Genomic DNA, 72089 nt, shown 5'->3' with positions numbered 1-72089 from the left:
GAACGGGTCCGTTCTCCCTGCGGCACGGACTACACTGCCCATGATTCTACATTCTTTAGGGCTATGCTTGTAGCATTCTGCCTATTAGCTTAGCACAACAACAAGATCAAAAAGGCGCTCTCTCACCGAGGAAACACACAGTCGCAGAGAGAACGCACATCACCCTGTAACCATGGCTACCGTAACGCTGTCGCCTGGAACAACAGAACATAGCTGTCAAACAAAACCCAAACAGTCCTGACCCGTGACAATATGAAACAGGAAAATACCGCCGTGTAATCCCTTTATTTCAACAAAGTAACTGTATTCTAAATACCACTTTTTTAAATGGAATACAGTTACTCATATTTTGTATTTTAAATACGTAACGGCGGTACATGTATTCCGTTACTCCCCAACACTGTGTGTGTGTATATATATATCAGGCCGACCCTCCTGGGTGATAAGTTAGCAGCGATGCAGGTGGATGCTTCTCTGGTGTCCTGGATTGTTGATTACGTGACAGGAAGACCACAATATGTACGTCTCCCACAGTGTGTGTCTGACAAGGTGATCAGCAACACAGGGGCACCACAGGGGACTGTCCTCTCCCCCTTCCTCTTCACCCTCTACACCACAGACTTCAGCCACTGCACAGAGACCTGCCATCTTCAGAAGTTTTCTGATGACTCTGCGGTGGTTGGATGCATCAGCAGGGATGATGAGACAGAGTACCGGGCTGTGGTCGACTCCTTTGTCACGTGGTGTGAGCAGAATCATCTGCAGCTCAACGTGGCAAAGACCAAGGAACTGATCGTGGACTTCAGGAAGACCAGGAAACACTTGACCCCTGTTTCAATTCAGGGGGTCAGTGTTGACATTGTGGAGGACTATAAATACCTTGGAGTACACATTGACAATAAACTGGACTGGGCTAAAAACACCACAGCACTTTACAGGAAGGGCCAGAGTCGTCTCTATTTTTTGAGGCGACTGAGGTCCTTCAACATCTGCCAGAAAATGCTGAGGATTTTCTATGAGTCTGTTGTGGCCAGTGTGATCCTCTATGCTGTTGCATGCTGGGGGAGCAGGCTGAGGGTCGCAGATGCCAACAGACTTAATAAACTAATCCGTAAGGCCAGCAATGTTGTGGGGATGGAGCTGGACTCCCTCAAGGTGGTGTCGGAGAGGCGGATGCTGTCCAAGATAAAGACAATGTTGGATAACACCTCCCACCCACTCCATGACATGCTGGTCAGTCACAGGAGCACGTTCAGTGAGAGACTGAGATTACCGAAAAGCACCACTGAACGACACAGGAAATCATTCCTGCCTGTGGCCATCTCCCTGTACAACGCATCCACTTAACACACTGTTTGCTGCTACAACTACACATGTTTCTTTTCCAACTATTTATTTATGAGTGACTTATGTATGTATGTATGTATATATATGTATATATTGTACTATTCTTAGTTAGTGTATTGTCTGTCTTGTCTTAATGTTGGTTTAAAATGGAGCACTGTAACAAAAAATAATTTCCCCCAGGGATCAATAAAGTATTCTGATTCTGATTCTGATTCTGATATATATATGTTGTGTCCCAAAACGTTGGCTGCATCCTTCGGAGGCCACATTTGAAGGCCGATTACGTCACAGCCAGGTGACGAAGGCTGTCCCAATTCGTCGACTCCTTCAAACGCGGCCGACAAATGCGTCCTTCATTTCCCCAAATTTGAAGGATGGGTCGGGTGTGTCCTTTGTGGACCACCATATCCCAGAATTCATAGCGCGGCCCAGTCAATTTCAGTTTCCAACAATGCTACTAAGTTTTAAAATTACTCTTATTAATCTTTCTGGGTCACAAAATAAACTTTTAACATATTTTCAGGCGAGAAAGTAGCTGTGGAAACTTCAAACATCTGCTTTGTTTATCAAGACATCGCATATTTGCAAAAGTGCTTCTTTTACCCACCCACTTGATAGCTAGCCGGAGGGTTCAGTAGTCACACGAGCCGGCGAGAGCAGCGGACTCCCGGCTTCATCGGATAACTTAAAAATTTGATTGTTTAGCTTTTTTCTGTGTTTTATTTGTTCCGGAGTAAATCGGTTTGGCTGAGATCAAAGTTATTAGATTATTAGATTAAATAAAACTTTATTAATCCATCGGGTGGGTTCCTCTGGGATTTTTACACAGCTGAATAAAAGTCAAACAGAAAACTGATTAAACAGAAGCGTGAGACGGTCGAGAACTAACGCCAGTGTCCTGGCTCCACCGACACAGCGGTGACGCAAATCTGAAGGCTAGACCGTCCCATTTCACAGCCTCGCACTTCCAGCCTTCTCGGTCTTAGAAGGACTCGGCCCACGTAGACCACGAAGGCCGGGTACTCCAAAGGATGCAGCCTACGTTTTGGGACACAGCTATATAGCAGGTGTCGGTCTGTGCTCTGTGTCGGCTCGTCTGCATTCCATGGTGTTTTGTTCTTTGGTCTGCGTCTCTTTAGTTTTCCCAGTTTAATGGTAAATGGCCCGCATTTGTATAGCGCTTTTCTAGTCCATAGGACCCCAAAGCACTTTACACTACATTCAGTCATTCACCCATTCACACACACATTCACACACTGGCGATGGCAAGCTACATTGTAGCCACAGCTGCCCTGGGGCGCACTGACAGAGGCGAGGCTGCCGGACACAGGCGCCACCGGGCCCTCTGACCACCACCAGTAGGCAAACATGGGGTTAGTATCTTGCCCAAGGATATTTGGCATGCAGCCAGGATGCAGCCTGGGATCGAACCACCGACCTTCTGATTAGTGGCTGACCTGCTCTGCCACCTGAGCTACAGCCACCCCATTTAGGTTTCTTCAGTAGCTTCTCGTGCCTCATTACCCATTTTTTGTCACTCTGGCACTTGTAAATAAACTCTCATTCATATCATCAGTCGTTGCCTGCATTTTGGGTCCTTTTCCTCCAACACCACACGGCTCGCCCCGGCAGCCGTGACAGTAGCACACACTTACTATAAAGAAAAATGTATAGTGGTACTTTTGCTCGGCTGCAGTCTTCTTTGTGATTTTCAACTTTTATAAATTAATTTTAATGAGTTAAGTCAAGAAAGTGAGAGAGAACCAGATCCTAAATTCTACATTTCTACTTCTAGGCAAGCAGGGTCTTTCATTGTTTTACTGTCCAAATTCTAAAGTACAAGGTAGAAATGAGAATGACAAACAATCCATACTTATGGCTATATTCATGGAAATATATATATATATATATATATATAACTTTAAAAACATTTTTTTAGTAGGACCAAGAGGTCTGGACTTCTGATAGAGCTCCAGATGAAAGTCGAGGAATTTATGTGACAAGCACCAAGCTCAATGACTTCACAAAAGACAAAAGAAAAAAAGAAAGAAGTAAAAAACAGGTACTTTTGCAGTTTGCTGTCCTAAAAAGGATTGACACAGACCAAGAAAGCAAATTCAGCTTAAGTATTTATTTACGTGTTAGTGAATAAGCAGATCTAACGCAGTGAAATCTGTGTTGTTCAGACTCAGACATGGAAACTCTGTGGACTAAACACGATCACAGACTTTAGAGGGAAAACCAGCACACCGCAGACCACGGCCTCTCTGTGTGAGGATCTAAACGTATTCTACGCTAAAATGGTAAATGGTAAATGGCCTGTATTTATATAGCGCTTTTCTAGTCCCTAAGGACCCCAAAGCGCTTTACATATCCAGTCATCCACCCATTCACGCACCCATTCACACACTGGTGATGGCAGCTACATTGTAGCCACAGCCACCCTGGGGCGCACTGACAGAGGCGAGGCTGCCGGACACTGGCGCCACCGGGCCCTCTGACCACCACCAGTAGGCAACGGGTGAAGTGTCTTGCCCAAGGACACAACGACCGAGACTGTCCAAGCTGGGGCTCGAACCGGCAACCTTCCGATTACAAGGCGAACTCCCAACTCTTGAGCCACGATCGTGTGAGGATCTAAACGTATTCTACGCTAGATTCGACACAGCGAACACCATGAGACCGGACAGTGTGCGCACCGCGGATGACGTCAGTGCGCACACTGTGTCTGAGGAGGATGTGCGGAAGTGCTTCAGGAAGGTGAACGCACGCAAAGCTACTGGTCCGGACGGGATTCCCGGCCGCGTCCTCAAGTCATGCGCGGCTCAGCTGGCTGGAGTGTTCACACACATCTTCAACCTTTCCCTCTCTCTGTCTGTAGTCCCAGCCTGCTTCAAAATGGCCACCATCGTCCCTGTACCCAAATCCTCCACCATCTCCTCATTGAACGACTGGCGACCTGTAGCCCTGACCCCCATCGTAAGCAAATGCTTCGAGAAGCTGGTCAGGGACTTCATCTGCTCTACACTACCCGACTCACTGGACCCTCTACAGTTCGCATACCGCCACAACAGGTCCACTGATGATGCCATAGCCCTGACACTACATACTGCCCTGTCACACCTGGAGAAGAGAGACACGTATGTGAGAATGCTGTTTGTAGATTACAGCTCAGCATTCAATACCATCGTTCCCTCGCAGCTGGACAGGAAACTGCAGGATCTAGGACTGAGCAGCTCCCTCTGCAGCTGGATCCTTAGCTTCCTGTCTGACAGACGCCAAGTGGTCAGACTGGGCAGCATCACCTCATCCCCCATCACACTGAACACTGGTGCTCCACAGGGGTGTGTACTGAGCCCTCTCCTGTACTCAACTCTACACCTACGACTGCACAGCCACTAACAACTCCAACATCATTGTGAAGTTTGCGGACGACACTACAGTGGTGGGTCTTATCACCAATGGTGATGAGACGGCTTACAGGGAGGAGGTCAGCGCCCTGACCCACTGGTGTCAAGTCAACCATCTCACCCTCAACGTCGCAAAGACAAAGGAGTTGATAGTGGACTTCCGGAGGTGCAGAGAAGTACACACCCCCATCACCATCAACGGCGCTGCTGTGGAGAGAGTGAGCAGCTTCCGGTTCCTTGGTGTACATCTGGCTGAGGATCTTACGTGGTCAGTACACACAAACAAAACAGTGAAGAAGGCGCAGCAGCGCCTCTTCTTTCTCAGAAGACTGAAAAGATTCGGCATGAGCCCCCGCATCCTCAGGACCTTCTATCACTGTGCCATTGTGAGCATCCTCACTGGATGCATCACCACCTGGTATGGCAACAGCACCGCCTACAACCGCAAAGCTCTCCAGCGAGTAGTGCGGTGCTCTGAACGGATAATTGGAGGTGAGCTTCCCTCCCTCCAAGACATCTATAGGAAGCGGTGCCTGAGGAAAGCGGGGAGGATCATCAAGGACTCCAGTCACCCCAGCCATAAACTGTTCAGACTACTTCCATCAGGAAGGAGGTTCTGCGTGTTGGTGGTTCTTTGTGTCTGGGGGTGGGCGTCCGGGTACACACCGGCTCACTCCTTGGCGGCCGCTTGTTGGGGCCTGGGGCCTGGGGCTCGCTCGGGCCCCTTTGGAGGTGGGGTGCCCCCGGCCTCTCGGCCTGGGGCTCGGTCACTCAGGCACAGCTGGGGGCCGGCGGAGCTCACGGGCGCGTCACTGCAACTCCCCCTGACTTCTGCTCCGCGGCTGCTGGGCGAGCCCTCATCTGGGACTTTCCTCAGCTCTTACTGGAACAGTGGCGCGGCTGCCCCTCTGTTGGTCTTCCATGGTCTCTTGTGTTCTGGGGGCCTCTGGATGTCTGGAGTTTTGATCTCCTCCATACCCGCTTCACACCCTGGAGGACGGGGCTGTGGCCCCCCCACACTCCCTAGCAGATCATTACATGGAGAAACCTTTGGAATGCAAGCATGCTGATCCACACAGGTATGCACACATGGGTATTCACAGACGCAGACTAAAGCTTTCTTGGCTGCTACCTCAAAGCACACTGTGCGCTGTCTATCTTGCGTGCTGCACAATATCGTTTATTATTTAGTAAATATTGATATCTATGACTAGCTAGTTTATTGTGATGGTGCTTTGTTTTCTCTATGTTGCTCTTTGTTGTTTGCTGTCTCCTCTGTTTGTTTTTTTTGTTTGTTTTTTTTTTTCTCCATACAGGTGACCCAGGAGTTCTTTTTTTTCTCTCTCTCTTCCCCCCCCTTCTCACCGTCTCTTCTCCCCTTTGGTTTTCTTTCTTTCTCTCCCCCTCTTTCTCTCATTCATTCCCCCTGTCCTATTTATTAAAAAAAAAAAAAAAAAAAATGACAAAGGATGAACTGAAGCTCTGCCATCACGTAATGTTGCATACTGCTGTTTCTGATGTCATTTAAAAAAAAAAAAAAAAAAAGGAAGGAGGTTCTGCAGCATCCGGTCCCGTACCAGCAGACTGAGAGACAGCTTCTTCCACCAGGCCATCAGACTGCTGAACATGTCATAGACACCTCACCTTCACTACTGGAACTTCAACATTATGCACTCCATACTGTACAGTAACGCCACTGTTTTGCACGTCTCACTCTGTATATTTTATTTATATATTTTATTTATTGTTTACTCTATTTAATTTGTAAAATATGTGTACACACACACACACACACACGTAGAAAATATTTAGTATACACATGCAGAAATGCATATACTATTACATACTGCACATATATTTATTAGTTTCAGATGTAGCCATTCTTGTATTTTGCTTGTTTTCATTATTGTATTTTGCACAACTCTGTTGCTTGTGAAGCTCGCACACAAGAATTTCACTCACATGTGCTGTACCAATGTACCTGCACATGTGATGTGACAATAAAAGTGACAATAAAAGTGATTTGATTTGATTTGATTTGGAGGAGGAAAAACAGTGTTAATGATGCCTCAAAAGAGGTTGTGGATTGTAGAAACTGGAAATTGGTCTTACTTGACTGGAAGATGAGTTCAGTCCCAGGAGGTCCACTTGGGTGACAGGTGGGTTTCCAGAGGTGTGTGAGCAGAACTGGAGGAGAGTGGGCAAGCAGGAGAGTCCTTTTCTTTTGAAGCTGATTCACAAGTGGATGTGATATTAACAATGCAACAAGGACAACCTGTCATTAAATACCCATCACACGATGACATGATCCGGTACAGGCGTATTAAGGATGAAGCAGACGGACAGATCAAACACCCAATGCACACCTCACTTCTCCACCAGACTAAGTAACCAAGACTTTAAATAAAAGCACAAACCCTCAACCTGATGCACTACAACATTTCTAAGTACAGGCTTGACAATGAGGATGTGCTACTTCTGAAAGAGATAATGCAACACTGGAAGTCTCACAGGCAAAGCCACTGTGGAGGAAGGTAAGAACATAAGATGGTCCAGTCCTAATTGCATAATTCCTTAAGCATCTAGTTCCTGTCCTTAAAGCTTTTTAAACAAGCCAAACTATTCTTGTAGCTCACTCAAGTTTGAAAAGTTCTAGCCATTTTATTGTCTTTTGTGATTGCCTGTTAGAAGGCCAGCATGGTGTACTCAGGCCTGCTGAAAATATTTCTGGCATGCAAAACCTCCAGTTTAAACTGTTCTCCAGGTGCTAAAAAGCTGTCTTTCTAGCTGCTTTCATCTGGCAGTTATGTCATGTAAAAACGAATTAAAGATTCCTGACTGACCTGCTGTGCTATGTGTAACCGAAAGGCCCTGATGCACGTCTGCAGTGCATATTGAGTTGGAAACTGCAGATACAGCTGAATACCTCAGGATCTTTCAGACTCCCAAGACTCATGCTGAACCACTGACTTGATGATTGGGGGTGTACAGTATGACATCACTTCAGAAAGCAGTTCCAATGATGAGGATGTGTAAGTGCATGACATGAGAAGAGGTGTACATCTTCTCTGAACTTTTCTAAACACACATTTAATGTCATTATAACTTTCATCTGCAATTTCTGTTGTGGGCCTCTGGGATGATGCCCATCAGCATGACAGTTCTCTTCTGTAAAGACTTCTTCTGTTACTCCATCTGCTATCTTCACAGCAAATCACAGCAACAGTCGCCTCTAGGTGTTTTATATCGTAAGGTAGACCCAACAATGATACATGCAGAGAAAAACCCAACAATCAAATGGAAGAGAGGGACTAGCCAGAGCCAGGGAATAGAATGCATGTATGGACAAGAAAACAGTGGTGATTTTCTTAATTACATCTGATAAATTATCCCTGGGAGAGAGACAGGATAAATCAGGAGCTAACAGCAAATGGCAGTGACAGCTAACGCCAGACAGGTGATCTGTCATTTATAAGTTTAAAAAATTGTTTGATCCCTTTGCTGTATCAAAGCTGGGTTTTTATATAACACTACTGACTAATCTATAAAAATGTCTAATGTTGTGGCTCATTTCGTCAATGTAAACAAAATGTCTGAATGAATGTGCAAGGAACGTTAAAAATGTAAAAGCGATCTGCTTGTGATGCGAGAAAGACATCACAAGTTATCAATTTTACACTAAGTTAGATTGAAGAGGGCTCAGGAAAGCTCATTCACAAACCATCATGTCACAGTGATGAGTCTTACCACTAACGCTGCAGCCTCCTCCCTATAAACCTGCAGCCTCCTCCCTTCTCACTGACCAATCTTGTCATGTTGATATGAAAAGGAAAAAATATACATGAAGAGATGGCATGCAGGCAAATATGGATAATAGTAATAATAATAATAATAATAATAATAATAATAATAATAATAATAAATGAAATAATAATAATAATAATGATTATGATGAAAAAAAGCAATTTTCTCAATTAGTGCCTTGTCCTGGTCAGGAGATGGTGGGGACAGAGACATTATATTTTTTCACATGTCCTAAGCAGAATAACAGGTCACAGATGCAGCAGCTTTTTCCAGTGAAAGAATTGAAGGTGTCCCATTTAGTTATTTCATAGAACAAACAGGCATATTTTGAAGGGATTTGAACAAACATACTTGTTAGGGAAAATATTCTAAAACACTTCTTCAGTAAAGACTCAGAGAAGAGAAACACACAGAGTTCTTGCTAGCAAGGGCAGCTCCCTACTGAGAGACTCGCACTAAGAAACTGCCCCGGTCTTTATTTATACTTCAGTGTGTGTGTGTGTGTGTGTGTGTGTGTGTGTGTGTGTGTGTGTGTGTGTGTCCTGCTGATCAAAGGGTCATGAAAGCACAAAAGGTACATCCTTGGTCAGGAAAGGGTAGTCTCCCCCTCACCCTAAATAACATGGTGAGGAAGTCCAGCAGTTCATCTATATGTAAAGAAGCACTTAAACTAAAACAGACATAGCTACGTTAATCCTACCGTAAAACAATAAAACAAGGTACGAAGTCTCATGCTCCCAGGACGTGGGGGTGCATTCCTGGAGTGCACACCAAGCCTGCAGCCTGTTAGAGATCACACACAATTGATTATATGCCTCTAAGTATACATGGTTGAATATTTCCTAATACAAATAACTACATGCAGTATTCTACCATATGCAAACTTATATCACTAAAAGATTATACTGACTACTAAATACAATTTTCCATTAATATTCCCTCCTGTTGTCAGTAAAACTTAAAGTGAGATACCAGTTTGTAACATCTTGTTGTACATTTTCAGTCACATCGTCATCAATCACACAAAGTCTTCATGTTCCAACAGGTCGGGGTCATTATCATCATCATCACTTGTCATGGCTATTTATGCAGCAACAGTAGAAAATATTACTCGGTTAATCATAAGTTTTAGGCATGGCAATATACATGTTACAAAGACACAAAATAAAAGTAAAAATATCCCAACTCCGATGAGTAGTCTTTTTAGCACCTGTAACCAGGAGCTAGTGTAGCCAAGAAAACCAGTCACTTGTATCACTTACATAGTCCTGATTTTGGGCCTGCTGGATCTGTCTCCAAACATTCAGGGCATCAGTCATGTTTGATGAATGTGCGTCTTCTTTATGTAAATGCAGCATGTGTTGTTGAAGAGGACACAAAGTCCCCTTTTTCTGCTAGTATCATAGAGTAGTTCTTCCCTGGGAGTTGGTCCAGGAACACATATAGTGTGGGGTATGTTGCCGTGCTGGGTAGATGGGACCACTGGGACCTCGACCTCTTTGCAGTGGCTCTGATAAATCCAGGAGGGTCTCTCCGCTATTTTGCAGGCAGTTGAAATGGTCAGAAGCACTTGAATTGGCCTCTATCAACCCCCATCACCTCACTTCAGGCCTTCATCCTGCGGTAGGAATACTTATGACTCTTCTACTGTCCATCCTCTGCAGAAAAACACCTCTGTGGAAAGGGTGCTGGGTTCAGTTATCTTACTGCTGTTGTGATCCCAGCAGTCTTCAGAGTGTCATCGTATGCACAGTATAGTGGCACAGCATTAGGTGATGTTCATAGGAAACTGCTGTCATCACCACCATAGCTTCCGGTTCCTGTGCTTTCACAGAATCATGATGTCATCCTTAGACTCCCTCTGCGCTGTCGATGGAGCTTGGCACGCTCCCCTCATCCTTCAGGTGCCCATCTGCTGTCCACAATCTCCTCTGTTGGCCTCTGGAAAGCCCCCTTGGCACAGCTCTCATTCCAACGCAGTTTCATGGTCCGTGCTGTGGCTCCAAAGTCTGATCTCATGATGGGCCCCAACCAGCTCGACCTTTGACCTCAACCACTGCCTGGGCTGTCAGTCATGCCTGGAATGGTTCTCGCTGCTCACTGGGCCTCTGAAGATTTCTCAGGAGATTACTGCTGCACCTGTATTTCCTTGCTAGGAGGAAAATCTTCTATTTGGAGAGCATGTCAACAATCATCAAACCACATTCTTTAGTTCAGTGAACTTCACTTATAGGCCATCAAAGCCTCATCTGAACATGGATGCACCACTTGCATAGGTTTAATACCTGTAAATAAACAGTTAATCACACAAATCGCTGCAAAAATTATATAAAACAAAATTTAATGTTAATTCCAAAATTTAATGTTAATTAATTGTTTCATATTAATCCTGGATCCCTCATCTTGACACATGGACACTCCCATGAGTCAACTCATCAAAATCAGATTCCTGTCTTAAAGAAAAAGGTTAGCTAGATCATATCCCAGGCAACATCAGGGCATCTCCTCCCCTGGAGCAGCACCACCCTGGACCTATAATCCTGCAATAAAAATGTTAGTGTGTTTTGCATACTAAATTTGCTTAACACCTGGCTCTGCCAGGAGCCTGCATACACACCATCATGGCCTGGAAAGCAAAATCTGGAAGTGAAATCAAACTTCACACCTATAAACAATTATATCATAAAAGTAATAAAGCATTCAGCACTAGCAGGACAAGTGTCATGTGCAGGTTTTCTCAAATCAGTAAACTACAATTATTACCATAATTTGCCTCAGACATGGATCATCCCATGTACTCAGTCAACAGTAATGTAATCAGTGACTTCTCTTAAGCAAAGTCACTCCACTCATATATTATTTATGGGCTCAAGAGTGGCCAGCAAAGGAGCCCATATTAACTATTCCATAACACCGCATCTCTTATTTGTTTGTCTCATGTCACTTGTCCGCTTCTGCTGAATCTTGTACATGCAGTCTCAAAAAACAAACATTAGCAACACACATTGATTATCCTGGTGGGCAGGCGTCGGCCATCCACATTCCAGAGGTGCCATAAAAACACCATAAAGTTAGCCAACCCTAGCTGTAGAAAGAATGTCATTCACATATAAACCCAGAAATCCTTTAGTAAAAAAACATTAACTAATCCTCTTATAAATCACATGATCAAACACATGAAAAACTGCAATGCTGTAGAAGAGAAAATGCAAATGTTAGCGCTTGCGCAGGCGTATTGCATACTTTGTCACCGTTACCTCTGTAAGCAACACAAGGTAGTGAATAACACCCCTGGTAGATGCACAGACACAGAAAATGGCATTTCAAAGGTTAAACCATCATGCAACCTCGAATGTTGCTATCATCTTTCTGCTCCTGTAACAGAAGACATAAATTCATCCACCCTTTGTCCTGTCTAGGTGGAGGTTAACCTTGAGTCGTGGTCAAGTCTTGTCAGCTTTTACCAGTCAGTCAGTTTGTTTTTATTTCCATTCATTCATTCATTCTTTCTTTGCTGATAGTGGAAACCATCGTCGCATTTAGTTTCCATTTTCAGCAAAATGACGTCATTTCAAAAAGAAAAAGAAGAACTTTAGATCGGATTACATTGCTGAATCCTTTTTGGACAGGAACTTGTCCCAATAAGTGGCTTTCTCCAGAGCCCATTTTAATTTTGGAGAAGCTCACTTGTAACGGCTTTCTCGACAGGTCGTATAGCACTTTTAATTCCTGACGTGCAGATCTGCTTAAAGAAAAGAAATAGACAAACAAAATCAGTGCCTGTTCAAAAATGAAAAATAACAGAGATTATCAAACCAAACTTTCAGTGCACTGTGAAAGTATCAAAATAAAAAGGCCTTGTTAAGTCATGACACAAACTCCTCATCTCAGGAGGGTAAATCACCATTAGCATGGTTCATCATACCATCATACTAATTGGCAGGCTCAACTTCACAACAAAAGAAAAATCATCAGTTAGATTCACTCCAAACCAACCATCAGCTGCAAAACACACAACATAACCCTAATGTCTTATTAGCTATGAGTTTAATCACCAGTTCTGCGCTCTTCACTCATTTAGGTCACAGATCTATTTTATTCAATTTTTCCTTTTTCCCTTCATCATAAAACATGTGACATGCTGTCATGCACTTCACAAAAGAAGTTTGTTCTGACGTATTCAGAGTTGTGTATCTAAATACAGGATTCACTCGCACATCAAAACAGGAAACTCAGTGTTTTAGAGTCTCCACTCAACACACAACAAACATCCCATTCACTCGTGCTAGAATTCAGTCACCTTTCATTAATCTAAAACCGATCAAATAATTTGCATATCAGCTATTAACCCACTAAGTTGACAGGACAACAGAAAAGCATGTTCAAAATAGTATCACAAAAGACAATTTCCCTCATACAGTAAATTACTTTGCTGCATCAATCAAGCAGGAAGCTTCTCCCACTTTACTATATTAACAACTAAATTTATTGTCTGATCACTGGTTGGTCAAACCAGGATCCTTTTTTTTCACAAAAGTTAAACTGTTGTCCTGCAACCCAGAGAGTCAAATTTTTTGCATTGGATAAATTCAGTATTTGATAACAAGTGTCTGCTAAATTGACACTATTTTAACACTGATGAAAGATAACAAGCTAATTTTCATTGCATGGGTGTTTGTGTTATTAGGCAGGTCTAATACATGTCTGTGGAGCTGCATATCCAGCAGAGCATGTAATGTGCCATGAGTTCCACTGGTCTTTGCATCACACGAGGTGACTTGGACAAGATGATAAACAGACTCACGCTTAAGATGTCTAATCTTCATGAGTTATTTTATGTTTGTATTAGTAGGGTTAATGCATGTTCTGTGTGATTTTGTATATGTTTGTATTTTTGCAGTGTTTCAGACTCCTTCTCAATTTTCCAACTTAAGCAGTCAGTTTTGTTTTTCCCAGGTTTGCTAACCCAAATTTTGATTTCCCACATTAAATAACAAAATTTGTGTTCTCACCACTCTCACTGAGGCGACTTCTTAGCAGCTGCTGCCGGTTTCTTGGCTTTGGCCGCGGCGGGCGTCTTGGCTTTGGTCTCACTAGCCTTGTTCATCTTGAAGGATCCGGAGGCCCCGGTGCCCTTGGTCTGCACCAGAATGCCCTTCGCCACCAGGCTCTTGATGGCGGTCTTGACACGGGCCTTGTTCTTGTCCACATCGTAGCCTCTGGCAGCCAGAGCCTGCTTGAGAGCGGCCGCGGACACGCCGTTGCGCTCCTTGGAAGCGGCCACGGCTTTCACAATCAGCTCGCCCACGCTGGGGCCGACCTTCTTGGGCTTGGAAGTCGTCGTCTTCTTCTTCTTGGCCTGAACCTCTGCACAGGGCGCAGGGCGTGTTTATGATGGAGCCTTTCCCACCACAGCGCCGTGTTGGGTGAGGGATTATTATGTTCTTCCTAGTCTGAACTGCTCTCTTCAGCTGAGCTGCTATCCTATTCTGAGTTACTGTCTTCTTTGTTTCTTACAGTCACGTACAAAATGTCCCTCTTTTCCACACCTCCATCATGTAGTGTTAAAGTCACTGTTTGGTGTGTGTGTGTGTAGCCTCTACCTCTTGCTCTTCCACTATGCATTCCTCTCTCTTTCTTTTGGATTAGTCCTGCTCCGGCTTGCTGTTTTTCTAGACATTTCTCATCAGGTGTTAATTTTACTTGTTTATCACCCATTTTCAAAGATTTTGCTGGGCCGTCACTGGCACGCTTGACTTCAGAGTGGTTTACTGATACGGCCTTCGACTTCACCCTAACGGTGAAGCGGTATCAGTTTTATGAGATGAAACTCAACCGTTCTCCTTTGTCACCAGCACGTGAGCCTCAGCAAAGAAAACAAAAATGGAAGTAGTTCAGCAGCGTATTGTGCTGTAAAATCAACTTACTTCCAGACACATACACACACATAGACATTTGCGAACTAATTTGTCACGAGATAATTTCGGCTACCTCTAAAACTGGTCAAAACACGGTTCCTTTTGGCGAACTTAAACCTATTTTTTTTATTTTTTTTATTTTTTATCACATTTCTTTAAACTTTTGCGGCCGTCTTTATATACCAAATAGTGTTTCTCACTCTCCGATGTCTCACTGGTGATTCAGATCATCGGACTGAATCCCACCGCCGTGGACAAGATTAAAAACACCGGCCCAGACCCGAATTTAACGTCCTGGGGCTCTCTCCTCGTCCAAGAGGGCTGTGCACAGGCTTCGGTGCTGGCTCCCCACGGCGTCAGGAATCAGTGCTGGATCAGAGTTCTTGCTAGCAAGGGCAGCTCCCTACTGAGAGACTCGCACTAAGAAACTGCCCCGGTCTTTATTTATACTTCAGTGTGTGTGTGTGTGTGTGTGTGTCTGTGTGTGTCCTGCTGATCAAAGGGTCATGAAAGCACAAAAGGTACATCCTTGGTCAGGAAAGGGTAGTCTCCCCCTCACCCTAAATAACATGGTGAGGAAGTCCAGCAGTTCATCTATATGTAAAGAAGCACTTAAACTAAAACAGACATAGCTACGTTAATCCTACCGTAAAACAATAAAACAAGGTACGAAGTCTCATGCTCCCAGGACGTGGGGGTGCATTCCTGGAGTGCACACCAAGCCTGCAGCCTGTTAGAGATCACACACAATTGATTATATGCCTCTAAGTATACATGGTTGAATATTTCCTAATACAAATAACTACATGCAGTATTCTACCATATGCAAACTTATATCACTAAAAGATTATACTGACTACTAAATACAATTTTCCATTAACAATACTGTATACAAACATACAAACAAAAATACACACTTTAAATATCACATGGTTTGAATTTATGGTTTAATCTAAGTCTGGTGGTGTGTAGTGACTTTAACAGAAAGATAAGCAGAGACCCCGATTCACTTTGGCATATTTTAATTGATGTCTAAATTTAGATTTGACTGGATGAGCACTGCCGGTCAAGTGGACTGCTTATCCTGACAGAGGACCACTGTGTAAGTCACAGCTTCCCTAAGGATATCATGCAATGGTTCCCATAATGATGACAAGGGGGACTGCAGGCCTAGGGTTCACGTGTCTGGCTCAGCCTTCCTCTGCTCCCCTTTGTTCTGTGTTTGTTGCTGTTATATCACTTTGCTTCAAGTCTGATTTCAGTTTTTTTGTTTGTTTTTTTAATTTGTTTCACGTGCTTTAGCTTTTTTCAGTTCTGCTTTCATTTTTTTCCTTAAATTTTAGTCGCTCCTAGAGACAGTCTATGCAACATCTGTCATATTTATTACACACGTTTATTTTGTTACCAAAGGTAACAAAACAGGAAAAAAAACCCCAAATGTTCAAAAATGAAAATGTAGGCTGTTGTTTTGTGTGTTCTAACAGTGATTACTCTGTGTGTGATTCCTTTTATAGTTTGCAGTGAAATTTGTTAAACCATTGCTTAATGGGAGAGAAGTACAAGTCGCTCTTTACTAACACATTTGTAGATGTGTTTATTGCTGAACAACATAGCTAGCAGTCTCACACACTCTTTAGGTTTTTTCAAGTTATGTGTGTAAGGGTTTAGTCTATCAAACCTTACCCTTTTCTCCCCAGTATCACAACAGTATGACTCCCAAAGTACGGCTCAGTAAACAACCAATGATTCTAAAGCCAGAACAGAAAGATACAGTTGGAAGATGAATGATTGCGTTTTTATGATGCGTAGTAAAACGACCCCCTCTTCTTCTTCTCTGTGTTGGTGTTGTTGTTGTTCGTGTGTGTGCGTGTGCGTGTGTGTGTGTGTGTGTGTGTGTGCCTTAGAAGTCAATTAATACATTAGCCATACTTAAAAAACATCTGAATTTCATTTAGAACTGAGATTCTAAGTTGTAAGCAGAAATCTTATGCACAGCCAGAAACATGTTTCCCCCACTTTCACAATGCTGAGGTGTCAAATCCACAACCCCCCAACAAATGGTTTGTTACACGCGGGTGTGAAGGGCAAGCTTTACTTACACAGCCTCACACACAGCAGATTTTTGGGTACAGGGGTTTAGCCACAGATGCAACATCCACTTTTGATAAAGATCACGCCACCTGTTTATTTCTTAAGAAATTAAGAGAGATAAGATAAGATAAGATAAGATAAGATAAGATAAGATAGAACTTTATTAATCCCTCGGGTGGGTTCCTCTGGGAAATTCGACTTCCAAAAAAAGCACAGCAACGACCGAAGTTACAGTTACAGAATTGTTATATATACACACACACACACACACACACACACACACACACACACACACATATATATATATATATAAATACAGAGACAAATATAAATAAAATATACAAAGGGGATAAATAGAATAAATAGGAATAAAAAATAAAAATACAAGTGAATTGCACATTTCAAGTATTGAGTCTATTGCACTGTTGACTATTTACAAAAAGTATTGCACAAGGTATTGTACAGTGAGGTGAAGAGGCACTACAGCTTAGTTGTTCCCCCCTCCTTTGTCCTCCTGTTTCCCCTCCCTCTCCCCTCCAGAGAGGAGTTAAACAGTTAAGCATCTTTATTAAGCTCTTATTTATAAATGTCTACACAATAATAGACACCGTGTGCTCTGTGACATTATAGTCTTCTACTTCTGCTTCCATCGGTTTGCATTTTAAACTCCCGGCCTTTCAGTTTGTTATGAACGACTTTATATCACAAAATGTTAGAAATATAAAGTGAACCATGCGACTTTTTATTTTTTTTTATTTTCTGTTTCATGGAAGGACTTAAGACACGAGTTATTTAAACAATTCTAAATGACAGTGTGATGGCCATAGCACTTTATGTGGGCCAAATGTGTTAAGGATAATGTTTATCAATGTAAAATTGCAAAGAACTTGTGGATAGATTATAACATTTTGTAAACAGTTACCTCAGAAGCTGTATTGGTAGATCTATGTATGTAAGGTAAAACTATCCACAGTACTTCCACTTAAGTAGCTAAACACATAAAGTCACCCTTACCAATAATCCGCTGCTCCTTGAAAAAGTAGCGCAAACAGACAACTGACTGAGCAGTGATAAGTAGAGCTACCCGAGGCCGAGACTCAAGCAGAAGAAATTAAAAGTTGTTGTTTTTGTGGCTCGAAAAATTAAAGAAAGTATGTTCAATAATTCAACAAGACCCGCACCTTCAACACATGTACATTCAAATTCTGGTACAGGCTCATCATTGCTGCTGTTCAATAGTTTTTATCCGTTCGAAAAAGTCATTTTGCGGCTTTAATGTTTCCAGCTGATAAGGAGAATGTGTGCATTTCAAATGAGCGTCTGAAGGCTTTAAACATCTGCTTTGTCTGTAACGACAGTATCAAACTACAGAGCATTTTTTTACTAAAATTCAACATTTTCAGATGAAAATTTGGCTGCTTTTTGTTTTTTCACTGTAACACCCACCTCAATGCCATTTTTAGGATATTCTTGGTGACCCCACCTTTTTCATATTTATGCTTTTGGCACTGAGGGTATCTAATACGCATGTTGTCGCTGTGTTTTGTACTACCAGCTGTGAGGGCTCTGCTTTTGCTTTGAGCAGTCTGTTTTTATTTTGTCTCGTGTGTGGTTTTTTTTTTTTTTCAAACGAGATCCTCGTCAGTTTGATTTTGTTACCACAAACTTTGTGTGAAGTTCACAACAGAGGTAAAGAGATTTAAACACCCCAGTTTAAGGAGGCAGGCAGGGGTTGGACCACCTGCACAGGACAGGTGAAGCAGAGAGTGTCCGGGGAGATGTGCAACAGAAGCAGAGGGAACATTTTACTAGATGATAAATGGCAGATTTAGGTGATTAAGGATTTGTTGACAAGATTAAAAGACACGTCCGTCAGAGTTCAACAACATTACAGTTTGATTAAATAAAAAGTTTTTAAACTACACAAGGTTCATTTTCTCCTCTGATAGTAATTATATTAAACATGTCAAGAAAGAAAGAGTATAAAGAAAATAGTAAATGTGTGTCTAATTAAACTCTTCCTGTGAACCTTATATCATCCTTTAATATGTTTGGTGTTACAAACTTGAAGAAGCACAGAAAAGATCATCAGACATTAATCTAATCAGTTTTCAGCCTTCATTCATATTGAAAAGTTGAAATCTTCCCTGCTAGACCCAAGTGCAACGTTTAACACCGTTGGCCATAACATTTTATTACAGCTATTATTAAATGGAGAGTCCTCTTCACACACTGATGTTAATTATGAAGCTCCACAGGCTTCTGTGCAAAGACCAGTTTTGTTTACATTATACGCGCTTTAGAAGGCATAGCATAGCATACATTTTCACTGCTATGCATATGATACCCGCTTTTATTGGTTAAACTGCCGGGATGTCTTAGACGCATGATGAGCTTTAATTTTCTGCTTCTAAGTTCAGATAGAACTAAGGTTATTGTAACGGGGCGTAAAAATCTTAGAAACACTGCGGCTAACAAGAACCTTACTTTGGATGGCATCGCCTTGAGCCGCCTGTTGTAGTGATTTGGCACATTATAAGTAAAATTGAAACATACAATCCCATAGCACAACATCAACATTTATTTATATACAAAAATAAAAATGCTTTTTCAGAAAAGAATTGTAACTTCACAATTCATCACCGATTACGTGGGTACATTTTTTATTTTATTTTTTTAAATGCACTATATGTAGAATACATTGTTTGGTAAAATGCTGGTTACACTTTCTAAGAATGAAAAAATCAGTCTTTCAGAGAAAAAAATAGCAGCCCCCTTTGTAAAACTCTGCGACCAACCGTCGCTGTCTGATTTTCACCATGTCCAAACCTACCAGATTGTGGTATGCCTCGGCGATGGCGTCAAAGACTTTCCTTTCCGATTTCAGTTCGTGCAAGAGAGTTTCCGCCACCATGCAGACTTTGACGTCGTCCATTTTGATGTGGCGAGCAATCAGCAGCCGTTGAATGGATGGAATGAAACGAGGGGTGAGGAGTCTTTTTCTGATGCTGTAATAATTTTCAGCGTAAAAGTCATCCTCCAACACTCGCGAACACTCGTGCTGTTTCTGGTGGGGTTGATCGGACATACAACCGTTGCATGTGTCAGTGAGGTACTTGTTGATTACGAGGTTGACAAGATGATACACAGCAGTTTTCACGGTATCGATGAACAAAGAAGATGCCCAACCGTCAAGCTCGTCCGCTTGCTGCTGCTTTTCCAAGGGTCGATAGTAACCGGACGTGTCAGGTAATATTGTGCCCTCGTCCGCAGAACTTTCCTCCTCCTCCGCAGGGTGGCGCAGGGCTGTAGAGGCCATACTTCTCTCTGTTTTTGAGCTAAAAAAAAAAAAAAAAAAAGGTTTGAAGGAATGAATCAGAATCAGAATCAGAATACTTTATTGATCCCTGGGGGAAATTATTTTTTGTTACAGTGCTCCATTTTAAACCAACATTAAGACAAGACAGACAATACGCTAACTAAGAATAGTACAATATATACATATATATACATACATACATACATACATAAGTCACTTATAAATAAATATTTGGAAAAGAAACATGTGTAGTTGTAGCAGCAAACAGTGTGTTAAGTGGATGCGTTGTACAGGGAGATGGCCACAGGCAGGAATGATTTCCTGTGTCGTTCAGTGGTGCTTTTTGGTAATCTCAGTCTCTCACTGAACGAGCTCCTGTGACTGACCAACATGTCATGGAGTGGGTGGGAGGTGTTATCCAACATTGTCTTTATCTTGGACAGCATCCGCCTCTCCGACACCACCTTGAGGGAGTCCAGCTCCATCCCCACAACATTGCTGGCCTTACGGATCAGTTTATTAAGTCTGTTGGCATCTGCGACCCTCAGCCTGCTCCCCCAGCATGCAACAGCATAGAGGATCGCACTGGCCACCACAGACTCATAGAAAATCCTCAGCATTTTCTGGCAGATGTTGAAGGACCTCAGTCGCCTCAAAAAATAGAGACGACTCTGGCCCTTCCTGTAAAGTGCTGTGGTGTTTTTAGCCCAGTCCAGTTTATTGTCAATGTGTACTCCAAGGTATTTATAGTCCTCCACAATGTCAACACTGACCCCCTGGAATGAGACTGCGGTCTTCTTTTTAAATAACAGAAGAGGGCGTGGTCTGGAAGTGGGTTGATCTTAAAGGGTGCGGGTAGGTGTGGCAGCTATTTTCAAAAACCGTAGAGTTGGCCACTGCGTCTCTAGCAGCTGTAACTTTGGAAAAGAACGGTAATTCCCATCTGTTGGGCTTGAAATTCTCCATGAAAATGGCATCTTCCAGCCCTTCTGCTCAATCAACCATCAGAGTGACAGAACTTGGTACATATTTGGTACTTGGTACCAGGGATACTGAGCAATCTTTAGTCTCTGAAGATTGCAAGATTCATAATGTTCCCGATGATGCTGACATCGTGTTTTAAATGTAGTTCTCCTGTGCTGACTGAAACGTGCATGTTTACAGCAGTTAACGTGCAAGAAACTAGTCTTGCACAGTGGGATAATGGAGTGACAGGGTTCATCACAGTTGAAAACAGCTGTCCGTGTGCACAGGCCATCCTGAGATCCTAAAAAGATTTTCAGATTTTCAGAAGAAAGAACACGTTGCTCTTAGCAATACTGTCTAGAACATTTCTTGCTCCACCTCTTCTTCGACCCTGTCTGTTCCCTGCACGACTCCAGCCAGACATACAAAAAACCACAAAAGAAATCCTACTGAGTCCACATCACACACATGCACACGCAGCCTCACACACAAGAACACAAATACCATAAAACATCCATGCACGCATGCACGTACGAACTATTTACTCAATCCTGCAAGAGGAGTGTAGGATTTAAATGTATGTATGTAATTTAAATTTGTATAAGCTGTAGATGTTTTTTTTGGTTTGTGGCGACGACTACACGACAAAAAAAAAGTTGTATGAGTCGGTGGAGGGGGCCCTCCGTGTTCCGGTTACCAGCACCGACCTTTGCAGTGAGCAGCTTCGGTTACGTGCAGCCCGAGTTTTTTCACCCGCGCTGAGGACAAAAGAAAAAAAAAAAAAAGAAGAAGAAGTTCTGTAAACACACCTATGTGCATCTCCGATAGTTCCTTCACAATAAAAGCATCAAGCTGAATCACCATTTCAAAGCTTTTAACTTGAAGTAAGAAACGCCGGAAATGTCTCGTCGGCATTCACAATAGCGCTGAGACGTAAACAGTCCTTCACAGCGAAATGTCTTGAAGGTACAAAGACGAGAGGAGACAGGCGGGAGTTTGTGGCACAACACTGGCACGTGCTGACCGTGACCGAGCACGAGCAGCATTAGAGTGATGATGGGTGTAAAAAAACAATGAGCACGATTTTTCACGTAGATTGCACTGTACACAGTATTATATTAATGTACAGTATGCATAGAGATATGTGAAGTGAATTTCAAGTGCATGTAGGCTAAATATTAAAAGGCCGCTTTATGAGTTTACCTAAAATAAAAGTATACATGCAGAACAGTCAGTTTTACTAGTTCACCGGTTGTTGTTTATGAGAAGTGATAGAGGAAAGCTCATGACGTCCCTAAATTAAAATCCAGTTTAGTCAAATTATCTGTGCAGATGAGTGAAACGGAGATATATTCACCAGACCATAGGTAACTTTCAATAAAATGGGTCTCATATATTAACTGTAAAGCATGATGAGGAAATGGTCAGTGTGCAGTCAATGACTAAACGTTTCAATTAATCTATTCAGAGAGCTCAGGATAACTTGACTAAAAGATGAAGATGATCTGGACCTTTCAACAGGACGATGAAAATTTACAAATAAATAGTATCAAAAAAGATCAAAGGAAATCCTTTTCAAAAATCCCATTAAAACTTTGAGCGAAAACCCTTAAACACTCTGGCACAGAGACGATTTTCATGGACCGGTTTTCAGTTTGTGTTATGCGTATAAGTCATTTCTGCCTCACAGACTCTTAGATAATGGTTAAAAAAGGCACATCAATTACAGATGAACACCTTAATATAGAAATGAAACTAGTAGTGACAATTTACTAGCAGTGAAAGCTATGAAGAAAAAAACTTCTCATTAAATCTTTGACACCTACTGTCAGAGAAGGTGACAGTCGGATTAGAGACTGCACATCAAGCATTTATGTCCCTTTAGAAAATATATTTACATATTTTGACAAGATTTATTTATTTATTTTTGAAGCCTTGAAATGCATGCAGACGTCAGCATTGAAAATAAAGAGAAATACTGTGTCAGCAACTTAGAAGTCCCAGTTAAATGACCAACAGAGGCTTGCATTTTTGCTTTAAGTAAGCTGACACTCTTTGACAGTTTGTGCTTCCAAGAAATACAATAACAAAACCAGCTTAGATTCCACAGTCTGGATCCCAGACAAGTGTGTCAGGGCTCATGGCAGATGTGGCCAGGGCGACTGGCTGTTCAAAAGCGTTTAACATAAATCTAAATCTTGTATTTCTATCTGAGTTATAACAGAGAGTTTTTTCTTTGGACAGTCACACGAATGAACCAACATGGAGGTTATGGTTTCATGTTTACAGTAATGAAAGCATAGCCCCAGAATTAATTTAACAGCAATGAAATACTTCAAAGACACTTAAAATTCTGAGACTTGGTCCAAATTGTTACAGCCTGGTAAATGGCATATTTGCCCATATTTGCCTGCCATTTAAACGAGCCTCCTCTATGTTTCAGCCTTAAAAATCTTTTGTGGGCAAAGGATAAAAGTTTTGTTACAGTTTCCATTCACAGTTTCTATATTAACCTGAGTAAATACAGCTAAACAACCTTAGACAGATGAATAATTTCTATTCCATGAACAAAAATGACTTTTACTTTTGAAATTTTTTTCATAAATCAATGAATCTCTCTTTATGCTAATGTGTGTTTCTTCAATTCTCTGCTGCTTACAGCAAAGCCAAGTTAAGCCATCACAAGTCACCAGTGTTGGGAAGGTTACTTTTAAAATGTATTCAATTACAGAATACATGCCCCAAAATGTATTCTGTAACGTATTCCGTTACGTTACTCAATGACAGTAACGTATTCTGAATACTTTGGATTACTTAATATTATCATGCTTTTTACAACAACGTGAATGTACTGTTGCTGTGTGATTTATTACTATTACTGAAGGTCCGCGACTCCGAACTGTAGTAAAGGGACCTCTGACTAATACGGCGGGGTCCCTGTCGGCTTGTAGCCGAAAAATAACTTTACTTTGTTGTGTGGGTCAACTTTTCTTGCGAGGGACAGAGAGAGGCGTTGAAAGGCTGCTCCAACGGAACTTATTGTTTTCGGAGGAAAACACGAACACGGTGTACAGTCGAGTCTTAGTAGCTTACTTACAACTGGGCTCGTCAGGCACTCTTCTTGGCTGCAGTGGTTATTATTATATTTACATGCTTCCAGCTGCCGTTTTTCCTCGATGACAACTCGTACCTTTCCACTCCCCTTTTTCTCCCTCCTCGCGCTCACAGACCCATAACGTGTATGGCAGTCCATTCTCCCTGCAACACGGACTACACTGCCCATGATGCTACATTCTTTAGAGCTATGCTTGTAGCATTCTGCCTGTTAGCTTAGCACAACAACAACAACAACGAAAAGGCGCTCTCTCTCACCCAGGAAACACACAGTCGAAGAGAGAGAGAGCGTCGCCCTGTAACCATGGCAACCGTAACGCTGCCGCCTGGAACAACAGAACGTAGCTGTCAAACAAAACCCAAACAGTCCTGACCCGCGACAAAATGAAACAGGAAAGTACCGCCGTGTAATCCATTTATTTCAACAAAGTAACTGTATTCTGAATACCACCTTTTTAAACGGTAACTGTAACGGAATACAGTTACTCATATTTTGTAATTTAAATACGTAACGGCGGTACATGTATTCCGTTACTCCCCAACACTGCATGTCACTGCTGAAAGCTGATTTTCCATTATACTTTTCTATGATCAAATTTATGGTAGTACACAAAACCAATTTGAAAATGTTTTTACAGCAGGGAGCTACCAAGATATGGAACGCCAGGACTGCCATAATGAATTAATTAAATACACCATTAAATAATTATTTAAATGTGTCAATAATTAATTAAAATTGGAATTAATTAATTAAATAAATAGTTATGACACATGTAATTAATTAATTATTGACACATTTAATTAATTATTTATGTATTTCACATTTTAATTAATTATTGACACATTTAATTAATTATTTATGTATTTCACATTTTAATTAATTATTGACACATTTAATTAATTATTTAATGATATATTTATTTATTTCATTTCGGCAGTCCTGGCGCCTGGCTCTCATCATGAAATAATTTTATCTGTCAGCCTCACCCATCAAACTCAGGGGGCGGGGTTAACGCTGATCGAGTCAAAACCATTGCTTTGGCCTGGTGGCCATTGTTTCTAGCACACAACAACCGGCACGTGGAAGCTAACAGAACTGAACTTTGAAAAACCCTGTTTGTGTGTCACCAAATACCATTTTAATATTTTTTTTAGCCGAGAATGTAGTGGTTTAATCTTCATGTGTCTGGTCGGTTTGTCAAGATACAGCCTCTTTGCAAAAGTGCTTCGATGATTTCGGAGATGTCTGCCCAGTCTCACGGCAAAGCGTGGGATAGACCCGCTCGTCTCGCAAGCAATCCCACCGACAAAGCGCAGGCCCTGGTACACAGCTGTAGTAACCCCCGCTGACTTCTTTTACTGAGGTTATATTTATTGGTGTTTTATTTCCTGATGTTCTTATGTGTCCTTCGTGTTTCAGTCGCCAATTCTGAATTATAACTAACATTAAAAACATGTTTAAGGAGGAGAGAGAGCAAATAAATCTGTTTAACATCTGATCTTTGGGTTTTTGTTCAGTAATCAGCGTGACCTGTGTATAAACGCATAAAAAAAAAGATAACGTTGGTGTTTCCGTCATGTAGTAACTGCTGGCTTTAACTGTACAAAGGTTGTTCGACACTATGAAACACATACAGACTTCATGATGTTCGGCTAATATTTTTATTGTGAATATGAGGGTAAACGGCCCTGTACACCACAGAGCGAGGTCAGCATATCCACGATATCCTCAGCTCCATGAGTTAACACAAAGTTTCCCAGCTGACTATCTAACTGCCAACTATTCCAGAGACATGAAAATATACAGCATAAAGAAAAGTGTAAGAGACTCAGCAGCAGATTAGAATAACAGTTATACATTTAATAAATCACCAAATGAATCCAAGAAACGAGCAAACCTGTTCCGACAATTTGAGTTTGTATTCCCTCAGCTGCAGACTCGCTGCTGTTTAAATGTTTGAAAAGGAAGATTAGATATAAAAAACGTCAAACATGGACTCAGTCTGCCTTCACATTTGATATGAAGCCAGCACGTATAGTGGCTGTGTCCTGTTTTAAGATCATACATGTAAAATTGTTGTCTGACCTCCGTCGATCGAGCCGCTCAGAGTCCGTGGTTACCATGGTTACTGCATAAGCAGCTATAATGTTAACAGCTGGCACTGAGGAAACCTACCGGCAGCATGGGTGTTTATGTTTTTCATTGCAAAAGAACTGTCTGAATGGTTAACTGAAGTTAACTTGGATAAATTATAGTTAAGGAGTATCACAGATATCGCCTACGTGAGCTGTGAGACTGTTCACTACACTGAAATCAGCAGGCTATTACTGAAATACACGTGCTATATCATAAACTATGATATAAATAGGGAGGTCCTATTAACATGTTTAGTTTTAAAGGACACCTTCCTGCCTTTAGTCTCCTTCATGAGCAGTAATAGTTTTCTTCTAACATCCAGAAGTCTGCACGATGTGTTTCATAGTTTGTAACAAGCCTTTGACAGGTAAACATAACATGACCGAAAAAGCCAAAAAAAAAAAAAAAACGAGAGAGAGAGAGAGAGAGAGTGTTGACATAAGAAGAGAAAATGCTCTCAATTATGGAGACAGGCAAATGGTTCATTTATGTTTGATGTGTGTTTATTCCTCCCTAAATATCGTCGGTGAAGTTCGCCATGCACGTCAGAATTTCCTGCGCATTTTTATACCTCTGCCAACAGAGAGAGAAAAAAAATCACATTCTAACAGACAGCTGGTGCTTAGAATACAGTTGAATAACTATTAAAAAACAGATGATATTTAGATGATAGTTCAGTCTAACACATGTGCCAGTGAACCATTAAACGTCTGTGAAACTATGCCGTTATGAAACATAACTTTAACCTCAGCCAAACCGATTTGCTCAGTTGTAAATAAAACAGCGAAGTAAACGTGACCCGACAGACAGAACCTGAGTGAATGAAGTCCAGCGTTTAACCACTGAGAGCTAAAACTCAGCTGAGGTTTCAAAGCTGTGTGCCGGTGATTGGACATCAGCCGCTGATGAAGCTGTTCGCCTATAAAGTGCTCTGTAAGGAAACAAGCTCCAGCAGCTCTGCGCTCGGGGAAAACACTATATTTACTTATCTTGTGCAGAAAAATGCGCTGACATTGCTTTATATCGAGCACCGGCTGCCCAGTTAAACTGTGACTATCACCAGGTAACGTAGGCATGTTTCTTGAATTAGCAGCAGGTGTTAAACAGCTGACAGATGAGGAGGAGGATGCATGCAGGTAAACTGAGGGTCTGTTGAGCTGATCGCTGGTTTCGTGAGAAAAATGTCAGCTCGTTCTTTATGTTACAGAAGCACAGAGACACAAGACCAGGCGGAAAGAGACGATCGTTGGGTGAAAATGAGAATCTGCGAATGCAACATGTGGAACACGGAGAGTGGAATATGTAAACAAACCGGTTAACGTAACCCCCTGGGTGCACTCTGCATGCTAATTGTTAGCAGAGCTAGTGAAATCTCTGAAAACATCTGAACACTTTTGCAAACATGTTCTATGTTGACAACCTGACCAGACATACGTCGCGACATTCGCGGCTAAAACACTGTTAAAAGTGTAGCTGGTGACAGAAAAACGGGGTATTTTAAAACTACACCACCACCATTGCTGCCTGTGATTTGATCTGCATTCTGGGATACCTGGCTGCCCCAAGTCTACACAAGCAATCGATTATCTAGGATCGACCTGTTTTGACTTACTTTGCACGGCAACCAATCAAATGTTAGAGAAGCTGCATGGGCAGCGTTAACCCCGCCCCCTGAGTTTGATGGGTGAGGCTGACAGATAAAATTATTTCATGATGAGAGCCAGGCGCCAGGACTGCCAAAATGAAATAAATAAATATATCATTAAATAATTAATTAAATGTGTCAATAATTAATTAAATGTGTCAATAATTAATTAAAATGTGAAATACATAAATAATGAATTAAATGTGTCAATAATTAATTAATTAAATGTGTCAATAATTAATTAAAATGTGAAATACATAAATAATTAATTAAATGTGTCAATAATTAATTAATTACATGTGTCATAACTATTTATTTAATTAATTAATTCCAATTTTAATTAATTATTGACACATTTAATTAATTATTTAATGGTGTATTCAATTAATTCATTATGGCAGTCCTGGCGTTCCATACCAAGATTCTCTGTAACCTAAAAATTGATTCATTTCCTGCTGGGAAAATCTGAATTCTCTGTGTTTCTTGTATAAGTTTCTTGGATAAGGACACAAAGCCTTGTGTCCTTATACATGAAACACTAGAGAGCTCTCTTTAGTTCCCTGCGTTGTCTTAGACAGTTTTAGTATATTAAAAAAGAAAAAAAATCAGACCATGCATACCCAGTTGAGAAATCTTGCGTCTCTTATCTGTTGCAGAATTATGGTTTTGTGTTTGCTGATGCATTGCTGCCTTGAACTGCAATGGCTAAAGAGATGCCCGTGCATACAAAACATGCTTTAACACAAGTGCTACCTGTTAAGCTGGTGCACAGAGATATTGTTGTGCATTTTGATTCAAGATTCAAAATTCTTTATTTGTCACGTGCATAGTTATACAAGAACAACATGCAGTGAAAGGTGACCTACATGCTCCTCAACTATGCAAAAACAGAGAGAACATCATATACACTGAGTGAATGTATACAAGGAGGACATTATGTGCAATAAGTGAGTGAATTATATACATTATATAGGTAAAATAAAATAAAAAAATCTGCAAATTTTACAGTTTGACTGTAAAATTTGATTGTATTTTGTATAGCTGTCTGATTTGGTTAGCCAATAAACATTAAATTATGTGGTTGGGAATGGCCAGATTAAGACATTAAATTACATGGTGTGGTTTAGGCATTTCATTACAACATTGAGTTTAGACTTTAAATTGGGATTTAGGGTTAGGGGGGAAAAAGTCATGATTTGGTCTGAAATACACCCTTTCCAAATGTTTAACCGACATTAATAGGGCTTCTTGCCCCATCAGCAAAGAGCTTCTCTGCACTTCCTCTGTTCTTGGATGGTTACACATCCAAGAACAGTACTTTTGGCTCTAGTCCAGGGGTGTCAAACATACGCCCCGCGGGCCTGGACCGGCCCGCCAGGGGGTTTAGTCCACCCGGGGATAAATTTGCATTATTAAAAAAAAAAAGAATAAACTTCATTTTCTTTAAAATCTGCAGTTCCTATGTTGTTCGCTAGGGGCGTTGTGTTTTAGTCAGTTCAATCGCTTTACCCGCTTTTTCTCTTGGAACGGGCACCCTCATCAGCAAAATGTCTTTGTCAAAAAAGAGAAAAGTGGACACAGAGTGTCGGATTTTTCAAGAAAAATGGACTTCTTTCTATATGTTCACGGAGGTGAATGGGAAACCCGTGTGCCTAGTGTGCATGCGGCAAGTTTCGGTGCTTAAGGAGTACAATATTCGGCGCCACTATGAAACTCAACATGGTGAAAAATACAACAGCTTGCACGGAGAACTGAGAAAACAGAAGGTAAATGAAATGTTGGTTGGTCTGAGGAAACAGCAATCTGTTTTCACCCGGAGCCGAGATGTCAGTGATGCTGCGGTGAAAGCCAGCAACGTAATTGCTAGCCAAGTAGCATTAGCATCAAAGCTGTACTCTGAGGGGGAGTTCGTCAAAAACTGCATGCTGAAGGCTGCTGAAATTGTGTGTCTTTGAAGTGACAAGCTTTTGCCAATATTAGCTTGACGAGAAATACCGTGGCAAACAGGATTTCGGAACAATCGGCAGATTTGGACAGCCAACTGAAACGCAAAGTGGAGTCATTTCTGGCATTTACTGTTGCAATTGATGAGAGTATTGATATTACAGACGTCGCTCAACTGGCCATATTCATTCGTGGAGTTGATGATACCTTGACTGTCACAGAGGAGTTTCTCGAGTTGGTGCCTATGACCGACACCACAACAGCTGAGGACATTTTCTGCTCCGTAGTTGGAGCACTGGACAGGACTGGTCCCGCGCCGTAAGCCTGGCCACTGATGGTGCGCCATCAATGATCGGGAAAAAAGCAGGTGTTGTGACCAAGTTCAGAGAGAAAGTACAAGCCGCAAATAGAGGGGGTGATTTTTGGACATTTCATTGCATTTTGCATCAGGAGGCATTATGCTGCAAGTCCTTAAAAATGGATCACGTCATGGAGGTGGTTGTCCGAACTGTTAATTTCATCCGAGCCAGAGGTCTCAATCATCGTCAGTTTGACAGCCTTCTCAGTGACTGTAACATTACCCATGGTCTGCCATACCACACTGAGGTAAGATGGTTAAGCAGAGGTGCTGTGCTGAAGCACTTCTTTGATCTACGTGGGGAAATCGGACAATTTATGGAGAAAAAAGGAAAACCTGTTAAGGAATTACAGTGCCCACTTTGGCTGCAGGACCTTGCATTTATGGTTGATATAACAGAGCACTTGAATAATCTGAACAGAATGTTGCAGGGACGCAAAAAAATTGTAACACAGTATTATGACAGCATACATGCATTCAAGTTAAAGCTCACGTTATGGGAGACGCAGATAGCAAGCAGAGACCCTGCTCATTTTCCCTGTCTCCGAGATGTGTGCACAGCAAATGTTAATCCTGACGTGAAACAGTACAAAGACAAGATTTCAGGGTTGCTGAGGGAATTTGAGAAACGATTTCAGGTCATTAGCGAACTCGAGACAGAATTCGCAGTTTTTCGCTCACCATTCACAGTCAGAGCTTCTGATGTGCCTGTTGACATGCAACTTGAAATCATTGATTTGCACTGTGATGTAGAATTGAAGGACAAATTTGCCTCTGTGGGCTTGGACACATTTTACAAGTATCTCCTACCACGCTATCCTAAATTGACAGCAATGGCTGCAAAAATGTTGTCCATGTTTCGGACTACCTACCTTTGTGAGCAAGTTTTCTCACTCATGACCATTAATAAAACAAAGCTACGCTCAAAGCTCACACATAAGCACTTAAATGAGATTCTGAAACTGGCTGCTACTCAGGATATGATGCCTGATATTGATGCACTTGTGCAGGCTAAAAGATGCCAAGTTTCAGGGGCAAATACTGAGCAAGACTAAATTCTATGGAATGCTGCTTTGAACATTGCACTATGAAATAAACAAACGTGAATATTTGCTCTAGTAATTGCTGTGAAAGTCAGTGGTAGTCAGAAACAGATTTACAAGAGAAGACTATTGTTAAGTAAAAGATTATGTCTTATGCATGCCACATATGTTATCTATGTGAGGTTTTTTGTTTTGTTTACATTTTATGCATTAACAAGGAAGGGGCCAAATTTACTTCATCAAATGTCTGTTTAAAACAGCTACCACTTAAGATTTCAAGTGTGTGGCCTCAATTTATGTGTTCAGAATTGCTTCCTAGATTTGGAAAATGGATTTTAAATTCATTCATTTCTAAATTTAGATGTGTTTGATGTATTTTAACATGCAAGGCAGTGTTTTTAAGTTCCACAAAACTGTTTGTTGACTAAGTGTTTTAAAACATTGTACAATCACAGTGATCAGATTTTTATGTACTGTATAATGGCACTTAAATAAATGTTAAACTGAGTAAAAGTGTAAAAGGACAATTAATTTAATGTAAAGAGTTTTATAATTTATTTCTTCTTTGCACTAATACAAAGAAAAAAAGTGGACTTACTGTTAGTTCTATATAATTTTGGAATGAGTTTACTGGTCTGGCCCCCTTGAGATCAGATTAAGCTGTATGCGGCCCCCAGACCAAAATGAGTTTGACACCCCTGCTCTAGTCACTGTTTTGTTCTATTTCAGATGTTAAAGCGCTCCAATTGAACTCCATTTGAATGACCTGAACAATGCAGCAGTAGTACAAAATGCAGCACAATGTGGACCCCACTTGTCCAAGTATCACTAAAATGAGTTGAGAGTTGGTCACATAGTGACTTCTGGATATGTGAAACTGAATATTCCACCAGTAAATATTTTTCATGACAACTACTAAGAAATCATTCAGTAGAAATCCAGCTGGCTTTTTTCAGGAGTGGTTTATTATTTATCTGAACTTCTTCGTACTGAAAACTGTTTTTTATCTACATTCTTTGCGGCCCGAGTTCCCAAACACACTATACTGTATTGTAGTCACAGTAACATTATGGAGCTCTCTCAGTTTGACAGTTTTGATACTTTCTTAATATAAGAGAAGCTCATGATAGAGTTGCTATTGGATGATCACAGTAATCATTCATCCGTGTAATCCTCCTTATAGTCGCTGTTCTCGGAAAGCAAAGCTGTATCACTTTTTCTCTGCTCTCAGAGCAGAAAGTGCTGCTTCTTTCATTTGCTGAGTAGTACATCTTTTGTGCTTTTTAATAGTCTGTGTGATCCATAATCTGCAAAATAACCCCTGTTGGCTTCCCAGGACCTCACTTCAGGAAGCACTCTTTTGAAGTACCCATTTCCAGCACACAATTGCAAACTGAGTTTTGTCAAGTTATAAAATATACAGGAGCGCCAGAGTTCTGCACAAAGCATTCCAAGGTAATGTGGTGATTCAGGGACATTTATGTTATGGCAAATGTAAAATGTGCTTTAGCTCTGAATCTGCTTGACTAGATTACATTGAAGTGGCATAAGCTACAGATATTGGGTATCCAGCTAGGACCAAACAGAATGAATAAATAAATAAATCAGTCTTTGAAGTCTTTCCTCTGTTAGAAAAGCTATCTGCTTACACTAAAACTTGCACTGAGAGTGTGGATTTGCTCCATTCAACTTTAGATCGAAAGTCAGTCCACCTAAAATTCGACCAGAAAGGTAAAAGGTAAAATCACCCCACTAATGTACAGGGTGGGCCATTTATATGGACACCGTAATAAAATGGGAATGGTTGGTGATATTTGAAAGAAACTCCGTCCCGGGTCTGGTCCGTGGACCGGGTTTCTCCGAGGCGTGGTTTTGTCCTTACTCTATAAGATTTAAAATTGTTCTTAAGTAACACTCAGCAATATATTCTCAAGCAACACTCAGCAATATACCGTCAGCGGGTTAGTTACGACGTCAGGAGAAGTTAGGAGAACAAAGTGATACAGAGACTGTTCAGGTTGCTTTCCCAAAATCAACTCAAAGGTTTATTCTTTTGTGCAGGGTTTTTATAGGCAGAAGGGTTCGTGTTTTCAAGTTACAAGTTACAACCATATAAGGAAGTTCCCCCTAGCTCTGAAAGGGGCCTTCTATACAGGTCCATTAAACACTAGACATTTAGAATCCTTTAGTGATATAAGTTTGCACATGGTAGAATACTGCATGTAGTTATTTGCATTAGGAAATGTTTAACCATATATACCTAGAGGCACATAATCAATGGTGTGTGATCTTTAGCAGGCTACAAACTTGATGTGCACTCGAGGAATGCACTGTCCTATTGTACCACGGCAGGATCGACGCAGCTATGCCTGTTCCAGTTTAAGTGCCTTCTTTACATATAGATGAACTGTTGGATTTTCCAGACCAGCAGGCCAAAGGAAGTCGCCCGTGGGGTCACAGCAAGAGGACATGAGGTTCAAACAAAGGGCATTGCAGAAACAGGGTCCTTTGTATAATATCATCAAAAAAGGTATTCAGTACATGCTCCCATAATACTAAAATATCTAACAATATTAAAGTCCTGTTTGTGGCACATTAGTATGTGTGAGGGGGCAAACTCCTCAAGATGGGTGGTGACCATGAAGTCGGCCATCTTGGATACAACTTTTGTTTTTTCAATAGAAAGAGGGCCATGTGACACATCAAACTTATTGGTAATGTCACAAGAAAAACAATGGTGTGCTTGGTTTCAACGTAACTTTATTCTTTCATGAGTTATATACAAGTTTCTCTTTGTTCACAGCCATTGACATGTCAAAGAGGTTCACGTGTGAGGAGCGGATCGAAATTGTGTTGATATCTGGTGAACGCAGTAACCGGGTCATTGCAGCAGATTTCAATGCAAGACACCCTACGAGACCACCCATCTCCCATGCTACAGTTAGCAAACTGCTTGCTAAGTTTTGTGAAACTGGTTCAGTGTTGGATTTGCCAAAATGTGGACGCAAGAAAACTGTCACTAATGAAGAAACATCAGTGGCTGTCCTAGCTTCATTCAGCAAGAGCCCACAGCGTAGCACTCGCCGCATGTCACTGGAGAGTGGCATTAGTCGAACATCCATTCGGCGGATATTAGCTACTCACAAATGGCACCCTTACAAACTCCAGCTATGCAGCATCTCAACAAGGATGACCCAGATCGGTGCACAGAATTTGCAAAATGGGCAAAACAAACATTGGAACAGGACCCTCAGTTCACACAGAAGATTTTGTTCAGTGATGAGGCAAACTTTTATGTGAATGGTGAAGTTAACAAACAAAACCACCACTATTGGTCTGACACTAACCCACATTGGATAGATCCCTCCAAGACTGTTGGAACAACAAAAGTGATGGTTTGGGGTACAACGATAGTGGGTCCATTCTTCATCAATGGAAACCTCAAGGCCACTGGATATTGCTACATGATGATGTGTTTCCCTCTTTATGCACTGAAGCTGGCACGTTCCCTGCGTTTTTCCAGCAAGATGGTGCACCACCACATTATAGGTGCCAGGTCTGAGCATTCCTAGATGAACAGTTTCCTGGAAAGTGGATTGGTCGTCGTGGGCCAGTTGAATGGCCCCCAAGGTCTCCCGATCTGACCCCCTTAGACTTTTATCTTTGGGGTCATCTGAAGGCAATTGTCTATGGTGCGAAGATACAAGATGTGCAGCACCTGAAACTACGGATACTGGATGCCTGTGCTGGCATTTCTCCTGTGGTGTTGCTATCAGTGTGTGAAGAGTGGGAGAAGAGGGTTGCATTGACAATCCAACACAATGCGCAGCACATTGAATAAGTGGTCAGAAACTTGTAAATAACTCATGAAAGAATAAAGTTACTGTTAGGTGTGGCTGTGTGCAGGCAGGAATAGGACCCAAGGTGCAGACTCCGGAGACGGACGTGAACTCAAAAAGGCTTTAATAAGGTACTCAAAAATATAACATAACTGAAAAAACTCAAAACAAACTTAAACTGGAGAAATGACAGAACACACAGCTAAGAAAACGGTAGATCGCGACACGGACACAGAGAAACACTGGTGTTAAATACACAGAGGGAGCAATCAGGGAATGGGTAACAGGAGGGAAACACAGCTGGGACAAATCAGGACTGACGAGACAAAAGGAAGCGTAAACTGAACACACTAAGACAGAGACCTTCAAAGTAAAACAGGAAACACATAACAGACTCACATGCAGGCACTACAGAGGGAACAGAGACGTGGGATCAGGGCAGACACAAACACTGACTGAACACGGGGATATAGGAACTTAAGATACACATAGACGCGAACTAGACAAGGGGATGCAGGTGATAGGGGAGACAGAGCAACTAAAGACAGACAGAGACATAAGCCATAAGACAGAACTCAAAGAAACCAAAAACTAGGAAGTATAAATGATATCAAAAACTCAAAAACCCTGGGTCGACGACCCAGGCATCCTAACAGTACCCCCCCCCCCCCCCTTAAGGGCTGGCTTCCAGACAGCCCAAACCAAAACATCAAAATCAAAAAAAACAAAAACAAAAAACAACCCAACCAGGGTGCAAACACTGGAGCCCGGAAAGCAACAGAACAAAACACAGAAACAAAGTCCAAAACAACAGCAACAAGGCCCAGGCATAGTCCAAAAGCAAACAAACAAAAGAGCTCACGAAAAGCGCAGAGGCCCAGGCAATAGTCTCAAAAAAGTTCCGGGGGCCGGCCCGGAGGCTGACAGCACGATAGTCCAAACCCGGGCAGTTCAGGAGGCCGGCCGGGCGGGAGGCACCGACGGCGACCGAGCAGATCAGGAGGCCGGCCGGGCGGGAGGCACCGACGGCGACCGAGCAGATCAGGAGGCCGGCCGGGCGGGAGGCACCGACGGTGACGTAGTTCAGGGGGCCGTCCATGACGGCAATGACGTCCAGTCATCGGCCGGACAGGACGTGCAGGACGAGCAGGCCGGACAGGACGAGCAGGACGTGCAGGACGAGCAGGCCGGACAAGATGTGCAGGACGTGCAGGCCGGACAGGACGTGCAGGCCGGACAGGACGAGCAGGCCGGACAGGACGAGCAGGCCGGACAGGACGAGCAGGCGGAGCTGCAGAGGCTGAGGTCGGATCAGGGAGAGCTGCAGACTCGGGGGCCGGACCAGGCGGAGCTGCAGATGCAGGACCAGGCGGAGCTGCAGACTCGGAGGCCGGACCAGACGGAACTGCAGACTCGGAGGCCGGACCAGGCGGTGGAGCTGGTGGTGGCTGAACGGCCTCGCCAGAACCATCAGCAGACACTAGGACGTGCTGGCTGGGTCCTCCCGGACCCCCAGCTGACGAGGCACGAGGCTGAACGGGCCCCTCGGACCCTCCAGCGGAGACGGGTGGCTGAACGGGCCCCTCGGACCCTCCAGCGGAGACGGGTGGCTGAACGGGCCCCTCGGATCCTCCAGCAGGAAGAGACGGGTGGCTGAACGGGCCCCTCGGATCCTCCAGCAGGAAGAGACGGGTGGCTGAACGGGCCCCTCGGACCCTCCAGCGGAGACGGGTGGCTGAACGGGCCCCTCGGACCCTCCAGCGGAGACGGGTGGCTGAACGGGCCCCTCGGACCCTCCAGCGGAGACGGGTGGCTGAACGGGCCCCTCGGACCCTCCAGCAGAGACAGGTGACTGAGCAGGTGACTGAGCCGATAGGTGAGCTAATGTCTGAGCTATGGAGAGAAGTCTAATATGTATCGACTGTTGTAAAGATGGTAGTAATGGTGGGTGAGGTGGTGGATGAGCACTAAGCTGAGCTATGTCTTCAGAGCCTACGGAAAACTGCTGGACGGGCTCACCCGAGCCTCCAGCGAGGACAGAAACCGGTGCAGTGGCCTGCTGGGCAGTAGCCGCTCCCACCCGCGGAATAGGCACGGGCGCAGAGACTAGCGGAGCCTCAGCTGGCCTGGAAACTGGAGCAGGGACCAACTGGGCCCTAGCCCCCCTCACCTGAGGAACTGATACAGGTGCAGGAGATGGCTGGACCGCAGTTGCCCTGGGCAAAGGAGCACCGGAAGGCAAAGGAGCAGGCTCACTGAAAACTGGCTCATCAAAAACAGGTGACGACCCTTCCCCACCACGTTTAACAGTCTGTACAGTCTTAGATTTAGCAGTGTTCACAGTCTCAGAAAAAACAGACTCGGCAAACTCAGGTTTTAATTTGTTCCCACCCCAACGAGCAGACCTCAAACTAAAAATCTCAGATGAATGCTTATTGCGATGAACTAGCGTGGGAAGATTCAAACCAAAACTGGCCTCCCAATCCAAATCCTCGTCGAGAAAAGAAATCCCAAAAGTGTCTGAGGTGAGTTCATAGTCTTTACTGTTCAACGGCTCAGGTGGAGTTTGGAAAGTGTAGTCCTTTTGACTCACCACCTGAGGTTGCTCAGACGTGTCCATATGACGGCGACGTGAGCGCCGTTTCCTTCGGGCAGAGGTAGCTGGCGGCGTGAGCAACTGAGCCTCCGGTGCACAGAATGGTGACGCTGAGGCCGGAGCGTGAGTGCCTGAAGCCACGCGGAGGACTCCCAACTGAAACGGCCGCATCTTGCGTGCTAGCGGAGCAACAGGTGGAGACTTCTGGCAGCTCCGGGGACCGCCGAGAGCCAGCCGAGTGCCATGGAAAATGCGCCCGACGTCAGGGGTGAGCCATGGCTTCCAGCGGAGTTCCTCCTCCAGCTGGGCAAAGGCTGCTCGGCGTCGCTCCTGGAGTTCAAAGTCTGCTGGGTCCATAGTATGGTCGCGATCTTCTGTTAGGTGGGGCTGTGTGCAGGCAGGAATAGGACCCAAGGTGCAGACTCCGGAGACGGACGTGAACTCAAAAAGGCTTTAATTAGGTACTCAAAAATATAACATAACTGAAAAAACTCAAAACAAACTTAAACTGGAGAAATGACAGAACACACAGCTAAGAAAACGGTAGATCGCGACACGGACACAGAGAAACACTGGTGTTAAATACACAGAGGGAGCAATCAGGGAATGGGTAACAGGAGGGAAACACAGCTGGGACAAATCAGGACTGACGAGACAAAAGGAAGCGTAAACTGAACACACTAAGACAGAGACCTTCAAAGTAAAACAGGAAACACATAACAGACTCACATGCAGGCACTACAGAGGGAACAGAGACGTGGGATCAGGGCAGACACAAACACTGACTGAACACGGGGATATAGGAACTTAAGATACACATAGACGCGAACTAGACAAGGGGATGCAGGTGATAGGGGAGACAGAGCAACTAAAGAAGACAGAGACATAAGCCATAAGACAGAACTCAAAGAAACCAAAAACTAGGAAGTATAAATAATATCAAAAACTCAAAAACCCTGGGTCGACGACCCAGGCATCCTAACAGTTACGTTGAAACCAAGCACACCATTGTTTTTCTTATGACACACACACACACACACACACACACACACACACACACGTAGAAAAATATTTAGCATACACATCCAGAAATGCATATACTATTATATATTGTACATATATTTATTAGTTTCAGATTAGGGCTGCACGATAAATCGAAAATTTATTGTCATCGCGATATCAGCCTGCGCGATGGGCCCATCGCAAAAGACAGCGTAAACTGCGATAATTGGGTACTTTAAAATGTTTACACACGTGCTGTAAAGAATTTACCAATCAAAGAAATCCATTTACACATTTGACCAGTCGAATAGAGCCCTTCACGGCATTAACCAATCAAATGGATTAGAGGCCCGCCTCCTACGCAGGTCGGGCGCGAACAACGCTGCAGCAACGAGTCAGAGTTGTAATGGCTGAGAGCGAGACGCGTGACGAGAATGCTACTGAACTCGTGGCTAAAAAAAAAAATAGTACCTCACTTATTTGGAGGTACTTTGGATTTGATAAAGACGACGTTCTCCAAACACAGGTACTCTGCAAAACTTGCCGAACACTCGTGGCAACCACCAGAGGAAACACGACTAATCTCCACCATCATCTTCAATACAACCACAGAGAACTGTTTGAAGAGTTCCAGAAAGATAGGGCTAGCCAAACAAAGGTTGCTAATGTTAAGACAAAGAGCGCAGCAGTCCAACAGCCGTCTCTGTATCAGAGTTTTTCAAGTGGAATTCCTTATGAGAAAACGTCGAAGCGGTACAAAGAAATAACAGAGGCCATTACACATTTTTTGGCTAAAGACATGATGCCTATAAATACAGTTAGCAGAGAGGGCTTCACCAGTCTGATACATAAAGTGGACCAGAGATACCGCATCCCCTCACGAAACTACTTTTCACATGTCGCCATTCCACAAATGTATGAAACATGCCGCAAGACCGTCATGTTTGAACTGAGCCAAGCTGAAAACTACGCAAGCACTACAGACTTATGGTCAAGTCGTACAACGGAACCATATATGAGTTTCACAGTGCACTTCCTCACCGAAGACTTTGAACTGAAAACACGGTGTCTAGAGACTGTGTATTTTCCAGACTCCCACACTAGTGAAAATATAGCCCATGTATTACGTGAGGTGTTAGCCAGCTGGGATCTTAAAGAAGATCGACAAGTGTGCATCACCACAGACAACGGTGCCAATGTTGTGAGAGCCACGGAGCTAAACAACTGGGTCAGACTTCAGTGTTTTGGACACAGGCTGCACCTTGCAATCGGTAAGTTTTATTCAAGGCAGATCTTTTTAGCAATGAAAATGTGCTATACATTATTATCAAATTGATATTGATAAGGATAATGTTACCTTTTTAGACAACTTTAGTTATAAATTTCAATTAGTTTTTTTTTTTTAAAAAAAGGTTTTAAACATGACAGTTTTTTTGTTTCCTCTTATTTCTCCAGAAAATTCTATCAAAGATGATGCCCGCATTGCCCGAGCCATTGGACTTTGCAAAAAGTTAGTTGGACATTTTTGCCACAGCTGGAAAGCAAAGATGGCTCTGAAAAAAGCACAGCAGAAGCTCAACCTCCCAGAGCACACACTGATCACAGAATGCCCAACCAGGTGGGGTTCCAGGCAGAAGATGATTGAGAGAGTCCTGGAGCAGCAGCGGGCCATTTCTGATGTCATCTCAGCAGACAAGAAATCAAGACACTTGATTCCTACTTGGCAGGATCTTGAGGTACTGGAGTCTGTCAACCAGGCATTACACCCCCTGCAAGACTTTACAGATGCCCTGTCTGGTGAGAGCTACGTTAGTGTTTCATATGTAAAACCAGTCCTTCATCTGATGAAGACGTCGGTGCTTGCAGAGAAGGAAGAAGACAGTGATTTGACAAAATCAATTAAGAAGAAAATCCTCGAGTACCTGATTACTAAATATGAAAATCCAGCTACCCAGGAACTTATGGACATGGCGTGCTTCATGGATCCCAGATTTAAAGTCAGCTACACCAGCACTGATCGAGTCTCAGACATCAAGACCAGAGTGATGTCAGAAATGGAAGCAGTGGCACAGAAGGTATTCATGCATGCTTATATATAAAACCTTTCAATTCATATTTAGTCCAAAATGTTTACTTTTCTTATAATCTGCTTTCTGTTCCAGGAGAGAAGCTCCGCTGAACCAGAGGCCCAGACAGATGATCCACCCAGTCGTCCCCTGAAGAAGGCAAAAAAGTCCCTGGGCAGTTTCTTCAAGGCAGCTCCAATCCCTACCTCCTCTTTTATGCATCTCTCACAAGCTGTTGAAGCTGAGCTTAACAGCTACTTGCTATCCACGGCCATAGACAGTGAGGAAGACCCCTTGGCATGGTGGAAACTCCACAAAATGACATTCCCACAGCTAAGCAAGCTTGCAAGGAAGTATCTCTGCATACCTGCAAGTAGCTCACCTTCAGAGAGACTTTTTAGTACATCAGGAAACATAGTAACATGTCAGCGCACATGTTTAAAACCTTGGAGAGTAAACATGTTGGTTTTCCTTAACAAGAACTTGCCATAAAAAACATTCACTCAGGAAGGATGAATGCAAGATAGAGAAACCTTTTTTTTTTTTCAAAAAATTACAAAAATACACTACCTACATTGTTCTTAATTGTTGATAATATTAGTCTTGGCCAGTACGACCACAAAGGTAGACAATTGTTCTTTGGTGTGTTCCCACAGCAGACAAGTTCTTACCTATAGTTTAATCTAGTAAAGTTTCCACTCCAGTTTTGACTTGCATCATAACTACTTGGTGAGTGGTAAAATGATGAACAACTGCATAGAGATAATTTGCAGTATAATTTAAGTTATGTTTATTTAAAACTAATTATAGAGACCGGGAAGGATGTCTTTCAGAATTCAAGCCTCAGAAATTTTTTTATGGGGGCAATGTTTCAATGTTTGACTGCACTTTGTTGTTACACTGCTAATACAGCAGCTTTCATTAAATAAAACTGTGCAGTAAAACGGAAATTATGTATTTGTTTTTTGTTTTTTTTTTGCTATTTATTTTATCGCAAGTCATATCGTTATCGCAGTATTGATCACAGTTATCGCACATCGCAGGTTTTCCTAATATCGTGCAGCCCTATTTCAGATGTAGCCATTCTTGTATTTTGCTCAACTCTGTTGCTTGTGAAGCTCGCACACAAGAATTTCACTCACATGTGCTGTACCAATGTACCTGCACATGTGATGTGACAATAAAAGTGATTTGATTTGATTTGATTTGACATTACCAATAAGTTTGATGTGTGAGATGGCCCTCTTCCTATTGAAAAAAATAAAAGTTATATCCAAGATGGCCGACTTCTAAATGGCCACCATGGTCACCACCCATCTTGAGGAGTTTGCCCCCTCACATATACTAATGTGCCACAAACAGGACTTTAATTAACCCTTTAAGACCTACCATAGAACCAAGTCCGCCAGAGCTTATATTATATTTTTACATGCTGTGGAGCCATTTTTGGGAGCATTTCAAGTTGCTATACATCAATACAACCATTATAGCCCAGATTTTAATAATATGTATTCATTAAGTGCATAGTAATTACATAAATTGCAAAAAAGTGCAATAAACTACAAAAAAATTGAAAATCGTTTTTGATTTTTTAACATATATTTGTAGTTAGAGAAATTTAAGAGTCTTATCCCTCAAAACTGTAAATACAAAAAAGTTGCACAAAATAGTTTCCTACCACAGGAAATTTATTTTGAGTGTCTTCATAGTTTTATTTTTGAAATACACCAATTTTTATACACTGCAGGAAAAACGAAAATAAATATTATACTGCAAATTTGCAAAAAAGCAGCATATGCATCAAAATAAACTATTTCCAGCAGTGCAATATGAGTCCTAAGCATCCCAGAAACGACACAGAAAGTCATAAAGTCAAAGATAACTTTTAAAAAGAGCAGTATAGGCCATGAGGCCCTGATCGCAAAAAAGACTACATTTCCGCGAAAATGACGTCACTTCCGGTTTCGGGCAGGTAATGGCGGAAATGCAAAAGTTCGCGCTGACGTCTATTCCAACGTAGGAAGTGTTTTGAACAGCTGATCAGATCGGTAAAGCATGTTTCTGGAATATTATGTTTTTGTTCCTGCAAGGGCTTTTTATGCAGTTTTTGCAAAGCTTTATGTGGAAGGAAACCGTGACCTAGGACAAGCTGATGGCATCAGATGTAAGTACAACTCCTCCGGTTTCATATGCAAAAAAAATTTTTGCGCTAGCTTACGTGGTTGCAGTGCTACTGGGATTTAAAAATAGTTACGCATAACAGAGCGTTCCCGCTCCGATCGGCTCTAAAGGGTTAATATCACCAACCATTCCCATTTTATTACGCCGTATCTATATAAATGGCCCACCCTGTATATCTACTAAGTTCTTTGCACTGCTTTATATATAATCTCTCTCTCACCCTACAACTGGGTGTGATGTGTGTGTTCCTCAAGCCTGGGTCCTCTACAAGACACTTGGGAGTCTGAGGGTTCTGCACATTAATTTAGTGGTTCCTTCAACAACTTGTACTATATTCTCTTGTACCCCCTCTTCCAATGTTGCTGTCCACTGGGGTTGCCACATCTATCACAACTTGCTGCTTGTTTATCTGGAAATTTAAGTTCCACAGGACCTTAGCCCTGTTGTTCTCTACCACCTTTGGTGGTGTCTCCCATTGGGAATTCTAACCCACATGTGGTATAATTGTTCCTCTACACTAATCTCTTGATTCAGCCTCTTGGTCTGTGCTCGCCCAGCTTGAGTCTTACATCCTGTTAGAATGCAATGAATAGTCTCTTGAGCATGTTTGCACCATCTGCAGGTTGGGACCTGTCAGCTCTGGTAAACTCCTGCCTGTCAATGTCTAGCTAACTTCTGGTGTACAGTTTAATGTGATTCACATTCAGGAAGTAGCTAATGGTCACTTGACTTCTCAGTCTATAACATATATCCTCATACCATATCCTTCTCAGGACACAGATGATGGCTGTCTATATACTGTCCTTAACAAATTTATTAGACCATCACCCTGTGTAAGGTTTATGCTTCAGCTTCCCCAAATAAACAGTACTGGTAATTACCAAAATCATTTTTAGGGTTACTCTAACAATTAATCCACCAATATTTGAAAGGTTGGTAATCTAAATGATATTTTAATGCTAAAATATAATTATTATTGTTGAACTGAAATGTTGGAAAACAAATTTTCAAATTCACTGTTTTACAAAAAAATAGAAAAATAGTAAAGTGCATTATTATTTTGACTAAGATGCACATTGCAGCTAATTACTTGCATCCCTGAACCGGAAAATTCATTATAGAAGCTGAACATAATGCTTGATTAATTTTTAGAAATCCAATCCAGGTGACTGAATTCTTGAGTTTGTTATTTACCTAATAAATGACAATATATTTACAGGTTTTGGACAGATTTCTGGGATATTTGTATTTTGCTCTTTTTATGACGGGTAGTCAAAAATTCCTTTATATGTACTGATAGACTGAAAATTGTTAGGTGTGGCTGTGTGCAGGCAGGAATAGGACCCAAGGTGCAGACTCCGGAGACAGACGTGAACTCAAAAAAGGCTTTAATTTAATACTCAAAATATAACAAAACTAAAAAAAACTCAAAACAAACTTAAACTAGAGAAATGACAGAACACACAGCTAAGAAAACGGTAGATCGCGACACGGACACAGAGAAACACTGGGCTTAAATACACAGAGGGAGCAATCAGGGAATGGGTAACAGGAGGGAAACACAGCTGGGACAAATCAGAACTGACGAGACCAAAGAAGCGTAAACTGAACACACTGAGATAAGACACAGACCTTCAAAGTAAAACAGGAAACGCATAACACAGACTGAACAAAGACACAGGCTCATAAGCAGGCACTACAAAGGGAACAGAGACGTGGGAACAGGGCAGACACAAAACACTGACTGAACACGGGGATAAAGGAACTTAAGATACACATAGACGCGAACTAGACAAGGGGATGCAGGTGATAGGGGAGACAGAGCAACTAAAGAAGACAGAGACATAAACCATAAGACAGAACTAAAAGAAACCAAAGACTAGAAAGTATAAATAATATCATAAACTCAAAAACCCTGGGTCAACGACCCAGGCATCCTAACAAAAATAAAGATTGAAATGAATAACAGACTTACGGTCAACTCCTCTTTTTTTCCATGAAGAACCACTGGCACCATGATTTTTCACTTCTACTTAGAGTGGGATTTCTGCTTCCGGTCTAAGATAAAATAGCATGCAACACACACACACACACACACACACACACACACACACACACACACACAAAATTATGTGAAACTGTCATCAACAAAAAAAAACTTGAACACTAAAGTCAAGTTTTATCATAGCAGAGGAAGGTCATTTTTTTTAAAGAAAGTTCCTTTCCTTTGTTAAATAAAAAAAATTCACATATAACATAAAAAGCTTCTATAGTATAGTCTCAAACTTTCTGTCCATTGCTCTAGATCTTTACATATCTCTATCTTATAGTTTTGAACCAACGTCAGCAAATGATTAAGTCAGAGACCACACCAGTGCTTGCCAGAATATAAGCATTAAACAAATCTCAGCATCAGTTGATGGAAGGAGACTCGGAATCAGACCTTCATGCTGAAAGTAGTAAAGAAACCACCCGACACATTAATTTGATACACCATGTCCAAACTGATAAATGTTTTGTATAAATATAATCTGTCAAATTGTATTGTCTTTGTTAAGCAAATAAATCAAATGGTTGAGCACATTTCCCCTTCTTATTCAGCACTAAATGCTATATGTACGGTAAAGGAGGTAAAAACTTAGTCACATCAAAATGGATTGAGGTCAATATCCAGTGTCAACAAATATTTCTTGGAATTCACACAATGTAAAATGTATGAGTAAATCCAACCAGATCATACTAATAAAATGCTTTCATTTACTTTAGAGTCAGATGGTAGCATTCAGTCGTGTACCTGTTATTAAATCTGTCCTGATAGTCTTCGTTTTTATTCAGAGTCGCGTTAACTTGTTTCTTTAGACTGTTTAGAGTTCAATACATCATTTTCAGTGGACTTGCTGACAAATATTAGATGCATAATAGGCTATGATTAGAAAAAGAATTGATAACTAGTCTAGAAGACATGGCCATGTCTTTCTTCTTCTTTCTCCTAGCCAGGAGTTTTCTTTTCTTTTCTCCTCTTATATCTGCATTCAGGTGTGTGAGGGGACATGATTAGCAGTCAGCCGATGATAAAAGTGTTTGCCCCTTTCCTGATTTCTTTTTTTTCTTCATATATGTTATGATGTGTTTGTTTTGTCTGAAGGAAGTAAAGGAGAACGTCTATGGCTTAAAAGATTTAATTTGCTTCAGCAGTTGAAATTACAAGTTTACAGCGCTGAAACCTCGATGGGAAATCAGCCATCTGCCTCACACAGAGGATGACCCTTACAGCAGGCCATACAGTTTTAGATAATAATAATACGTAAAAAAAAACCCCACGTATTATTATGATCTTCTTCCGGAAGCGACGTGGCGGTCCCTCTGTCTCCCTGCGAATTTTCTCCTCAATACATTAATTTCTCATTACTTGATAAAATGACTTTGTCACAAAATTATGTGAAACTGTCATCTCTCCATTCCTCTTCCTGAAATAAAAAAGGACAGAAAAAGAAAATGCCTCCCTGCCTAGCCTTGATTATTAATATTATCCTGCAATTGTAAGCCTACGGATTCTACTTATCATCTAAGTTTGGGACATTCTGTTCGGACTCCCTTGGACCAGAAGATATCATCCTGATGTGTAAAGCATGTTTTGTAAAGCCCTCTGCACTTCTACATCACATCACAATAATTCACCTCAGTCATAGCGCTGAATAAAGCTTTCGACCCACATCACACAGAGTGCTAACTCTTTAATGAGCGCATAGCATTGTGTATATAAAAATCATAAAAAACAGCTTTATTTAATCGTTTTATTCCTAACAGTTACACTTCCATGTTTCACATCATCAAAAAATCTTTAATGTTAAAAAAAAAAAAACCCAAGTGAGCACTAAATGCAGTTTTTAAATGGTGATTTCACTGATATGAGTAAAAAGGCTGCCTCAACCTACCTGGACTTGTGTGAAAGAGTAATTGTCTTAAAAGTGTTGTGTCCTATTATATCTGGCACAAAGTCAATAAATTTCATGATAAAGATCATACCAACAGTCAAACATGTTGTTGGTAGTGTGATCGTTGGAGCTGCTTCAATACCAGGACTACTTGTAATATTTGATGGAATTGCTCTCTACATCCTAAAGGGGAATGCAGCAGGATAATGCTCTCAAACAAACCAGCAAGTGGCCAAGTCAGAGTCTGGACTTAAATCTGATTGACATTCTTTGGCATGGCAACAAGCTGTTCATGAAACCATGTTTTAAAAAAATGCATCTTTAATATTAAAATTTGTTTGATGATGTGAAACATGTAAGTGTGACAAATAAAGACAAAAGTCAGGAAGGAGGCAAAAGCTCAAAGCACTGTACATGTCCCCCACTTTATCATACCCCCTGACTCTAGACTCAACCAACACTAAGCAGTGTTCCAGCATTTCTAATATTTTTGCTTTCTGCTGTTCTTTTCTTCCTCACATATCAACCCACTGATCATTTTGCTTATTTTACCTCAACTTAAATTGTTTGTATTTCTAACAATTCAAAGAAATCTGGAAAATGTTTCAAATGTTTGTTCACTGACTAATGAGGTGAACAATGGAAATAACCAAACTGACAATGGGACACTAGAACTGAAGCCCCTAGGTTAGGAAAGACGTTGTGCTTAGCTAATTCATAACATATCGCATATAAGCATGAGAAAGCTGCTGCTGTTCCTACCCACTCCTCTTTGATGTTTCTCCCTCTTTGCCAGTGCTGTCATCAGCAGCCTGCAAAGTCTTTTTGTTTGCTTTTTAGGGCACTGTGGCTCAGATGGTAGAGTGGGTTATCTACCAACCAGAACGTTGGTGGCTCAGTCACTAACTCCTCCAGTCCGTATCCTTGAGCAAGATCTTGAACCACGAGTTGCTTCAGATGCATATTAAAAAACACATAGGCAGAGATAAAATCCTTTATTAATATGTGTGCATATCAGCAACCCTGATAAGGATAAGTGCAAGAGAATGGAAGGATGCTTTTATCCCATAAAAATTAGATACTGTTAATTTTTTGTAAGAGAGCAAACCCAGCAGGGGATCAAATAATTATTTCCCCCACTGTTTTTACTGAGAGAGTTCTCCAATATTGTTGTTTGCATCCCTCCTTGAATGGAGCCTGCAGTTACATGTCATAGGTCTTCATCTATGTGGATATCAGCTCACTCTTGTCCGGCTTTACTATGATGACTGTCCTACAAGGCAGATCCTGGATTTGTGCCTTATGTCAGTGTCATAAAGGCCCAGGGTATTTTGCATTTTGCATAACTTTTGCATTATTTGGTAAATTGTATTATAATGTGGTTTACGTATAAAGACCTTTGTGCAAATCCTGTGTATTGACGTAGTATATAACGACCTGGACCTAAGAAAGTGGGCTCCAGAGGCTAATTGGACCAGTTTTTCAGGACCAGTCTGGGATTTACTGATGAAGGTTGACAATAGTTTTGATACTGACAGGATTGCTGGTTGTTTAACTAACTACAAACTTCTTCAGGGAGATAGTTGTGCCATTGAGAACCATTTGCTGATTTGAGTAACTTGGGTGAGATGGACATGGAGAGGAGGTGGCTTGCATGGGTGTGAAAGGCTGAAAGGGAGAATGAAGGGGACCACAGATTTAAACCACGTAGATTGGAGGATGAATGGACTAGAGTAAAGATGTCAGTTTTGATATTGATAACATGGGAAAGCAATATAATGCACAGACTAGCAGCCCAACACCCAGTAGGACAGGCAGACGACTGACTACAGATCTTCCTTATTGAGCTCACACATAAGCTTCCTCAAGTGTCTCCTAAATGAGAAAAAGGAACCTTTTAAGGTTGGTCAGTGGGAAAAGTTCAAGTTGGCATAGCGAAACCTGAAAAGTAATGTGAATCGAGCGAAAAAGGGACTATCAAAGGAAGCGGGAGAGGAAACTGCAGTGCAACATCAAAGAGGTATGGAGCTGAATGAACATCATCACTGAATTCAAGGGGAAGAAAAGCTAGCTTCTTGGAGATATTGAGCTGGTAAATGAGTTTAACCTGTTCTATAGCAGGTTGACCTGGCATTCCCTTCCACCATCACTGGCCCAGATTCTCCTCCACCACCACCCTCACAAAGCAGCTCCTCTAACACTAGAGACGGACCACCTTCTACTTCAGCATCTCTTCATCTGCTACCCTTCTCCCTATTAAAATTGTAGGATCTTCACCTTGCAATATAAAGTGCCTTCAAAACTGCTGCAACTGTTATCATGATGTCATGCTGTATAAATACAGGGAGTGCAGAATTATTAGGCAAATGAGTATTTTGTCCACATCATCCTCTTCATGCATGTTGTCTTACTCCAAGCTGTATAGGCCCGAAAGCCTACTACCAATTAAGCATATTAGGTGATGTGCATCTCTGTAATGAGAAGGGGTGTGGTCTAATGACATCAACACCCTATATCAGGTGTGCATAATTATTAGGCAACGTCCTTTCCTTTGGCAAAATGGGTCAAAAGAAGGACTTGACAGGCTCAGAAAAGTCAAAAATAGTGAGATATCTTGCCGAGGGATGCAGCAGTCTCAAAATTGCAAAGCTTCTGAAGCGTGATCATCGAACAATCAAGCGTTTCATTCAAAATAGTCAACAGGGTCGCAAGAAGTGTGTGGAAAAACCAAGGCGCAAAAATAACTGCCCATGAACTGAGAAAAGTCAAGCGTGCAGCTGCCAAGATGCCACTTGCCACCAGTTTGGCCATATTTCAGAGCTGCAACATCACTGGAGTGCCCAAAAGCACAAGGTGTGCAATACTCAGAGACATAGCCAAGGTAAGAAAGGCTGAAAGACGACCACCACTGAACAAGACACACAAGCTGAAACGTCAAGACTGGGCCAAGAAATATCTCAAGACTGATTTTTCTAAGGTTTTATGGACTGATGAAATGAGAGTGAGTCTTGATGGGCCAGATGGATGGGCCCGTGGCTGGATTGGTAAAGGGCAGAGAGCTCCAGTCCGACTCAGACGCCAGCAAGGTGGAGGTGGAGTACTGGTTTGGACTGGTATCATCAAAGATGAGCTTGTGGGGCCTTTTCGGGTTGAGGATGGAGTCAAGCTCAACTCCCAGTCCTACTGCCAGTTTCTGGAAGACACCTTCTTCAAGCAGTGGTACAGGAAGAAGTCTGCATCCTTCAAGAAAAACATGATTTTCATGCAGGACAATGCTCCATCACACGCGTCCAAGTACTCCACAGCGTGGCTGGCAAGAAAGGGTATAAAAGAAGAAAAACTAATGACATGGCCACCTTGTTCACCTGATCTGAATCCCATTGAGAACCTGTGGTCCATCATCAAATGTGAGATTTACAAGGAGGGAAAACAGTACACCTCTCTGAACAGTGTCTGGGAGGCTGTGGTTGCTGCTGCACGGAATGTTGATGGTGAACAGATCAAAACACTGACAGAATCCATGGATGGCAGGCTTTTGAGTGTCCTTGCAAAGAAAGGTGGCTATATTGGTCACTGATTTGTTTTTGTTTTGTTTTTGAATGTCAGAAATGTATATTTGTGAATGTGGAGATGTTATATTGGTTTCACTGGTAAAAATAAATAATTGAAATGGGTATATATTTGTTTTTTGTTAAGTTGCCTAATAATTATGCACAGTAATAGTCACCTGCACACACAGATATCCCCCTAAAATAGCTAAAACTGAAAACAAACTAAAAACTACTTCCAAAAACATTCAGCTTTGATATTAATGAGTTTTTTGGGTTCATTGAGGACATGGTTGTTGTTCAATAATAAAATTATTCCTCAAGAATACAACTTGCCTAATAATTCTGCACTCCCTGTAAAACTGAACTGAATTAAATTTTCTGTGAATGCGGTTAGCTGAGTTGAGGAACCTGCAATCTGGCAAAGGAGCTGGCCCCAGATGGGCGAAGTCCCAGGCTACATAAAGACTATGTCTCAGCTGGTGGAACCTATCTTCACCCTGAATTTTAGTTTGAGAGGGTTCTGTACATGAGGAAACCATCATGTCTTGTGTAAGCATCCAAAGCAGAATAGCTGACTGTGATTAAAAACTACAGAGACGTTTCCCTCACTTCCTATATTATGATGTCAATGGAAAGGCTACTTCTACGCTTACTGAGACTGCAAGTCGAGCATGCATTGGGCCTGTTACAATTTGTGCACCAGGAGAACATTAATGTGGCTGACTCCACAGGATTTATACATAATCCTTACATAGCTGCTAGCCTTGTCCAAAAAGGAATGTTTTTTTCTTTGTGTGTTTAACACCATTCAACTCTGGATTTTAAAAAACATGTTCAAGAAGATGAGAAGATGATTGAGTATTTGGCGTCAAAGCTCCCCCTTTGGTTTATTACGTTAAAGGTGTGGACACTGATGTGGAGCAGCCACCTTGATGTGTACTGTGATGACAAACTAGATTGGTCTGTCAACACTGACGCCCTCTACAAAAAGGGCAGTGGAAACTTTAGCCCAGGGTCCTTCAATGTGTGTAATAAAATGCTCTACTTGTTTTATCATGCAGTTGTTGCCTGTGTCTTTTTTTCATTGCTGTTGTTTGTTGGGTTAACAGCAACAGTGATGAAAACAGTATTCAACTGGACTAGCTGATTAAAAAGTCTCCCTCTGTGCTGGGTGGGGCTGTGGACTGTGTGGGGGCCTGTACTTGAAAGGTGTAGGAGGAGCACGTTGCACATTATTAGATTTCAATATAGCGATCATTAGTCTCACAGGGATTATTTGTACTTTTTTATTTTCTGTATTTATTGCTGTTGACATTCCATCCTATTTTGTTTAGAGGGAATAAGGACTAGGTCTTATGAAACTAAAGGTTGAATTGTTGATAAACTCTAATGTGATTTTTAGATCTTTGTTTTTTTATGGTGCTACTGATGATTAAATAGACTATTGATGGTGACAGATAACAAGAACAAGCTTGTCCTTTTTAAAGGGATATGGAAAGCAAAAAATGACAAAGAAGGAGGATTGTTGAACTCGGTTGTTAAACTGTGTCAAAGTGAGTGGCAGATTCATGACTGTACCAGCCTGTGATTCATCTAGTTCCCTAGATACAGTTCTAGTACATCACATAAGTTTCACCTATGTGGCATACAGAAATAGAAATCTACTGTAGTAGAAAAACTATGAAGCCAACATTCATATAAGAGTTTTGATTTAAAGGGTGACTTCTAGTTTCTGAAAGTAGGTTTACCCTGTGACTATAATAGCTTCTAACTGTTACCCAGCTTAGCCCCCCTATCCAGGGTGATTTTACAGAGACCTGGTGAATCTGAAGAAGTTAAAACTGACATATGCGAATATACTCTGTACCACCAACTGGATCTTAATCTCAACTAAAGTGGAGGACAAAGAATCTTGGTAAGGACAGTTGTAGAATGCTTATGCACATGCAGAGACTCACTCAGGCCTATCACATTTTCCTCCCACCAGGTCTGGTGTTTTTGGTAGCATAATACCTTCACTATAAGGAATCATGCTACTATCAGCAGCCCTCCTGTTCCCATAGTGACAGAACTTCTACAGCCAGAGCTGCTTTCTCATCCCGCCCCTCCATCTCACTCTCTTTCTCACTTTTCTCTTTTCTGAGTAAAAACCTGATAATGAGCCTCATTTAAAGCATGACATGCTCAAAACACTCAATTTTCAATTCAAATAAAAGAAAAGAGCTTGATAACCTCTGACATCCATATCATTTAAAAAACCCTTTTAATCATGAGACATGTGTCTCAAGATTAAGATTACATCATGAATAAAGAAAGAAATATGCACAAAGGAAATGAGGTAAATGAGGATGTTTTGTTTTCTGATCCTCCTCAGGTGTTTGGTTTAGGTGAGTATTAACCACACATACTACATCTTTAATGAATTCACTCACAGCTAAATGTGCAATCAGCTTCCTGCCCTTTCACAGCACTCAAACACAGAAAGCACCCTACATATCTCCCCCAACATCTCTGCTTCTATAAATACATTTCTCGCCTTGCACAGCTATATTCTTCCACACGCCTACTCTTTCTATTAATGCATCTATATATCTGTCCAGCTACTGGTCTGTCTGCTTACTTAGTTCTTATCTGTATCTAATGCAAAACAAGCTTCCAAATAGATACTTTTATATTTAGGCTTATTCTGTGACTCTAACATTTCGGCATCTTATACATACTCTGAAAAGAAAGCACATCATTGTGTCTTTACAGTGTTTTGTTACTGGAGTAGTATCCTTTAAGGAGTACTGTTTTACTGTTGCCAGAAGTATTTATTTGGACCGTTCTGATCTGTACCTTACAGAAAGCAGTCTTTAATCGCTCATACGTTGGTACTAATATCTTGTACTTTGACATGTAAACATCGGTTGCTGGTGAACCACCAAGGGGTGGAGTCTGGGTTGTGGTTGCATTTAGCTACATGGTAAATATAGATGATTTCAAACACTGAAGGATGTTGCATATTTTTCGTCGAGGATCTTAGATACATTTTTTCCTCAGCTGACTGCTAAGGACATGACATTAACTTGCCATTGATTTTTGACGGTCATGGTGAAAATATAGGATCAAGCAAAGAAAAGAAAAAAAGCAGTCACACAGACTCAGACTGATCCGTTTGGTAGTGAGGGAAAAATAAGTATTTTTGACTGCCTGTAAATGGTTGCTGGAGGTTGATTGCAGTCACTGGACAAATTATTGCTAAAGCCCCAATCAAGCAGTTCTTTTTTCTTTTTTTTTTTCCTTTTTTGCCTGTCCCGTTTGGTTCTTTTGCCATCAGAATTGTTGTATAAAGGCAAATAAAGATGCCCAATGGATTTAAATCAAAAATCAAATCAAATCACTTTTATTGTCACATCACATGTGCAGGCACACTGGCACAGCACATGCGAGTGAAATTCTTGTGTGCGAGCCCCACAAGCAACAGAGATGTGCAAACACAACAACACAAACGAGCAAAATACAAGAATGGCCAACCTGAAACTAATAAATATATGTACAATATATAATAGTGTATGCATTTCTGGATGTGTATGCTAAATATTTTCCTACGTGTGTGTGTGTGTGTGTGTGTGTGTGTGTGTGTGTGTGTGTGTGTATACACATTTTTACAAATTAAATAGTAAAAAAAAAAAAAAAAAAAAAAATAATAATAATAATAATAATAATAAAATATATAAAATATACAGAGTTGAATATGTGCAAAACAAGTGGCATTTATATACAGTGTGGAGTGCATAATGTTGAAGTTCCAGTAGTGAAGCTGAGGTGTCTATGACGTGTTCAGCAGTCCGATGGCCTGATGGAAAAAGCTGTCTCTCAGTCTGCTGGTACGGGACCGGATGCTGCAGAACCTCCTTCCTGATGGAAGCAGTCTGAACAGTTTATGGCTGGGGTGACTGGAGTCCTTGATGATCCTCCCCGCTTTCCTCAGGCAGCGCTTCCTGTAGATGTCTTGGAGGGAGGGAAGCTCACCTCCAATTATCCGTTCAGAGCACCGCACTACTCGCTGGAGAGCTTTGCAGTTGTAGGCAGTGCTGTTGCCATACCAGGTGGTGATGCATCCAGTGAGGATGCTCTCAATGGCACAGTGATAGAAGGTCCTGAGGATGCGGGGGCTCATGCCGAATCTTTTCAGTCTCCTGAGAAAGAAGAGGCGCTGCTGCGCCTTCTTCACTGTTTTGTTTGTGTGTACTGACCACGTAAGATCCTCAGCCAGATGTACACCAAGGAACCGGAAGCTGCTCACTCTCTCCACAGCAGCGCCGTTGATGGTGATGGGGGTGTGTACTTCTCTGCACCTCCGGAAGTCCACTATCAACTCCTTTGTCTTTGCGACGTTGAGGGTGAGATGGTTGTCTTGACACCAGTGGGTCAGGGCGCTGACCTCCTCTCTGTAAGCCGTCTCATCACCGTTGGTGATAAGACCCACCACTGTAGTGTCGTCCGCAAACTTCACAATGATGTTGGAGCTGTTAGTGGCTGTGTAGTCGTAGGTGTAGAGTGAGCACAGGAGAGGGCTCAGTACACACCTCTGTGGAGCACCAGTGTTCAGTGTGATGGGGGATGAGGTGATGCTGCCCAGTCTGACCACCTGGCGTCTGTCAGACAGGAAGCTAAGGATCCAGCTGCAGAGGGAGCTGCTCAGTCCTAGATCCTGCAGTTTCCTGTCCAGCTTCGAGGGAACGATGGTATTGAATGCTGAGCTGTAATCTACAAACAGCATTCTCACATACGTGTCTCTCTTCTCCAGGTGTGACAGGGCAGTGTGTAGTGTCAGGGCTATGGCATCATCAGTGGACCTGTTGTGGCGGTATGCAAACTATAGAGGGTCCAGTGAGTCGGGTAGTGCAGAGCAGATGAAGTCCCTGACCAGCTTCTCGAAGCATTTGCTTACGATGGGGGTCAGGGCTACAGGTCGCCAGTCGTTCAATGAGGAGATGGTGGAGGATTTGGGTACAGGGACGATGGTGGCCATTTTGAAGCAGGCTGGGACTACAGACAGAGAGAGGGAAGGGTTGAAGATGTGCGTGAACACTCCAGCCAGCTGAGCCGCGCATGACCTGAGGACGCGGCCGGGAATCCCGTCCGGACCAGTAGCTTTGCGTGCGTTCACCTTCCTGAAGCACTTCCGCACATCCTCCTCAGACACAGTGTGCGCACTGACGTCATCCGCGGTGCGCACACTGTCCGGTCTCATGGTGTTCGCTGTGTCGAATCTAGCGTAGAATACGTTTAGATCCTCACTCAGAGAGGCCGTGGTCTGCGGTGTGCTGGTTTTCCCTCTAAAGTCTGTGATCGTGTTTAGTCCCTGCCACATACTCCGAGGGTTGTCAAACTGTTGCTCCACCCTGTCCCTGTACTCACGTTTGTACTTTCCCAAATGGACCATCCCAGCCTTGATTCACCTTTGCTTTTATTGTTTATTTTATTTTCATTTGCTGAACACGGGACAGACTTTACTGGGGAAAAGAAAAGGGAGAAAGAAAGAGGGAAAGAAAAAGAGGGAAGAGGGACGCTGATAAGGGGCAAAAACCAAAAACCAACAAAACAAACAGACAAAAAATACATATATCAATCACCTGGATCACCTGTTTAGAAAGGAAAAAGAGAAAACAAACAAAGAAAAAGAGAGCAAAATAATAAACAACATCATTGCTGTTGTTTATACCCCAGGTATAGAGTACGCTCAGGTAGTGTTACCCTTTTCCCTGGGGTGGAGAGAAGCAGACCACCCGACTCCACAGTAGCAGGGAGGTCCCACATTCCAGACCCCAATCGGACTGCCAGCTCCCCCTCCCAGCCCCCAGAGCCCCAACAGGCAACAGAGAACGGGGGTATGTGAAGACTCCAAACCTCCCTCCACCCGCTCATATGTAGTGTTGAAGCATATGTGTTCTAAGGTGCATTTAAAACCCAGGGGGGCATGGAGCTACCTGCCAGAGAGCAGCAGGCATAGCCCCTCCTGGTAGCCCTCAATGTATATGTGTATTTAAAATTTCGAACAGTTCTAGAAACCAGTCACTGACCTCCATTTGTCTGCCGTGTTGAATGTGATGCAAGTCTTCTCCATTTGGTGCGGCTGTAGCTTAGGAGGTTGAGCAGGTCATCTACTGATTGGAAGGTTAGTGGTTCGATCCCTGGTTCCTTCGGTCTGCATATCAAGCATCCTTGGGCAAGATACTAAGTTGCTCTCCGATGCATCCATCATAGTATGAATGTTCAAATCAAATCAAATCACTTTTATTGTCACATCACATGTGCAGGCACACTGGCACAGCACATGCGAGTGAAATTCTTGTGTGCGAGCCCCACAAGCAACAGAGATGTGCAAACACAACAACACAAACGAGCAAAATACAAGAATGGCCAACCTGAAACTAATAAATATATGTACAATATATAATAGTGTATGCATTTCTGGATGTGTATACTAAATATTTTCCTACGTGTGTGTGTGTGTGTGTGTGTGTGTGTGTGTGTGTGTGTGTATACACATTTTTACAAATTAAATAGTAAAAAAATAAATAAATAAATAATAATAATAATAATAATAATAATAATAAAATATATAAAATATACAGAGTTGAATATGTGCAAAACAAGTGGCATTTATATACAGTGTGGAGTGCATAATGTTGAAGTTCCAGTAGTGAAGCTGAGGTGTCTATGACGTGTTCAGCAGTCCGATGGCCTGATGGAAAAAGCTGTCTCTCAGTCTGCTGGTACGGGACCGGATGCTGCAGAACCTCCTTCCTGATGGAAGCAGTCTGAACAGTTTATGGCTGGGGTGACTGGAGTCCTTGATGATCCTCCCCGCTTTCCTCAGGCAGCGCTTCCTGTAGATGTCTTGGAGGGAGGGAAGCTCACCTCCAATTATCCGTTCAGAGCACCGCACTACTCGCTGGAGAGCTTTGCAGTTGTAGGCGGTGCTGTTGCCATACCAGGTGGTGATGCATCCAGTGAGGATGCTCTCAATGGCACAGTGATAGAAGGTCCTGAGGATGCGGGGGCTCATGCCGAATCTTTTCAGTCTCCTGAGAAAGAAGAGGCGCTGCTGCGCCTTCTTCACTGTTTTGTTTGTGTGTACTGACCACGTAAGATCCTCAGCCAGATGTACTCCAAGGAACCGGAAGCTGCTCACTCTCTCCACAGCAGCGCCGTTGATGGTGATGGGGGTGTGTACTTCTCTGCACCTCCGGAAGTCCACTATCAACTCCTTTGTCTTTGCGACGTTGAGGGTGAGATGGTTGTCTTGACACCAGTGGGTCAGGGCGCTGACCTCCTCCCTGTAAGCCATCTCATCACCGTTGGTGATAAGACCCACCACTGTAGTGTCGTCCGCAAACTTCACAATGATGTTGGAGCTGTTAGTGGCTGTGTAGTCGTAGGTGTAGAGTGAGTACAGGAGAGGGCTCAGTACACACCCCTGTGGAGCACCAGTGTTCAGTGTGATGGGGGATGAGGTGATGCTGCCCAGTCTGACCACCTGGCGTCTGTCAGACAGGAAGCTAAGGATCCAGCTGCAGAGGGAGCTGCTCAGTCCTAGATCCTGCAGTTTCCTGTCCAGCTTCGAGGGAACGATGGTATTGAATGCTGAGCTGTAATCTACAAACAGCATTCTCACATACGTGTCTCTCTTCTCCAGGTGTGACAGGGCAGTGTGTAGTGTCAGGGCTATGGCATCATCAGTGGACCTGTTGTGGCGGTATGCAAACTGTAGAGGGTCCAGTGAGTCGGGTAGTGCAGAGCAGATGAAGTCCCTGACCAGCTTCTCGAAGCATTTGCTTACGATGGGGGTTAGGGCTACAGGTCGCCAGTCGTTCAATGAGGAGATGGTGGAGGATTTGGGTACAGGGACGATGGTGGCCATTTTGAAGCAGGCTGGGACTACAGACAGAGAGAGGGAAAGGTTGAAGATGTGTGTGAACACTCCAGCCAGCTGAGCCGCGCATGACTTGAGGACGCGGCCGGGAATCCCGTCCGGACCAGTAGCTTTGCGCGCGTTCACCTTCCTGAAGCACTTCCGCACATCCTCCTCAGACACAGTGTGCGCACTGACGTCATCCGCGGTGCGCACACTGTCCGGTCCCATGGTGTTCGCTGCGTCGAATCTAGCGTAGAATACGTTTAGATCCTCACACAGAGAGGCCGTGGTCTGCGGTGTGCTGGTTTTCCCTCTAAAGTCTGTGATCGTGTTTAGTCCCTGCCACATACTCCGAGGGTTGTCAAACTGTTGCTCCACCCTGTCCCTGTACTCACGTTTGGCTGCTTTGATCGTCTTCTGGAGTTGGTAATGTGCGTGTTTGTAGTCCGATGTGTTCGCGGAGGCAAAGGCGGTGTTCCGTGCCGCGCGAACATCTCCGTTAATCCAGGGTTTTTGATTTGGGAAGGATTTAACTGTTCTGGATGGGACGACATCTTCCACGCATTTCCTGATAAATCCACAGACTGAGTCTGTGTACTCATCAATGTCTCTGGCGGAATGTTAATTAGGAAGCACTGGAAAGTGTAAAAGAAAGTTGTGATGTGAATGTGGCATGTTGTATAGGGCGCTTTGAGTACTTCAGGAGAGTAGAAAAGCGCTATATAAGAATCAGTCCATTTCTGATTTGTGTCATTTTCAAGTTTTACTGCTGTTCAGCCTGTTGGTGAATGATAATGTATAAACATGAAACATTACAGGTAACTATGACAGACAAAGTAATCACTAGAAGGTTTGTGGTGGACATGATTCTTTGCAACTGATTTCACCCAGCGAGAACCAGCAACCTCCAGCAGCCACTGCCAACCAGGCAGGGAATACACATTTTAATACACAACTGGTATTTGCAGTATGTTTAATATGGTGGACAAATCTTAAGCAATGTGCGCATGACATGAGAAACATCAGTATGAAAATAATGTATATTCAATATACAGAGGTAGAACCTAATCCAAACCCTAGACAGGACTGATGTGCTGGAGACCTGGTAGAGACCTGATAAATGTTAATGTAATGGCACAAAATGGATCTTTTAAAAAAGGTGCCAGATTGGGTATAGACGGTTATCCATTATTTTATTCTTCATTTATATCCTTGAAAATGGACTGGCATTTGTGTGGACTTCTAGGCTTACTCACCTCTCAAAAGCTTTATATCATTCATCAGTAACTGCATCCACCGTTGAATGATTCAGAAAATGGGATGTGAAATGATTCAGCCCGTCAGTCGTGGTCAACACATGGAAAACAGTTGGACATGCATGGCATAGGCTGGCATAACTGCCCGGACAGCCGGCTCAACAAAAAGCATTTCAGAGGAATGGCAAGAAGAGCAATAACAAAGGAAATAAGGGGAAAGGAATCTTTGCAGAGACACTATTTTAAACTACTATCAGATGAAGTTATTGGAGATGCACAAATAGAAGAGAGACAATGCTGCCTCTAAACTTTTGTGTAGGCTCTGAGAGGTTGCAGACTCAGTGGGTTTGTGCACACAGGAAGCAAAGCACTGTGGGAGTTTTTCATCCATCAATAGGTGCCTTTCCCTCAGGGTTCTGGGATTTCAGCCAGAAGCCCTGCTTCTAAATGCACAGAAGTCATAGCCTTCAGATACGCTGACACATATACAGACATAATCACATATGTTCCTATACAATCATACACAGTGGCATACACAGACACACTCCATTGATGCACATAAAGTGCATACCCACTGCCTCTTCTGCATCATCTTTCTGTCTGGCATCACCAGTTTCCATAGTGACACTTGAATAAATAATGATTTATTACATGGGGTAAAACAGAAAATGAAGTGAACAGGCCTTGAATAAAAAATATATTTCTTGCCCTCAAGGGAATACATTTACCCAAGGCAGGACTCCACACTCGGAAGTCATCTGAAAAACAGTTGGTAAATTCATTCCCCTCACAAAGGATGGTAGAACTGGGACACATTTTTTTTTTTTATCCTTGATGTGAAAATAAAGCCTTTTTTCTTTTTAATCAATCAGAAGTGATGCAGTGGAGACCCTCAGCAAAAGGAAAAAGCGACTAGGGAGAAGAAGAACGAGATGGAAGTTGTTTTATTGTCAAACATTAAAATTAGTAATCAATGATAAATTAACATGCTTAAAGTGGACCCTTTTCCAGCTATACTTTTATTCTTGGACTCTAACTGTGACTCATGGAAAACTACTTTGGTAATTATTCACCTTATACTTGGCTTCGCCACAGCTTCTCAGTTCATGAGTGTAAAATAAACTCTGCTCTTTTTTAGGCCACACTTCCCTTTTAGATTACCTGCCCCTCCCAAACACAAGGTTTGAACAAACGATGATCTGGGGGATTGTGTTTCACATCCTATTAATTCTCTTGTAGAGAAATTTGCTGAAAGTCAGTCGTGGGGTTCAGCAGTTTGTGTTTGCAAGTGAATTGAAATAAGGTAATCATTTAAAGTTGCTTTTAGAGTTTTAAAAAAGCCCACATTTTAATTGTGCTACCGAAAACCCAGCTGTGCCATGTCGTCTAGTGTTAACTCCAGTCGATGAACCATCACAGAGTTTGATCGGTGTAACCTGTGAATTTCTTATCACATTCTAATATGGGGGCATGCAACACTGTGTGACAGCACTTTGTAGAATTATTTGGAGATGCTTATTATTTCTGAATCACAGTTCATGAACAACACACTGTTGCAGCCTGCCAATTGATGTAGACACTCTACCTGTAGGTTGTGAAGAGAGGCAAAGCTGACGATATACCAGCTCCTATTCTCACCTCTGTCCACAAGCTGTGGTGTTTGAGAGAATAAAATCACTGAAGAAGAAAAACGGTTTCTTTCGATCGCATCTGGGCTCAGTCTAAGAGATAGGGTAAGGTGCTCAGTCACTCGTTTGGAGTTTACAATGGAGTCACTGGTCCTTCACATCAAAAGGAGTTAGCTGTGGTTTGAGTTTCAGACCTAGGAATTGCTGGAGGGATTATATCTGTCAAGTAAGCTTCCTCAAAAGTGTATGGAGTAGATGGTCAAGGAGACAAGGGTATGGAGATGGAGATGCATAAGTGGCAGAAAATGGATGCATGGAAGGATGGACGGATTAACCCTTAGATTTATTAATTGCTTTTTCTTGGATCATTGGTTATTGATCATTCTGATGGCTCTTATATGGAGAGCCATCAGAATGAATAAAAAGTAACCTAGGACAGATGCCAGTTGCTTGTGTTCTGCATATCTTTCGTTTCCTCTTTACAGGGAGTGCAGAATTATTAGGCAAGTTGTATTTTTGAGGAATAATTTTATTATTGAACAACAACCATGTCCTCAATGAACCCAAAAAACTCATTAATATCAAAGCTGAATGTTTTTGGAAGTAGTTTTTAGTTTTAGCTATTTTAGGGGGATATCTGTGTGTGCAGGTGACTATTACTGTGCATAATTATTAGGCAACTTAACAAAAAACAAATATATACCCATTTCAATTATTTATTTTTACCAGTGAAACCAATATAACATCTCCACATTCACAACTATACATTTCTGACATTCAAAAACCAAACAAAAACAAATCAGCGACCAATATAGCCACCTTTCTTTGCAAGGACACTCAAAAGCCTGCCATCCATGGATTCTGTCAGTGTTTTGATCTGTTCACCATCAACATTGCGTGCAGCAGCAACCACAGCCTCCCAGACACTGTTCAGAGAGGTGTACTGTTTTCCCTCCTTGTAAATCTCACATTTGATGATGGACCACAGGTTCTCAATGGGGTTCAGGTCAGGTGAACAAGGTGGCCATGTCATTAGTTTTTCTTCTTTTATACCCTTTCTTGCCAGCCACGCTGTGGAGTACTTGGACGCGTGTGATGGAGCATTGTCCTGCATGAAAATCATGTTTTTCTTGAAGGATGCAGACTTCTTCCTGTACCACTGCTTGAAGAAGGTGTCTTCCAGAAACTGGCAGTAGGACTGGGAGTTGAGCTTGACTCCATCCTCAACCCGAAAAGGCCCCACAAGCTCATCTTTGATGATACCAGTCCAAACCAGTACTCCACCTCCACCTTGCTGGCGTCTGAGTCGGACTGGAGCTCTCTGCCCTTTACCAATCCAGCCACGGGCCCATCAATCTGGCCCATCAAGACTCACTCTCATTTCATCAGTCCGTAAAACCTTAGAAAAACCAGTCTTGAGATATTTCTTGGCCCAGTCTTGACGTTTCAGCTTGTGTGTCTTGTTCAGTGGTGGTCGTCTTTCAGCCTTTCTTACCTTGGCCATGTCTCTGAGTATTGCACACCTTGTGCTTTTGGGCACTCCAGTGATGTTGCAGCTCTGAAATATGGCCAAACTGGTGGCAAGTGGCATCTTGGCAGCTGCACACTTGACTTTTCTCAGTTCATGGGCAGTTATTTTGCGCCTTGGTTTTTCCACACGATTCTTGCGACCCTGTTGACTATTTTGAATGAAACGCTTGATTGTTCGATGATCACGCTTCAGAAGCTTTGCAATTTTGAGACTGCTGCATCCCTCTGCAAGATATCTCACTATTTTTGACTTTTCTGAGCCTGTCAAGTCCTTCTTTTGACCCATTTTGCCAAAGGAAAGGACGTTGCCTAATAATTATGCACACCTGATATAGGGTGTTGATGTCATTAGACCACACCCCTTCTCATTACAGAGATGCACATCACCTAATATGCTTAATTGGTAGTAGGCTTTCGGGCCTATGCAGCTTGGAGTAAGACAACATGCATGAAGAGGATGATGTGGACAAAATACTCATTTGCCTAATAATTCTGCACTCCCTGTAATTATTAGTTTTGTATCTTGTCTCTCTTTATCTGTGCATTTTGTATTTCTCTTGTCTGTAGATCATTGTTTGGTGTTCACAAGTTTAAGCTTGGTCCCTCTTTCAGTTTACCTTCTGTTTTATTTTGAAGGTTGTTTCCTTTCCTGTTTCTGTTTGATATTTTTTTACAATTTTTCCTTTGTTAGCTTCTTGATTGAGTTCAACTGTGCCTTATTATTAGTCCTGTCTGAACATAAGACTCAGTTCAATTTTAATTTTATTCAATTCAATTTTATTTATACAGCGCCAAATCACAACATCAGTCGCCTTAATGTGCTTTATATTGTAAGGTAGACCCTGTAATAATACAGGCAACACTGACTCTCAGCCAGGTGTTGTCTGAACTGCCCCAGCTTCCTCTTTTGCTTGCACAAGTCTACCTTACTGATTTTAATAACCACGTCACACCTTCAAATTATATTCACTTGTATAACGTGAATACAATATGTCTTAACAAGTCTAACATCCTCTCAGTAAATGTATTCATTTTAAACCTTTAAGCTCGTATGGTGAGCATTTTTAAATGCATGCTCTCATTACACATTGGTTTCAAGTGATATTTGAGAGGGTTGCAGCTGGCCTGCAGCATATCCCTGTTGTCACAGGGCAAGAGGTGCACACTCTGGACAGGTAGCCAATCTGCCCCAGGGCTAACACAGAAAGACAGACAACCTTTCTTGCTCACAGCCAATATAAATTTACCAATTAACCTACAGTAACATGTACCCAGAGAGAACCCACACAAATACAGGAAGAACATGTAAAATCCATGCAGAAAGGCCCCTGTCACCTGATGGAATTAATCCCAGGACTTTCTCACAGTCGGGCAATGTGTTAATCACAACACCACTGTACTGCCATCTTAGTGCCATGTTTTTCTTATTCAGTCAGATTATGTGTGATAAAACAAGATTAAGCTGCAGCAAGTGCCTTATGCCATGTGCCTAGAACATCCCTGACCATAACCATGGAGCCATGGGCATTCAATAACCAGATCACACCAATCAATAACCTGAGTTTAATTTTACTAAAGGGAAAATTATAGAGTTTTATTTTAGAACAATAGAAAATCAGTATTGTTTCAGTAATGTTTAAAATCTTAATTTATAATTTTATTTAGCTCAAGTTATTTTAAGAGTTTTGTGCTTTTCTTGGCAGCAGTAGGCCTGTAACCTCCATGGGGAGCAAAATAAAACTGATAAAGCCTCTTTCAATGGGAATTAATTGGGATGATGACAGGGGATTTCTAAAAATCACCCTGTAATTCTTCAGCTAAGACACCTGAGTTAGAAAACACAGAGACTGCAGTCGTTTTTACACGCGTGGGCAGCAATGAACGCACCTTGCGAACTGCGCTGCTGCTGCCTGCGTACTTTTATTTTATACAGCACGTTGTGTGTGTGTGTGTGTGTGTGTGTGTGTGTGTGTGTGTGTGTGTGTGTGTGTGTGTGTGTGTGTGTGTGTAAAAATAACAACGTCACTCAGAAAAAAACAAAATCAGCACATAATAAAAGCACGCTCTGCAAACCTGCAGTTTCCTGTCTACATCTGTTCTCTGAAAAACAGGAAGTGGTTCAGTAGCTGGCACAAAAGTTATTAAGTGAAAAGTCACATAGACATTTAGATCACTTAGCACATTTTATGAAGCTGATCAAATTATATAAAAACAAAAATCTCTTGACATTCCCTCCTGTTGAACAGAGATTGAAATGTACTAGTCATCAGTAACTAACTACTTGTCTTTCGCATTTTCAGTTATTACATCATTAGTTGCACTTCATCTTCATCTTACAAATAGGAAAAGAAGTCTTCATGAGTAATAAACTTATCATCTATGGGATTACAGCCGTTAAACAAGGTATAACACAAGCAAAATAAAATAAAATAAAGTAAAATAAAGTAAAATAAAATAAAACTCCATGATCTGGTGAACATCTTTAAACCATTATTGAGTTCAGACTTCAAATTCAACCCAATTATACTATCCTTGCTGTCGAACTCGTCTGGGCTTCACCTCTCATTGGTCCCTGTCCCTCTCTTCACAGCGTCCTGTGTGGCCTTCAAATCTCTAACAACACAGTCTGTTTCTTCTTCTCCTTTGATCTTTTCAGTCTTCTCTTTCAAGATTACTCCACGCATGGCAAATCTGACAATCAGTGTCCAGTGCTTTTTCACAGTTCAACTGCCCAGCCTGTAATTCACAGTGCATGTTTGCATCACGTGGTTCCTTACATGCTGCTGCTGGTGTCATCAGTCGTCAGGGTTAATGGTTCAGTTGCACTGTCTTTTGCCTGCTGTTAATTCTTCAAATCCACGATGTTCTGTTGGTCTTCATCAGGAGATTAACTGTCCTTTGAGCTTCTTCTCAGGATCGGGACAAGTGGGAGGTCAAGCTGTAAAATTTTAAGCCAAAATCTGGCCTGTTTTCTCCCAATTATGTTAATCTATGGTTTTGCCGCTGTACTCAAAATTCCAGGTTGAGAAAAGTCCACCTTTCTTTATCGGTTACCTGTATTGACACACTAAAACATACAATTAATATCCTTTTCATTTCTTTTCATAAAACCTCCACTCGCCAGTCTAACTCATCTCTCTCTCTGGGTGCTCACTTGTCACAGTGAGTCTCCTTTTATGGGCATGCAAAGTTCCTGTCACACACACCATTTCCTGTCACACACACATGCAGCTGCTCAGAGCAGCTCAAGCTGCTTTTCTGTTTCTGAATGCTAATCAAACTTATTTTGTATTTAAAATCTACAAACCCTCTGTAATTCTACTAACTTTTGATCTAAAATATAGCATCATTCACACAATAATTTCATAATCCTCTCACACACACTGCCTTTTAAATAGACTAAACTCTTTGCATTTTTATCTGTTTCAGGCATTTTTCGTCCACGGATAGATGTAGTCTTGTATCATGTCCATTAGATGGAAGTTGTTGTGCGTCCATCTCTTATCTCGGCTTGTGCATGGGTTTCTGTCGTCTTCCAGATCGGATAGTCTGATGAATAGAGCCATTGCTAGTTGTAAGACGCCAGTCATCACCTGAGAACACTTCATGCTTAAGGTTGGTTTCACCCAAATGCATCAGTAAGCCTAAAGTTGGTCAGTGGCTGGAGAGAATAAGAGTGCGAGCTGAGCTCAATCAGCACTCCTCCCTCGCCACTGGACCTACTGATACCTGGTGAAACCCCTTACACTCCACTGCAAGAAAGTAGTGCTTTCTTGCAGTGGCTCTGATGAATCCAAGATGGTCTCTCTGCAATTTTACAGGCTGTGGGTGTAGTCAATAACACTTGATAGGGACCCTCCCAGCGAGGCAAGCTCCAATTTCTCCTCTGGAGTACCCGTATTAGAACCCAATCGCCTGGTTTCAACCTGCAAGAGACTGGAGAAGCGTCGCACGGCAGTTTATTGTTCAAAACAATATCCTTATTTTCTAGTAGTTTTGCCATCCATTCTGCCAGAGTTGTTTCTCTGACAGATTTGTCTAGTGGTTCACTTATCACTGGTAGTGGAAAAGGCCTACCATGGACAATCTCGAATGGTGTAAGTTTTTGAGAGCCTTGTGTTAATCTCATCCACATTTTTACTAGGCCTATGCATTCAGGCCATGGTCTTCCTGTTTCTTCCATACATTTTCTGAGTCTCTGTTTTATGGTGCCGTTAGTTCTCTCTATATATAAAATATAAAAATATAAAAATATAAAAACAAAAATCTCTTGACAGATGAAGTAAAAGCAATTGAAAAGAAATGGATGTGAGGTTCAGTGAAAGCTGCCTAAGTTCAAGTACCAAACACTGAAGATGATGCAATTAATTTCAGCACAGATCACCCTGACACTCATAACCCACAGCAGTAAAATGGAGAGCTGAACCACAAGTGAAATACAAAGCTAGCCTAAGTATATGCACAAAACCAAATACAGTACAATACTACATGTGGGCTGTTCAGTGGTACAGTAAGTCACCTGTGTATAAACTTGCAGTAAAATAGACTTGACACTTAGTAGTTACCATGACACTTCCACGAGTGCAACAAAGCAAGTGAATGTGCTTTTCTGTGGAATTGTAAATGCTGTTGATGTCATGGTCCGGGTGAGTACCGGATTTTTCCACTCCGCTGGGCTCCACCTTCAGGCAGAGACTCCAATCAGCTTCCACACCTGGTTCCAATCAAGTCACCAGCATATAAGACCAGCATTCACAACAGACCTCTGCCAGATCTTTTGCTAACTCACGTTAGTGCTAGGCCGCCAAGCCCTTGTGAGAGCCCTTAACTACTGTTTTTCTCCTCACCGTGTTTTCTTTGTAATAGGACCCACCTGGCAGTCGCGCTTCCCAACCTAAACTACTCACATCTCCGCCTGGACGCTGGTTCTGTCATCTGGTTGCTTCCTTTCCATCATTGGACTACACCTGCCTGCCTCCCTGCCAAGTACATCACTCTAAGTATATTCTGGATCCTCTCTGGACACTCCTCACCCGGAACCCCTTGGACACCCCCTCCTCGCATGACACTTTAACCTGCAACGCTGACTGCGTACCTCCATCCAAGCCGCTGCCCCTTTTTTCCATTCCCAGGATCCATCCATGAAATCTAGCACCTAGTCATAGCACTCAGAGTTTCATGTTCACAGTTTGGCCTCACAGTTCTCAGTTCATAGCTTCCACAGTTCATAGCATTCTCCGTTCATAGCATTCATAGTTTCCTGCTTTGTAAGTTCACTAGGCACTGTAAATAAAGCACTGTGTTCACGCCCGTTTTGCCTCCCTCTGTGTCTGCATTTGAGTCCACACCCACAGCCTGGCCCTCTCGGCCCTAACAGTTGATTGGTCATCATAATAATAATAATATTGGATTGGATTTATATAGCGCTTTTCAAGGCACCCAAAGCACTTCCACATCTTAATTACCCCTTGGGGATAAATAAAGTCTTTCTGATTCTGATTCCTGGCAGAAAAAAAAAAGCCCTGCTTAATGGCAGTGCATGACTGACTGCCGTAGGCATAATGCAATAGAGTCATGAACCAGCATGTCCTTGGATTGTGAGTGAAAACCCAAACAACAGGAGGAAACTCAGTTAAACTCTCTCAACGCCAAAGGAGGCAATGTGCTGGGTGCTTCCTGTTGCTCTTTATTCTAGGGCATATATATATATATATATATATATATAACACCCAGCACGCCCCTGCGGGTGGTTTATCCTTCAAGCTCGGGTCCTCTACCAGAGGCCTGGGAGCTTGAGGGTCCTGCGCAGTATCTTAGCTGTTCCCAGGACTGCGCTCTTCTGGACAGAGATCTCCGATGTTGTTCCCGGGATCTGCTGGAGCCACTCGCCTATCTTGGGAGTCACCGCACCTAGTGCTCCGATTACCACGGGGACCACCGTTACCTTCACCCTCCACATCCTCTCGAGCTCTTCTCTGAGCCCTTGGTATTTCTCCAGCTTCTCGTGTTCCTTCTTCCTGATATTGCTGTCATTCGGAACCGCTACATCGATCACTACGGCCGTCTTCTTCTGTTTGTCTACCACCACTATGTCCGGTTGGTTAGCCACCACCATTTTGTCCGTCTGTATCTGGAAGTCCCACAGGATCTTAGCTCGGTCATTCTCCACCACCCTTGGGGGCATCTCCCATTTTGACCTCGGGACTTCCAGGTTATACTCGGCACAGATGTTCCTGTACACTATGCCGGCCACTTGGTTATGGCGTTCCATGTATGCCTTGCCTGCTAGCATCTTGCACCCTGCTGTTATGTGCTGGATTGTCTCTGGGGCATCTTTACACAGCCTGCACCTGGGGTCTTGCCTGGTGTGATAGACCCCAGCCTCTATGGATCTTGTACTCAGAGCTTGTTCTTGTGCTGCCATGATTAGTGCCTCTGTGCTGTCTTTCAGTCCAGCTTTGTCCAGCCACTGGTAGGATTTCTGGATATCAGCCACCTCCTCTATCTGCCGGTGGTACATACCGTGCAGGGGCCTGTCCTTCCATGCTGGTTCCTCGTCTCCCTCCTCTTTCTTGGGTTTCTGCTGCCTGAGGTATTCACTGAGCACTCGGTCAGTTGGGGCCATCTTCCCAATGTATTCTTGGATGTTCCTTGTCTCATCCTGGACTGTGGTGCTGACACTCACCAGTCCCCGGCCCCCTTCCTTCCGCTTAGCGTACAGCCTCAGGGTGCTGGACTTGGGGTGAAACCCTCCATGCATGGTAAGGAGCTTTCTTGTCTTTATGTCAGTGGCTTCTATCTCCTCCTTTGGCCAGCCTATTACCCCAGCAGGGTACCTGATCACGGGCAGGGCGTACGTGTTGATGGCCTGGATCTTGTTCTTACCATTCAGCTGACTCCTCAGGACTTGCCTGACCCTCTGCAGGTACTTGGTGGTTGCAGCTTTTCTAGCGGCCTCTTCATGGTTCCCATTCGCCTGCGGGATCCCCAAGTACTTGTAACTGTCCTCTATGTCTGCAATGTTGCCTTCTGGTAGTTCAATCCCCTCAGTTCTGACTACCTTCCCTCTCTTTGTTACCATCCGACTACACTTCTCCAGTCCGAACGACATTCCAATGTCATTGCTGTATAGCCTGGTAGTGTGGATCAGTGAATTGATGTCTCGTTCACTCTTGGCATACAGCTTGATGTCATCCATGTACAGGAGGTGGCTGACAACTGCTCCGTTCCGTAGTCGGTATCCGTAGCCAGTCTTGTTAATGATCTCACTGAGGGGGTTCAGGCCTATGCAGAACAGCAGTGGGGACAGAGCATCTCCTTGGTAGATCCCGCACTTGATGGTGACTTGTGCTATGGGCTTGGAGTTGGCCTCTAGTGTTGTACGCCACATCCCCATTGAGTTCCTGATGAAGGCTCTTAGGGTCCCATTGATCTTGTACAATTCTAGGCATTCCAGTATCCAGCTGTGGGGCATTGAGTCATAGGCCTTCTTGTAATCAATCCAGGCAGTGCACAGGTTGGTCAGTCTGGTCTTGCAGTCTCGGCTGATTGTTCTGTCTACCAGTAGCTGGTGTTTTGCGCCTCTGGTATTCTTGCCAATTCCTTTCTGTGTCCCGCTCATGTATTGACCCATGTGCCTGTTCATCTTAGCCGATATGATGCCTGACAGGAGCTTCCATGTAGTACTGAGGCAGGTTATTGGTCGGTAGTTGGAGGGGACCGGTCCCTTCTTGGGGTCCTTGGGGATCAGGACCGTCCGGCCTTCAGTTAGCCATTCCGGGTGTATCTCGTTAACTAGCAGCTGGTTCATTTGTGCTGCCAGACGCTCGTGGAGTGCAGTTAGCTTCTTCAGCCAGTAGGCGTGAACCATGTCGGGCCCTGGTGCTGTCCAACTCTTCATACTGGAGACCCTTTCTTGGATATCTGCCACTGTGATGGTTACTGGACCCTGTTCAGGGAGGTCGCTGTGGTCTGCCCTCAGATCCTCTAGCCACTGAGCATTGCCGTTATGGGTTGCATCCTTCTCCCATATGCTCTTCCAGTATTGCTCCGTCTCCAGCCTTGGTGGTGCTGTTCTCTTATTGTTCCCTTGCCACTGAGAGTACACCTTTGCTGGTTCTGTGGAGAACAGCTGGTTTATTCTCCTGCCTTCTATCTCTCTGGTGTACCTCCTCAAGCGGCTGGCCAAGGCTGTGAGTCTTTGCTTGGCAGTTTCCAAGGCCTCAGGTATGGACAGCTTGCTGTATTTCTTAGGCACCTTATTCGTCGCACCTTTCTGCAACTCCGTTAGTTGGCTAACCTCTCTCCGTGCTACTTTGATCTTGCCCTCTAGCCTCCTTCTCCATGGAGGGTACTGCCCCTTGTGGCTGTACCCTCCATGGGCAAGCTAGCAAGACAGAAGTTAAGCTCTTCTTGCAACATGGCAAATTGAACCTCCCCTACCCTCATTCAGATGTGGTGTTTGGAACTATTTTGGTTTTCATGTGACGTATGACCCTGAAGGTAAGTGCGTCATGGACTAAAGTAAAACAGTATGTTGGATGTGCCACGCAATGCTCAATTACATGGTTGGGAACTAGTGTGTTAGCACAGTTAGCTCGTTAACACGTTGGCCATCCAGCCCCACACACGGGGCGATTGGCGGTAGCTCGTTAACGGAGATTTGCCGTGTTGTGGCGTTAACGTCATTTCAACGAGATTAACGCTGACAGCACTAGTGGGAACACAACGAATATGACTGCACATTTACTCCGACAGCATCCTAGTGCAATGACAAGTGGAAGCAGACAAAAACAACAAGCACGCATGCTACAAACTTTACCCGAGTCATTTAGACAGCCGTTAGCACATGATTCTCCTTATGGGGACCTGATATGTTTAATATGCTGCTGAGAATATAGCCCAGAAGAAGCGTATAGTATAGCTTTTATTTTGGAAAGAGCCATTTATCTGTAATAAACTCTCTTTTCCAAAGATGAGTGATTCCTCAATCAGATACAGGGCTCGCAAAATCGCTAGCCCAACGTCCCAGGGCTCGCAAAATCGCTAGCCCAACGTCCCGGGGCTAGCGATTTTTCCAGTCGGGCTACCAAAATCTCTCTCTGCCCTGTCCATCATAGGAAGGAAAAATATATGTCAATGCTTTTGCATTCTTTCGGAAATGTAGCTGGGTAATTATGTCATTGGCATCGGTGAGCCACTGTCAATATGTGACATATTGAAATCACGTTTGAATTTGCGCTTGTTTTTTGCTTTCACTTCGCACGAACTGTGTATAGAGAGCGACAGCACTGATTGGTGAGTGACGATAATTTGGGCACCAATTCCTCTTATCAATTGTTAGCTTAATATGCAAATATGACAAGTGAAATCTCCCGCAACAAGCTTAAACATGTGAGAGATTGATCGCGCAGAGAATCACTGAGCGTTATGTGAGTGCGTGTGTAAAAGCAGCAGGATATATATTTTAGTTCTGCTGAGCCAAATAAGATAGGTCAGGGTGA

At 42.6% G+C, this 72089-nt stretch overlaps 1 protein-coding gene across 1 annotated transcript; it reads left to right on the top strand.

Moving 5' to 3' along the window:
- The first annotated feature begins 38776 nt into the window (after nt 1–38776).
- LOC309720503 (E3 SUMO-protein ligase ZBED1-like) lies at nt 38777–41654 on the top strand. Its single transcript, XM_082557509.1, has 3 exons — nt 38777–39804; nt 39989–40608; nt 40696–41654. The coding sequence occupies exons 1-3, from the start codon at nt 38940–38942 to the stop codon at nt 41089–41091; spliced, it is 1881 nt and encodes a 626-aa protein (XP_082413635.1). The 5' UTR covers nt 38777–38939; the 3' UTR covers nt 41092–41654.
- Nucleotides 41655–72089: the final 30435 nt, after the last annotated feature.

Source organism: Aulonocara stuartgranti (assembly GCF_965226115.1).
Source record: "Aulonocara stuartgranti genome assembly, chromosome: 2".
Lineage (NCBI taxonomy): Eukaryota > Metazoa > Chordata > Actinopteri > Cichliformes > Cichlidae > Aulonocara > Aulonocara stuartgranti.
This window is presented reverse-complemented; position numbering and strand designations above follow the sequence as displayed.

What these genes read in the sequence shown, in the direction of transcription:
- LOC309720503 (XM_082557509.1), top strand. Translation starts at nt 38,940, where the DNA reads ATGGCTGAGAGCGAGACGCGTGACGAGAATGCTACTGAACTCGTGGCT. An exon ending in CAGGCTGCACCTTGCAATCG is followed by an intron (nt 39,805 to 39,988) that starts GTAAGTTTTATT and finishes TTATTTCTCCAG; the next exon opens with AAAATTCTATCAAAGATGAT. An exon ending in TGGAAGCAGTGGCACAGAAG is followed by an intron (nt 40,609 to 40,695) that starts GTATTCATGCAT and finishes TTTCTGTTCCAG; the next exon opens with GAGAGAAGCTCCGCTGAACC.